Source organism: Pseudophryne corroboree, unplaced genomic scaffold, assembly GCF_028390025.1.
Source record: "Pseudophryne corroboree isolate aPseCor3 unplaced genomic scaffold, aPseCor3.hap2 scaffold_737, whole genome shotgun sequence".
Classification (NCBI taxonomy): Eukaryota; Metazoa; Chordata; class Amphibia; order Anura; family Myobatrachidae; genus Pseudophryne; species Pseudophryne corroboree.
Window position 1 is genome coordinate 71055 of NW_026970318.1, and position 68962 is coordinate 140016.

General features: G+C 42.2%; 27 non-coding genes and 3 pseudogenes across 27 annotated transcripts; 29 read left to right on the forward strand and 1 right to left on the reverse strand.

The window, feature by feature from the left end:
* Positions 1-18399: 18399 nt before the first annotated feature.
* On the reverse strand, positions 18400-18564 carry LOC135040236 (U1 spliceosomal RNA). The gene has a single exon (XR_010234173.1). It is a non-coding gene; the product is annotated as a U1 spliceosomal RNA (small nuclear RNA).
* A 2888-nt stretch (positions 18565-21452) lies between these two features.
* Positions 21453-21616, forward strand: LOC135040237 (U1 spliceosomal RNA). The gene has a single exon (XR_010234174.1). It is a non-coding gene; the product is annotated as a U1 spliceosomal RNA (small nuclear RNA).
* A 152-nt stretch (positions 21617-21768) lies between these two features.
* LOC135040263 (U1 spliceosomal RNA) lies at positions 21769-21910 on the forward strand (annotated as a pseudogene).
* Positions 21911-22606: 696 nt separating this feature from the next.
* On the forward strand, positions 22607-22770 carry LOC135040245 (U1 spliceosomal RNA). Its single transcript, XR_010234181.1, has one exon. It is a non-coding gene; the product is annotated as a U1 spliceosomal RNA (small nuclear RNA).
* A 152-nt stretch (positions 22771-22922) lies between these two features.
* LOC135040254 (U1 spliceosomal RNA) lies at positions 22923-23085 on the forward strand. Its single transcript, XR_010234190.1, has one exon. It is a non-coding gene; the product is annotated as a U1 spliceosomal RNA (small nuclear RNA).
* A 674-nt stretch (positions 23086-23759) lies between these two features.
* LOC135040249 (U1 spliceosomal RNA) lies at positions 23760-23923 on the forward strand. Its single transcript, XR_010234185.1, has one exon. It is a non-coding gene; the product is annotated as a U1 spliceosomal RNA (small nuclear RNA).
* Positions 23924-24075: 152 nt separating this feature from the next.
* On the forward strand, positions 24076-24217 carry LOC135040264 (U1 spliceosomal RNA; annotated as a pseudogene).
* A 696-nt stretch (positions 24218-24913) lies between these two features.
* Positions 24914-25077, forward strand: LOC135040246 (U1 spliceosomal RNA). The gene has a single exon (XR_010234182.1). It is a non-coding gene; the product is annotated as a U1 spliceosomal RNA (small nuclear RNA).
* Positions 25078-25229: 152 nt separating this feature from the next.
* Positions 25230-25392, forward strand: LOC135040255 (U1 spliceosomal RNA). Its single transcript, XR_010234191.1, has one exon. It is a non-coding gene; the product is annotated as a U1 spliceosomal RNA (small nuclear RNA).
* A 674-nt stretch (positions 25393-26066) lies between these two features.
* On the forward strand, positions 26067-26230 carry LOC135040250 (U1 spliceosomal RNA). The gene has a single exon (XR_010234186.1). It is a non-coding gene; the product is annotated as a U1 spliceosomal RNA (small nuclear RNA).
* Positions 26231-26382: 152 nt separating this feature from the next.
* LOC135040265 (U1 spliceosomal RNA) lies at positions 26383-26545 on the forward strand. Its single transcript, XR_010234197.1, has one exon. It is a non-coding gene; the product is annotated as a U1 spliceosomal RNA (small nuclear RNA).
* Positions 26546-27216: 671 nt separating this feature from the next.
* Positions 27217-27380, forward strand: LOC135040243 (U1 spliceosomal RNA). The gene has a single exon (XR_010234179.1). It is a non-coding gene; the product is annotated as a U1 spliceosomal RNA (small nuclear RNA).
* Positions 27381-27532: 152 nt separating this feature from the next.
* On the forward strand, positions 27533-27695 carry LOC135040261 (U1 spliceosomal RNA). Its single transcript, XR_010234195.1, has one exon. It is a non-coding gene; the product is annotated as a U1 spliceosomal RNA (small nuclear RNA).
* A 671-nt stretch (positions 27696-28366) lies between these two features.
* Positions 28367-28530, forward strand: LOC135040247 (U1 spliceosomal RNA). Its single transcript, XR_010234183.1, has one exon. It is a non-coding gene; the product is annotated as a U1 spliceosomal RNA (small nuclear RNA).
* Positions 28531-28682: 152 nt separating this feature from the next.
* LOC135040266 (U1 spliceosomal RNA) lies at positions 28683-28845 on the forward strand. Its single transcript, XR_010234198.1, has one exon. It is a non-coding gene; the product is annotated as a U1 spliceosomal RNA (small nuclear RNA).
* A 674-nt stretch (positions 28846-29519) lies between these two features.
* LOC135040251 (U1 spliceosomal RNA) lies at positions 29520-29683 on the forward strand. Its single transcript, XR_010234187.1, has one exon. It is a non-coding gene; the product is annotated as a U1 spliceosomal RNA (small nuclear RNA).
* Positions 29684-32758: 3075 nt separating this feature from the next.
* On the forward strand, positions 32759-32922 carry LOC135040244 (U1 spliceosomal RNA). Its single transcript, XR_010234180.1, has one exon. It is a non-coding gene; the product is annotated as a U1 spliceosomal RNA (small nuclear RNA).
* Positions 32923-33074: 152 nt separating this feature from the next.
* LOC135040262 (U1 spliceosomal RNA) lies at positions 33075-33237 on the forward strand. Its single transcript, XR_010234196.1, has one exon. It is a non-coding gene; the product is annotated as a U1 spliceosomal RNA (small nuclear RNA).
* A 671-nt stretch (positions 33238-33908) lies between these two features.
* Positions 33909-34072, forward strand: LOC135040238 (U1 spliceosomal RNA). The gene has a single exon (XR_010234175.1). It is a non-coding gene; the product is annotated as a U1 spliceosomal RNA (small nuclear RNA).
* Positions 34073-34224: 152 nt separating this feature from the next.
* LOC135040256 (U1 spliceosomal RNA) lies at positions 34225-34366 on the forward strand (annotated as a pseudogene).
* A 695-nt stretch (positions 34367-35061) lies between these two features.
* On the forward strand, positions 35062-35225 carry LOC135040252 (U1 spliceosomal RNA). The gene has a single exon (XR_010234188.1). It is a non-coding gene; the product is annotated as a U1 spliceosomal RNA (small nuclear RNA).
* A 152-nt stretch (positions 35226-35377) lies between these two features.
* Positions 35378-35540, forward strand: LOC135040253 (U1 spliceosomal RNA). The gene has a single exon (XR_010234189.1). It is a non-coding gene; the product is annotated as a U1 spliceosomal RNA (small nuclear RNA).
* Positions 35541-36211: 671 nt separating this feature from the next.
* LOC135040241 (U1 spliceosomal RNA) lies at positions 36212-36375 on the forward strand. The gene has a single exon (XR_010234178.1). It is a non-coding gene; the product is annotated as a U1 spliceosomal RNA (small nuclear RNA).
* A 151-nt stretch (positions 36376-36526) lies between these two features.
* Positions 36527-36689, forward strand: LOC135040257 (U1 spliceosomal RNA). The gene has a single exon (XR_010234192.1). It is a non-coding gene; the product is annotated as a U1 spliceosomal RNA (small nuclear RNA).
* Positions 36690-37360: 671 nt separating this feature from the next.
* Positions 37361-37524, forward strand: LOC135040239 (U1 spliceosomal RNA). The gene has a single exon (XR_010234176.1). It is a non-coding gene; the product is annotated as a U1 spliceosomal RNA (small nuclear RNA).
* A 152-nt stretch (positions 37525-37676) lies between these two features.
* Positions 37677-37839, forward strand: LOC135040259 (U1 spliceosomal RNA). Its single transcript, XR_010234193.1, has one exon. It is a non-coding gene; the product is annotated as a U1 spliceosomal RNA (small nuclear RNA).
* A 671-nt stretch (positions 37840-38510) lies between these two features.
* Positions 38511-38674, forward strand: LOC135040240 (U1 spliceosomal RNA). Its single transcript, XR_010234177.1, has one exon. It is a non-coding gene; the product is annotated as a U1 spliceosomal RNA (small nuclear RNA).
* Positions 38675-38826: 152 nt separating this feature from the next.
* Positions 38827-38989, forward strand: LOC135040260 (U1 spliceosomal RNA). The gene has a single exon (XR_010234194.1). It is a non-coding gene; the product is annotated as a U1 spliceosomal RNA (small nuclear RNA).
* Positions 38990-39660: 671 nt separating this feature from the next.
* LOC135040248 (U1 spliceosomal RNA) lies at positions 39661-39824 on the forward strand. The gene has a single exon (XR_010234184.1). It is a non-coding gene; the product is annotated as a U1 spliceosomal RNA (small nuclear RNA).
* A 1750-nt stretch (positions 39825-41574) lies between these two features.
* Positions 41575-41648, forward strand: TRNAS-ACU (transfer RNA serine (anticodon ACU)). Its single transcript has one exon. It is a non-coding gene; the product is annotated as a tRNA-Ser (tRNA).
* Positions 41649-68962: the final 27314 nt, after the last annotated feature.

A 68962-nucleotide genomic window follows, 5' to 3' on the forward strand; every position in this document is an offset into this window, starting at 1 on the left:
ACAGCTTTTCCTTGCCAATATCTCTCTTTTGCAAAGAGCTACGCATTGGAAAATTCAGGACTATGTCGTGTAGATGATGGCCTAACAGGAGGCTTTAAAATTTTATTTCTAGTGTCCTTCGTTTGGGAGAAAAATGCAAAGGTACAAGACAGCTTGTCCTTGCCAATATCTCTCTTTTGCAAAGAGCTGCGCATTGGAAAATTCAGGGCTATGTCGTGTAGATGATGGCCTAACAGGAGGCTTTAAAATTTTAATTCTAGTGTCCTTCGTTTGGGAGAAAAATGCAAAGGTACAATACAGCTTTTCCTTGCCAATATCTCTCTTTTGCAAAGAGCTGCGCATTGGAAAATTCATTACTATGCCGTGCAGATGATGGTCTAAACAGGAGGCTTTAAAATTTTCTTTCTAGTGTCCTTCGTTTGGGAGAAAAATGCAAAGGTACAAGACAGCTTTTCCTTGCCAATATCTCTCTTTTGCAAAGAGCTGCGCATTGGAAAATTCAGGGCTATGTCGTGTAGATGATGGCCTAACAGGAGGCTTTAAAATTTTCTTTCTAGTGTCCTTCGTTTGGGAGAAAAATGCAAAGGTACAAGACAGCTTTTCCTTGCCAATATCTCTCTTTTGCAAAGAGCTGCGCATTGGAAAATTCAGGGCTATGTCGTGTAGATGATGGCCTAACAGGAGGCTTTAAAATTTTCTTTTTCTAGTGTCCTTCGTTTGGGAGAAAAATGCAAAGGTACAAGACAGCTTTTCCTTGCCAATATATCTCTTTTGCAAAGAGCTACGCATTGGAAAATTCAGGGCTATGTCGTGTAGATGATGGCTTAACAGGAGACTTTAAAATTTTCTTTCTAGTGACCTTCGTTGGGAGAAAAATGCAAAGGTACAAGACAGCTTTTCCTTGCCAATATCTCTCTTTTGCAAAGAGCTACGCATTGGAAAATTCAGGGCTATGTCGTGTAGATGATGGCCTAACAGGAGGCTTTAAAATTTTAATTCTAGTGTCCTTCGTTTGGGAGAAAACTGCAAAGGTATAAGACAGCTTTTCCTTGCCAATATCTCTCTTTTGCAAAGAGCTGCGCATTGGAAAATTCAGGGCTATGTCGTGTAGATGATGGCCTAACAGGAGGCTTTAAAATTTTCTTTCTAGTGACCTTCGTTTGGGAGAAAAATGCAAAGGTACAAGACAGCTTTTCCTTGCCAATATTTCTCTTTTGCAAAGAGCTGCGCATTGGAAAATTCAGGGCTATGTCGTGTAGATGATGGCCTAACAGGAGGCTTTAAAATTATCTTTCTAGTGTCCTTCGTTTGGGAGAAAAATGCAAAGGTACAAGACAGCTTTTCCTTGCCAATATCTCTCTTTTGCAAAGAGCTGCGCATTTCAAAATTCAGGGCTATACCGTGTAGATGAAGCATTAACAGGAGGCTTTAAAATTTTCATTCTAGTGTCCTTCGTTTGGGAGAAAAATGCAAAGGTACAAGACAGCTTTTCCTTGCCAATATCTCTCTTTTGCAAAGAGCTACGCATTGGAAAATTCAGGGCTATGTCGTGTAGATGATGGCCTAACAGGAGGCTTTAAAATTATCTTTCTAGTGTCCTTCGTTTGGGAGAAAAATGCAAAGGTACAAGACAGCTTTTCCTTGCCAATATCTCTCTTTTGCAAAGAGCTGCGCATTGGAAATATCAGGGCTATACCGTGTAGATGAAGCACTAACAGGAGGCTTTAAAATTTTCATTCTAGTGTCCTTCGTTTGGGAGAAAAATGCAAAGGTACAAGACAGCTTTTCCTTGCCAATATCTCTCTTTTGCAAAGAGCTACGCATTGGAAAATTCAGGCCTATGTCGTGTAGATGATGGCCTAACAGGAGGCTTTAAAATTTTCTTTCTAGTGACCTTCGTTTGGGAGAAAAATGCAAAGGTACAAGACAGCTTTTCCTTGCCAATATTTCTCTTTTGCAAAGAGCTGCGCATTGGAAAATTCAGGGCTATGTCGTGTAGATGATGGCCTAACAGGAGGCTTTAAAATTATCTTTCTAGTGTCCTTCGTTTGGGAGAAAAATGCAAAGGTACAAGACAGCTTTTCCTTGCCAATATCTCTCTTTTGCAAAGAGCTACGCATTGGAAAATTCAGGGCTATGTCGTGTAGATGATGGCCTAACAGGAGGCTTTAAAATTTTCTTTCTAGTGACCTTCGTTTGGGAGAAAAATGCAAAGGTACAAGACAGCTTGTCCTTGCCAATCTCTCTTTTGCAAAGAGCTGCGCATTGGAAAATTCAGGGCTATGTCGTGTAGATGATGGCCTAACAGGAGGCTTTAAAATTTTAATTCTAGTGTCCTTCGTTTGGGAGAAAAATGCAAAGGTACAATACAGCTTTTCCTTGCCAATATCTCTCTTTTGCAAAGAGCTGCGCTTTGGAAAATTCATGGCTATGCCGTGTAGATGATGGTCTAAACAGGAGGCTTTAAAATTTTCTTTCTAGTGTCCTTCGTTTGGGAGAAAAATGCAAAGGTACAATACAGCTTTTCCTTGCCAATATCTCTCTTTTGCAAAGAGCTGCGCTTTGGAAAATTCATGGCTATGTCGTGTAGATGATGGACTAACAGGAGGCTTTAAAATTTTCTTTCTAGTGTCCTTCGTTTGGGAGAAAAATGCAAAGGTACAAGACAGCTTTTCCTTGCCAATATCTCTCTTTTGCAAAGAGCTACGCATTGGAAAATTCAGGGCTATGTCGTGTAGATGATGGCCTAACAGGAGGCTTTAAAATTTTAATTCTAGTGTCCTTCGTTTGGGAGAAAAATGCAAAGGTACAAGACAGCTTTTCCTTGCCAATATCTCTCTTTTGCAAAGAGCTACGCATTGGAAAATTTAGGGCTATGCAGTGTAGATGAAGCACTAACAGGAGGCTTTAAAATTTTAATTCTAGTGTCCTTCGTTTGGGAGAAAAATGCAAAGGTACAAGACAGCTTTTCCTTGCCAATATCTCTCTTTTGCAAAGAGCTACGCATTGGAAAATTCAGGGCTATGCCGTGTAGATGAAGCACTAACAGGAGGCTTTAAAATTTTCATTCTAGTGTCCTTCGTTTGGGAGAAAAATGCAAAGGTACAAGACAGCTTTTCCTTGCCAATATCTCTCTTTTGCAAAGAGCTGCGCATTGGAAAATTCAGGGCTATGTCGTGTAGATGATGGCCTAACAGGAGGCTTTAAAATTTTCTTTCTAGTGTCCTTCGTTTGGGAGAAAAATGCAAAGGTACAAGACAGCTTTTCCTTGCCAATATCTCTCTTTTGCAAAGAGACTGCGCATTGAAAAATTCAGGGCTATACCGTGTAGATGAAGCACTAACAGGAGGCTTTAAAATTTTCATTCTAGTGTCCTTCGTTTGGGAGAAAAATGCAAAGGTACAAGACAGCTTTTCCTTGCCAATATCTCTCTTTTGCAAAGAGCTGCGCATTGGAAAATTCAGGGCTATGTCGTGTAGATGATGGCCTAACAGGAGGCTTTAAAATTTTCTTTCTAGTGTCCTTCGTTTGGGAGAAAAATGCAAAGGTACAAGACAGCTTTTCCTTGCCAATATCTCTCTTTTGCAAAGAGCTACGCATTGGAAAAATTAGGGCTATGCAGTGTAGATGAAGCACTAACAGGAGGCTTTAAAATTTTAATTCTAGTGTCCTTCGTTTGGGAGAAAAATGCAAAGGTACAAGACAGCTTTTCCTTGCCAATATCTCTCTTTTGCAAAGAGCTACGCATTGGAAAATTCAGGGCTATGCCGTGTAGATGAAGCACTAACAGGAGGCTTTAAAATTTTCATTCTAGTGTCCTTCGTTTGGGAGAAAAATGCAAAGGTACAAGACAGCTTTTCCTTGCCAATATCTCTCTTTTGCAAAGAGCTGCGCATTGGAAAATTCAGGGCTATGTCGTGTAGATGATGGCCTAACAGGAGGCTTTAAAATTTTCTTTCTAGTGTCCTTCGTTTGGGAGAAAAATGCAAAGGTACAAGACAGCTTTTCCTTGCCAATATCTCTCTTTTGCAAAGAGACTGCGCATTGAAAAATTCAGGGCTATACCGTGTAGATGAAGCACTAACAGGAGGCTTTAAAATTTTCATTCTAGTGTCCTTCGTTTGGGAGAAAAATGCAAAGGTACAAGACAGCTTTTCCTTGCCAATATCTCTCTTTTGCAAAGAGCTGCGCATTGGAAAATTCAGGGCTATGTCGTGTAGATGATGGCCTAACAGGAGGCTTTAAAATTTTCTTTCTAGTGTCCTTCGTTTGGGAGAAAAATGCAAAGGTACAAGACAGCTTTTCCTTGCCAATATCTCTCTTTTGCAAAGAGCTGCGCATTGGAAAATTCAGGGCTATGTCGTGTAGATGATGGACTAACAGGAGGCTTTAAAATTTTCTTTCTAGTGTCCTTCGTTTGGGAGAAAAATGCAAAGGTACAAGACAGCTTTTCCTTGCCAATATCTCTCTTTTGCAAAGAGCTACGCATTGGAAAATTCAGGGCTATGTCGTGTAGATGATGGCCTAACAGGAGGCTTTAAAATTTTAATTCTAGTGTCCTTCGTTTGGGAGAAAAATGCAAAGGTACAAGACAGCTTTTCCTTGCCAATATCTCTCTTTTGCAAAGAGCTACGCATTGGAAAATTTAGGGCTATGCAGTGTAGATGAAGCACTAACAGGAGGCTTTAAAATTTTAATTCTAGTGTCCTTCGTTTGGGAGAAAAATGCAAAGGTACAAGACAGCTTTTCCTTGCCAATATCTCTCTTTTGCGAAGAGCTACGCATTGGAAAATTCAGGGCTATGCCGTGTACATGAAGCACTAACAGGAGGCTTTAAAATTTTCATTCTAGTGTCCTTCGTTTGGGAGAAAAATGCAAAGGTACAAGACAGCTTTTCCTTGCCAATATCTCTCTTTTGCAAAGAGCTGCGCATTGGAAAATTCAGGGCTATGTCGTGTAGATGATGGCCTAACAGGAGGCTTTAAAATTTTCTTTCTAGTGTCCTTCGTTTGGGAGAAAAATGCAAAGGTACAAGACAGCTTTTCCTTGCCAATATCTCTCTTTTGCAAAGAGCTACGCATTGGAAAAATTAGGGCTATGCAGTGTAGATGAAGCACTAACAGGAGGCTTTAAAATTTTAATTCTAGTGTCCTTCGTTTGGGAGAAAAATGCAAAGGTACAAGACAGCTTTTCCTTGCCAATATCTCTCTTTTGCAAAGAGCTACGCATTGGAAAATTCAGGGCTATGCCGTGTACATGAAGCACTAACAGGAGGCTTTAAAATTTTCATTCTAGTGTCCTTCGTTTGGGAGAAAAATGCAAAGGTACAAGACAGCTTTTCCTTGCCAATATCTCTCTTTTGCAAAGAGCTGCGCATTGGAAAATTCAGGGCTATGTCGTGTAGATGATGGCCTAACAGGAGGCTTTAAAATTTTCTTTCTAGTGTCCTTCGTTTGGGAGAAAAATGCAAAGGTACAAGACAGCTTTTCCTTGCCAATATCTCTCTTTTGCAAAGAGACTGCGCATTGAAAAATTCAGGGCTATACCGTGTAGATGAAGCACTAACAGGAGGCTTTAAAATTTTCATTCTAGTGTCCTTCGTTTGGGAGAAAAATGCAAAGGTACAAGACAGCTTTTCCTTGCCAATATCTCTCTTTTGCAAAGAGCTGCGCATTGGAAAATTCAGGGCTATGTCGTGTAGATGATGGCCTAACAGGAGGCTTTAAAATTTTCTTTCTAGTGTCCTTCGTTTGGGAGAAAAATGCAAAGGTACAAGACAGCTTTTCCTTGCCAATATCTCTCTTTTGCAAAGAGCTGCGCATTGGAAAATTCAGGGCTATGTCGTGTAGATGATGGACTAACAGGAGGCTTTAAAATTTTCTTTCTAGTGTCCTTCGTTTGGGAGAAAAATGCAAAGGTACAAGACAGCTTTTCCTTGCCAATATCTCTCTTTTGCAAAGAGCTACGCATTGGAAAATTCAGGGCTATGTCGTGTAGATGATGGCCTAACAGGAGGCTTTAAAATTTTAATTCTAGTGTCCTTCGTTTGGGAGAAAAATGCAAAGGTACAAGACAGCTTTTCCTTGCCAATATCTCTCTTTTGCAAAGAGCTACGCATTGGAAAATTTAGGGCTATGCAGTGTAGATGAAGCACTAACAGGAGGCTTTAAAATTTTAATTCTAGTGTCCTTCGTTTGGGAGAAAAATGCAAAGGTACAAGACAGCTTTTCCTTGCCAATATCTCTCTTTTGCGAAGAGCTACGCATTGGAAAATTCAGGGCTATGCCGTGTACATGAAGCACTAACAGGAGGCTTTAAAATTTTCATTCTAGTGTCCTTCGTTTGGGAGAAAAATGCAAAGGTACAAGACAGCTTTTCCTTGCCAATATCTCTCTTTTGCAAAGAGCTGCGCATTGGAAAATTCAGGGCTATGTCGTGTAGATGATGGCCTAACAGGAGGCTTTAAAATTTTCTTTCTAGTGTCCTTCGTTTGGGAGAAAAATGCAAAGGCACAAGACAGCTTTTCCTTGCCAATATCTCTCTTTTGCAAAGAGACTGCGCATTGAAAAATTCAGGGCTATACCGTGTAGATGAAGCACTAACAGGAGGCTTTAAAATTTTCATTCTAGTGTCCTTCGTTTGGGAGAAAAATGCAAAGGTACAAGACAGCTTTTCCTTGCCAATATCTCTCTTTTGCAAAGAGCTGCGCATTGGAAAATTCAGGGCTATACCGTGTAGATGAAGCACTAACAGGAGGCTTTAAAATTTTCATTCTAGTGTCCTTCGTTTGGGAGAAAAATGCAAAGGTACAAGACAGCTTTTCCTTGCCAATATCTCTCTTTTGCAAAGAGCTGCGCATTGGAAAATTCAGGGCTATGTCTTGTAGATGATGGCCTAACAGGAGGCTTTAAAATTTTCATTCTAGTGTCCTTCGTTTGGGAGAAAAATGCAATGGTACAAGACAGCTTTTCCTTGCCAATATCACTCTTTTGCAAAGAGCTGCGCATTGGAAAATTCAGGGCTATGTCTTGTAGATGATGGCCTAACAGGAGGCTTTAAAATTTTCATTCTAGTGTCCTTCGTTTGGGAGAAAAATGCAAAGGTACAAGACAGCTTTTCCTTGCCAATATCTCTCTTTTGCAAAGAGCTACGCATTGGAAAATTCAGGGCTATACCGTGTAGATGAAGCACTAACAGGTGGCTTTAAAATTTTCATTCTAGTGTCCTTCGTTTGGGAGAAAAATGCAAAGGTACAAGACAGCTTTTCCTTGCCAATATCTCTTTTTTGCAAAGAGCTGCGCATTGGAAAATTCAGGGCTATACCGTGTAGATAAAGCACTAACAGGAGGCTTTCAAATTTTAATTCTAGTGTCCTTCGTTTGGGAGAAAAATGCAAAGGTACAAGACAGCTTTTCCTTGCCAATATCTCTCTTTTGCAAAGAGCTGCGCATTGGAAAATTCATGGCTATGCCGTGTAGATGATGGTCTAACAGGAGGCTTTAACATTTTCTTTCTAGTGTCCTTCGTTTGGGAGAAAAATGCAATGGTACAAGACAGCTTTTCCTTGCCAATATCTCTCTTTTGCAAAGAGCTGCGCATTGGAAAATTCAGGGCTATGTCTTGTAGATGATTGCCTAACAGGAGGCTTTAAAATTTTCATTCTAGTGTCCTTCGTTTGGGAGAAAAATGCAAAGGTACAAGACAGCTTGTCCTTGCCAATATCTCTCTTTTGCAAAGAGCTGCGCATTGGAAAATTCAGGGCTATGTCGTGTAGATGATGGCCTAACAGGAGGCTTTAAAATTTTAATTCTAGTGTCCTTCGTTTGGGAGAAAAATGCAAAGGTACAATACAGCTTTTCCTTGCCAATATCTCTCTTTTGCAAAGAGCTGCGCATTGGAAAATTCATGGCAATGCCGTGCAGATGATGGTCTAAACAGGAGGCTTTACAATTTTCTTTCTAGTGTCCTTCGTTTGGGAGAAAAATGCAAAGGTACAAGACAGCTTTTCCTTGCCAATATCTCTCTTTTGCAAAGAGCTGCGCATTGGAAAATTCAGGGCTATGTCGTGTAGATGATGGCCTAACAGGAGGCTTTAAAATTTTCTTTCTAGTGTCCTTCGTTTGGGAGAAAAATGCAAAGGTACAAGACAGCTTTTCCTTGCCAATATCTCTCTTTTGCAAAGAGCTGCGCATTGGAAAATTCAGGGCTATGTCATGTAGATGATGGCCTAACAGGAGGCTTTAAAATTTTCTTTCTAGTGTCCTTCGTTTGGGAGAAAAATGCAAAGGTACAAGACAGCTTTTCCTTGCCAATATCTCTCTTTTGCAAAGAGCTACGCATTGGAAAATTCAGGGCTATGTCGTGTAGATGATGGCTTAACAGGAGACTTTAAAATTTTCTTTCTAGTGACCTTCGTTGGGAGAAAAATGCAAAGGTACAAGACAGCTTTTCCTTGCCAATATCTCTCTTTTGCAAAGAGCTACGCATTGGAAAATTCAGGGCTATGTCGTGTAGATGATGGCCTAACAGGAGGCTTTAAAATTTTAATTCTAGTGTCCTTCGTTTGGGAGAAAACTGCAAAGGTACAAGACAGATTTTCCTTGCCAATATCTCTCTTTTGCAAAGAGCTACGCATTGGAAAATTTAGGGCTATGCCGTGTAGATGAAGCACTAACAGGAGGCTTTAAAATTTTAATTCTAGTGTCCTTCGTTTGGGAGAAAAATGCAAAGGTACAAGACAGCTTTTCCTTGCCAATATCTCTCTTTTGCAAAGAGCTACGCATTGGAAAATTCAGGGCTATGTCGTGTAGATGATGGCCTAACAGGAGGCTTTAAAATTTTAATTCTAGTGTCCTTCGTTTGGGAGAAAACTGCAAAGGTACAAGACAGATTTTCCTTGCCAATATCTCTCTTTTGCAAAGAGCTACGCATTGGAAAATTCAGGGCTATGTCGTGTAGATGATGGCCTAACAGGAGGCTTTAAAATTTTCTTTCTAGTGACCTTCGTTTGGGAGAAAAATGCAAAGGTACAAGACAGCTTTTCCTTGCCAATATCTCTCTTTTGCAAAGAGCTACGCATTGGAAAATTCAGGGCTATGTTTAGCAAGGGATAGTGGGTGACTGCGGCAGGGGTCGCAGGTATAGTGGTTGACTGAGGCAGCGGTGACTGGGAGATAGTGGGTAACTGAGGCAGGGGTGAAACGGAAAGTGTGTGACTCAGGCAGGGGTGATAGGGAGATAGTGGGCAGCATATCTCTGCCTCACTGCAGCAGCACATTCCTGCTTCACTGACAGCAGCACATCCCTGCAACGTTGACAGCAGCACATCCCTGCAACATTGACGGCAGTACATCCCTGCCTCATTGACGGCAGCACATCCCTGCCTCACTTATAGCAGCACATCCCTGCCTCGCTGACAGCAGCACATCACTGCCTCGCTGACAGCAGCACATCACTGCTTCACTGACAGCAGCACATCACTGCTTCACTGACAGCAGCACATCCCTGCCTCACTGGCAGCAGCACATCCCTGCTTTACTGACAGCTGTATATAGGGCCTAATTAAGACCTGATCCCTGCTGTGCATATTCACACAACAGGAGATCAGGTCTGAAGTGCGTGTGTGCTGGTGCCACAGTGCACCAGCACATGCCAGAGATGCGATCAGCATCTCTGCCCAGTGAGCGCCTCTGCCTGATTGACAGGCAGAGGCGGTCACTGGGCAGGAGGAGTCGGGCCAGCGGCGTTGTGCCGCCATTTTGGGGGCACAGTCAGGACAACGCAGACATGACCGGACCGTATGGGAGCGGGCCGTGACGGCTGTGTGACCCGGACAGCAACAGGCCTTATTTACTAAAATCTCAGATACTTTTTATGGCATTTATGTGCAGTCTAGTTTGCACAGTTGATAGAGTATTGATCTTGCACTATCAATGTAAGCCTCACATAGGTTTGATACACATGTAAGTTTGTTTTTATTTTACTACATTGTGGTTTGTGGCTCTATACCATGTAATGCATGTCTTTTAACAGTAGTCAAGTCTTCCAATGTGCTTGTTAGTGAAACCCAATACTTAGCTTTATTTTATTTTGTTTCTTCAAATATTGAATGCATATGTCTTATAACTTTTTAATTCAATATATAAACATTTTTATTATAAGATTTTCAATGACACAAGTACATCCAAGTTGCAGATTATGGATTGTGAAGTACAAATCAACCATATAAACAATTTAAGCAATTTAAATTGCATGCAGGTAGTAGAATGTCAAACTCCTTGGATGAGAGTTGGTCGTAATAAACTAGGATAGAAAAGAATAAAGTAGAAAATAAGATTTTAAACCTACCGGTAAATCTTTTTCTCGTAGTCCGTAGAGGATGCTGGGGACTCCGTAAGGACCATGGGGATAGACGGGCTCCGCAGGAGACATGGGCACTTTAAGAAAGACTTTAGTTCTGGGTGTGCAGTGGCTCCTCCCTCTATGCCCCTCTATGCCACAGTTAGAGAAACTGTGCCCAGAGGAGACTGACAGTATGAGAAAAGGATTTTGTTAATCCAGGGCAAGATTCATACCAGCCACACCAATCACACCGTATAACTTGTGATAAACTACCCAGAAATGAGTACGAAAAAACAACATACTGTAGCATCAGTGCAGGACCGATGCAACTATAACATAACCCTTATTGAAGCAATAACTATATACAAGTATTGCAGAAGTAGTCCGCACTTGGGACGGGCGCCCAGCATCCTCTACGGACTACGAGAAAAAGATTTACCGGTAGGTTTAAAATCTTATTTTCTCTAACGTCCTAGAGGATGCTGGGGACTCCGTAAGGACCATGGGGATTATACCAAAGCTCCAAAACGGGCGGGAGAGTGCGGATGACTCTGCAGCACCGATTGAGCAAACATGAGTTCCTCCTCAGCCAGGGTATCAAACTTATAGTATTTTGAAAAGGTGTTTGAACCTGACCAAGTAGCAGCTCGACACAGCTGTAGTGCCGAGACCCCTCGGGCAGCCGCCCAAGAAGAGCCCACTTTCCTCGTGGAATGGGCCTTGACCGATTTCGGTAACTGCAATCCAGCCATAGAATGCGCTTGCTGAATCGTGTTACAAATCCGGCGAGCAATAGCCTGCTTTGAAGCAGGGGCCCCAATCTTGTTGGTTGCATACAGGACAAACAGCGCTTCAGTTTTCCTGACTCTAGCCGTCCTGGCCACGTAAATTTTCAAAGCCCTGACCACATCAAGTAACTCGGAATCCTCCAAGTCACGCGTAGCCAAAGGCACCACAATAGGTTGGTTCATATGAAAAGATGAGACCACTTTTGGTAGGAATTGAGGACGGGTCCGCAATTCCGCTCTATCCACATGGAACACCAAATATGGGCTTTTATGTGACAAAGCTGCTAATTCCGACACTCGCCTAGCCGAAGCCAAGGCTAATAACATGACCACCTTCCACGTGAGATATTTTAACTCCACCGTTTTAAGTGGTTCAAACCAGTGTGATTTTAGAAAACTTAACACCACGTTAAGGTCCCAAGGTGCCACCGGAGGCACAAAAGGAGGCTGAATATGCAGCACTCCTTTTACAAAAGTCTGAACTTCTGGAAGAGAAACCAATTCTTTTTGAAAGAAAATGGATAAGGCCGAAATCTGGACCTTAATAGAGCCTAATTTTAAGCCCAAATTCACTCCAGTTTGTAGGAAGTGAAGGAAACGGCCCAGATGGAATTCTTCCATAGGAGCATTCCTGGCCTCACACCAAGAAACATAATTTCGCCATATACGGTGTAATGTTTTGACGTTACATCCTTCCTAGCCTTTATCAGCGTAGGGATGACCTCAACCGGAATGCCTTTCACTGCTAGGATCCGGCTTTCAACCGCCATGCCGTCAAACGCAGCCGCGGTAAGTCTTGGAACAGACAGGGCCCCTGATGCAACAGGTCCTGTCTTAGAGGAAGAGGCCACGGATCTTCTGTGAGCATTTCCTGCAGATCCGGAAACCAGGTCCTCCGTGGCCAATCTGGAACAATGAGGATTCTTCTCACTCCTCTTTGTCTTATTATCCTCAACACCTTGGGTATGAGAGGAAGAGGAGGAAATACATAGACCGGCCGGAACACCCACGGTGTCACTAGGGCGTCTACAGCTACTGCCTGAGGGTCTCTTGACCTTGCGCAATACCTCTGTAGCTTTTTGTTGAGCCGGGACGCCATCATGTCTATCTGTGGCAGTTCCCACCAACTTGTAATCTGTGCAAAGACTTCCTGATGAAGTCCCCACTCTCCCGGATGTGGGTTGTGTCTGCTGAGGAAGTCTGCTTCCCAGTTGTCCACTCCCGGAATGAATACTGCTGACAGTGCGCTTGCGTGATTCTCCACCCAGCGAAGAATTCTGGTGGCTTGTGCCATCGCCACTCTGCTCCTTGTGCCGCCTTGGCGGTTTACATGAGCCACTGCGGTGATGTTGTCTGACTGGATCAGAACCGGTTGGTCGCAAAGTAAGGTTTCCGCTTGACGTAGGGCATTGTATATGGCCCCTAGTTTCAGGATGTTGATGTGAAGACAAGTCTCTTGACTTGACCAAAGACCTTGGAAATTTCTTCCCTGTGTGACTGCTCCCCAACCTTGGAGGCTTGCATCTGTGGTCACCAGGATCCAGTCCTGAATGCCGAATCTGCGTCACTCGAGACGGTGAGCACTCTGCAGCCACCACAGGAGTGATACCCTGACCCTGGGGGACAGGGTGATCAACCAATGCATCTGTAAATGTGACCCAGACCTCTTGTCCAGTAGGTCCCATTGGAAAGTCCTCGCATGGAACCTGCCGAATGGAATGGCTTCGTATGATGCCACCATCTTTCCCAGGACTCGAGTGCAGTGATGCACTGACACAAGTTTTGGTTTCAATAGGTTCCTGACAAGAGTCATGAGTTCCTGGGCCTTTTCTATCGGGAGATAAACCCTCTTCTGGTCTGTGTCCAGAATCATGCCCAAGAAAGACAGACGAGTCGTAGGAACCAACTGCGACTTTGGGATATTGAAAATCCAGCCGAAAATCCAGTGAAAGTGATACGCTGTTCAGCAACTGCTCTCTTGATCTCGCTTTTATGAGATCGCTCAAGTACGGGATAATTGTGACACCTTGCTTGCGCAGGAGAACCATCATTTCCGCCATTACCTTGGTGAAAATTCTCTGGGCCGTGGAGAGACCAAACAGCAACGTCTGAAATTGGCAATGACAGTCCTGTACCGCAAATCTGAGGTACGCCTGATGAGATGGATAAATGGGAACATGAAGGTATGCATCCTGTACACAAATGCGGACAACAGGTGTCAAGCCGTGTGTTGCCTTTGTCAAGCTGTAATAAGTAGGGGTAAGGACGTTAACCACCTCAGAACATCCTCCCTTATACGTCACCTGCAGCGCATTAATCATAAGTCAGTGACAAGTTCAAAAACTTTGGATGACAGCGGAAGCAGTCCACTGACCTCTAAATCCCTTCCTCTTGTAACCAAGCTCCTGCAAACCACACCACCAACTCCCTCAGTGTCAATTTCCTCCTTAGACAGGAAAGCCAATAGTCCTGCAGGCCATGTCACTGGCACGTCTGACGAGTCCTCTCCTGCCTGGGATTCCACCGATGCATCCTTGAGTGTAACGCCTACTGCTGCTGGCGCTGCTGTTGTTGCTGCTGGGAGTCGATCGTCATCCCAGAGGGGAAGTCGGAAGACCACTTGTACTACTTCCAGTAGGCAATTGACTGTCCAACAGTCCTTTGCGAGGAAGATGAAATATCACAGCAGTCATCCTGCTGCAAAGCGGATAACTCAGGTCTTGTCAGCCTGGGTGGTGAGAGACGTGGTTCCGGTATCCATCGTTAATTCAGAGGCAACTAGAGACTTGATTGAGGTACTGTGTCCCCGGTACCAAATGCCATCTAGGTTCCATTTCTCTAGGCAGGCGATACCGAAAATGTACACAGACCTCAAAAAAGAGTCACCAGTGTCCTAAAAAATGCAGTTGTACCCAATGTCCACTAGTCCACATGTCCGTGGTTAAGTGGAGCAGGGCAGACTCAGGGCTATATGACTGTGACAGCCCACTGGGTAGATGTATTGCCTCCCGCAGCAAGAACAGCAGCGGCGGCACCAGTAGCAGCATCTCGCAAATGCCAACTCGTTCCTAGGCAGGGTACGCTTTGTATCACCGCTTTCCATAAGAGGCACACAGCTGACAACCTCTTACGGAAACTGAGGAACATCATCGCAGAATGGCTTACCCCAATTGAACTCTCCTGGGGATTTGTGACATCGGACAACGCCACCAATATTGTGCGTACATTACATCTGGGCAAATTCCAGCACGTCCCATGTTTTGCACATACATTGAATTTGGTGGTGCAGAATTATTTAAAAAATGACAGGGGCATGCAAGAGATGCTGTCGGTGGCCCGAAGAATTGCGGGCCACTTTCTGCATTCAGCCACCGCGTGCCGAAGACTGGAGCACCACCAAACATTCCTGAACCTGCCCTGCCATCCTCTGAAGCAAGAGGTGGTAACGAGGTGGAATTCAACCCTCTATATGCTTCAGAGGATGGAGGAGCAGCAAAAGGCCATTCAAGCCTATACATCTACTCACGATATAGGCAAAGTAGGGGGAATGCACCTGACTCAAGCGCAGTGGAGAATGATTTCAACGTTGTGCAAGGTTCTGCAACCCTTTGAACTTGCCACACGTGAAGTCAGTTCAGACACTGCCAGCCTGAGTCAGGTCATTCCCCTCATCAGGCTTTTGCAGAAGAAGTTGGAGACATTGAAGGAGGAGCTAAAACAGAGCGATTCCGCTAGGCATGTGGGACTTGTGGATGGAGCCCTTAATTCGCTTAACCAGGATTCAATCTGTTGAAATCAGAGCAATACATTTTGGCCACCGTACTCGATCCTAGATTTAAAACCTACATTGTATCTCTCTTTCCGGCAGACACAAGTCTGCAGAGGTTCAAAGACCTGCTGGTGAGAAAATTGTCAAGTCAAGCGGAACGTGACCCGTCAACAGCTCCTCCTTCACATTCTCCCGCAACTGGGGGTGCTAGGAAAAGGCTAAGAATTCCGAGCCCACCCGCTGGCGGTGATGCAGGGCAGTCTGGAGTGAGTGCTGATATCTGGTCCGTACTGAAGGACCTGGCAACGATTACTGACATGTCGTCTACTGTCACTGCATATGATTCTGTCACCTTTGAAAGAATGGTGGAGGATTATATGAGTGACCGCATCCAGGTAGGCACGTCAGACAGTCCGTATGTATACTGGCAGGAAAAAGAGGCAATTTGGAGGCCCTTGCACAAACTGGCTTTATTCTACCTAAGTTGCCCTCCCTCCAGTGTGTACTCCAAAAGAGTGTTTAGTGCAGCCGCTCACCTTGTCAGCAATCGGTGTACGAGGTTACTTCCAGAAAATGTGGAGAAGATGATGATCATCAAAATGAATTATAATCAATTCCTCCGTGGAGACATTCACCAGCAATTGCCTCCAGAAAGTACACAGGGATCTGAGATGGTGGATTCCAGTGGGGACGAATTAATAATCTGTGAGGAGGGCGATGTACACAGTGAAAGGGGTGAGGAATCGGAGGATGATGAGGTGGACATCTTGCCTCTGTAGAGCCAGTTTGTGCAAGGAGAGATTGATTGCTTCTTTTTTGGTGGGGGCCCAAACCACCCAGTCATTTCAGTCAGCCGTGTGGCAGACCCTGTTGCTGAAATGATGGGTTCGTCAATGTTTTTCTTTTCAATCTAAGCCCCTGCAGTTTTCTGTAAGAATCTGCTTCGCTATGATGATCAACAAGTCACAAGGGCAAACACTCAGGGCTGGAGGCGTAGATCTTAGGACCAGCTGCTACAAGCATGGCAAAGGTGTCACTATCATTGGTGACACCCAGAGAGGCAGCGAGGGAGATTGTAATGCAGTGCGCGCAGATAAGCAGCGCAATGGTAAAAAGGAGGCATGGTCTCATAGGTAGGGGTGTGGCCTGTTGGCCTGAATCTCCATTTTGTTGCTCCGGGTATCCCAGGGGTTGGGGGCTGCACCCGGGGACTAGTGTGTAAGTGGTGCTGGCTCCTGCACAGTGACAGAAACTGGGTGTTGCACGTAATGTCACAGTGAAACACCCATATTCTGTCACTGAAGAGGAGCCGGCACTTTGGTGTCACCCCCCTTGGCGGGTGACACTCGGGTGTGGGCCGCAACCCCATTGTGATGCCACTGACCCATGGAAAGCTTTACGTGGCTTACCCATGTGTTAGCAGCCCCAAGCATCTTTTGTGTTAGTCCGTGAAGAAAAACTTCAAATATTTACAAATAAATGTTGTAATCAATGGGCCTAATTCAGTAAGGATTGCAAATTCCGCTAAGTAACAGAATTTGCAATCCTTTGGTTCACATGCTGGGGCCACCCAGCATGCCGCCTCCCTTCTTGACCACGCTGAAATTGCAGTCGCAGTGCAGTTCAGCGTGATCATAAAAAATGGGTTAGCCTCCAGTTGGTGCAGACTGTATGTGTGCGCAGGAAGCCGCCACCATTTTTGTGATCGCAGCTGCTGCATGTGATGTCATGCAGCCGCTCTGACCACGCCTCCTGTTTCTCCGTTGCCGACCCCATTTTGAAGCCCTGCCCACGCACCGCTCCATCTCCGACTTAGAAATGGAGTGTTGCTGACCCCCCCCCAGCACCGATTGACAGTCAGAGGCGATCGCATTATCTGCGGGGTGCCGCAGAAAATGCAGGCGCATGCGTATGCTCTTAGCAATTTTTGCAGTTGGATTGCTTATTGCGATTGCAATCCAACCTGAATCAGGCTCTATTACCTATCACAATGCACTGCGGGTAGTACAAAATGGGGTTAATATAAGAGAAAACCCCCCAGAGCTGTGCTCCTTAACTGTCCCTGGTGGCTAGTGTAGCGGCTGCCCAGTAATCAGTGTCCACGCCAGTGCGCACATGGCCCGCCCCCTACAGCCACGCTGGATCACGGTATAGTGCGGGCACAGAAGTACCTTACCTCCCTTTCATCAGCGGCCTCGTGATCCCGGAGGGCGGTGTGTGTGTGACTGACCTTAGGAAGAAACCGGAGCCTCCACTGCAGTGACCCAGCAACCAGGGCACGGGAGTATACTGCGCCGCTGGGAGTGATGGAGCTGCAGTAAAGATGTCTATTAGACCTAGCCTGCTGCAGCCCTTGTAGATTCTTATAAAAAAAAGTTCTTCTTTTCTTGTCAAAATTAATAGCTAAGAATAGGCTGCCTGAGGCAGCCCCCTGTTAAGTGGCCTGCTACTGAAGGCACCAACTACAAACTGAGCTCCCTGTTCATGGAAGCGAGGTTATAGAGGAGGGGGCGCTGAGCATCTTGGGAACAGTCAAAAGCTTTGAGCCTGTTGGTGCCTCAGATCAAGATCCTACTCTACACCCCAATGTGAATCCTTGTGGAGTCCAGTGTACCCCACAGAAGAAATGAATGTGTCACACCCATTGGCAGCAACATTAGAATAGCTGCTGATGGGCACAATTGAGAAAGGAAGGGGGGAAAACATTTGAATCCAGCACATATATGTAATTTGAATATGTAATTTGTACCTTCCTACTTTAAAATGTAATGGATGAACCTCACCCTGTGAGAACTATCTTCATGATCAAGAGATCTCATACGCAAGAAAAGCATGTGTTGAGATAGGGCTGTGGAGGGCGGCTGCTCGGGCACACCCCCGTCAAGTTAAGGAGATTCAACTGAGGAAGCACAAGAAAACTCTTGTCTGGGGACAACAACTGCAGGGAGACCACATATTTTCAGATAAACATGAGAGGGCGGAAGGCTGCCTAATACTGAAGCACCCACAAACATCAAACCATATGCAACAACTAGTACAAGCATTCCTGGGGAAAGGTCTGCAGCAGACGGATTTGCATACGGTGATGTCATCCAAGCAGTGGGCCAAAGTTGGCTGGAACCCTCATCTGCATATGAAAAGAGAAAAGGGGCGCTTGGATGACCCCTAGTTCGCATTGAACACCCCCACCCTCCTTCGGTGTGGGGCTCATGTTGGCCATGCCCCTGCCCCTGAAGCATTCAAGCTGATTTCTTGCAGCAGCTGGGCACTGTAACAGCTCCAGAGCTGCTCTGTAAGGCAAGTAAAAGGGCGTGGGCCCTGCAGCACTACCTGTAGTTCGCATTGTGCGTTGGAAGGCACAAAGTAAGCAGACGGGAGAAGTCAGGATAGTGCGCAAGGGCATAGAAGGGAGGGGCTCAAGAAAAGAGAAGTGGAAACAGACAGCAAACTAGGCTGGAGAGAGACCTGAGACAAAGAGATCTGAATTATACCAGAGCCAACCAGGGGAAAGCACAAATGCAGTCCCCCCCCTACCACAAATTATGCAGTCGAGTTTCCCACATTTGGGGAAATCACAGAGGTCAGCATACCCAGAATGCAATGAATGAACCTCACCCTGGGAAAACAATCTTCATGACCATGGTATCACCTATGCAAAATAAGTATGATTTGAGATAGGGCTGGGGAGGGCCGCTGCTCAGGCACACCTCCGTCAAGTAAAGGAGATTCAACTGAGGCAGCACAAGGGAACTCTCATCTGGGGACAACAACTGCAGGGAGAACACATTTTCAGACGAATGTGGGAGGGCAGAAGGCTGCCTAATACTGAAGCACCCCCCAAACAACAAACCAAATGCAACAACTAGTGCAAGCATTCCTGGGGGAAGGCCTGCAGCAGATGGATTCGCATATGGTGATGTCATCCAAGCAATGGGCATAGTTGGCTGCAACCCTCGTCTGCATATGAAAAGAGAAAATGGTCACGCAGGGCATGGCGGCCTTTGTGGGGTTGCGCTTGGATGACCCCTAGATCGCTTTATACACCCCCATCAGTGTGGGGCTCATGTTGGCCATGCCCAAGCCCCTGAAGCATTCAAGCTGATTTCTTGCAGCAGCTGGACCCAGTAACAGCTCCAGAGTTGCTCTACAAGACAAGTAAAAGGGTGTGAGCCCTGCAGCACCACCTGTAGTTTGCATACACACATATATAGGACAGCATCTCTTATATGCCCCAGGGGCAATAAAATAGTAGCCTTATCTAGGGTATCCGTCCATGCCGCTACAGCACTACACACCCAGGCCGACGCAATTGCCGGTCTGAGTAAGGTACCTGAATGTGTATAAATGGACTTCAGGGTAATCTCCTGTTTGCGGTCAGCAGACTCTTTGAGGGAAGCCGTATCCTGGGACGGGAGGGCTACCTTCTTGGATAAGCGTGTTAATGCTTTGTCCACCCAAGGGGAGGATTCCCATCGTAACCTATCCGTTGATGGGAAAGGATACGCCATAAGAATCCTTTTGGAAATCTGCAGGGGATTCCCAAGCTTTTTCACATAACTCGTTCAGCTCGTGTGAGGGGAGAAAGGTTACCTCAGGCTTCTTTATCTTGTACATATGTACCCTCTTGTCAGGGATAGGGGGCTCCTCTGTGATGTGCAAAACATTTTTTATTGCCATAATCATATATCAAATGTATTTTGCCAATTTTGGCTGTTACTTTGCATCATCGTAATCGACACTGGAGTCAGAATCCGTGTCGGTATCTGTGTCAACAATCTGGATAGTGGGCGCTTATGAGACCCTGACAGTCCCTGCGACATAGGATCAGGCATGGGTTGAGACCCTGACTGTCGCAAAGCTTCAGCCTTGTCTAATCTTTTGTGCAATGAGTTTACACTAGCATTTAAAACATTCCACATATCCATCCAATCAGGTGTCGGCAGAGACACCACGTTCATTTGCTCCCGCTCCTCTCTAATATAGCCTTCTTCCTCAGACATGTCGACACACGCGTACCGACACACCACACACACAGGGAATACTTTTACTGAAAACATTTCCCCCACAAGGCCCTTTGGAGAGACAGAGAGAGAGTATGCCAGCACATACCCCAGCGCTATATAACCCAGGAATAGCACAGTAACTTAATGTTTGCACAGTAGCGCTGCTGTATGTAATTTGCGCCGAATTATGTGCCCCCCCCCCTCTCTTTTCAACCCTCTTGTCTACCGTGGTATAAGCAGGGGAGAGTCCGGGGAGCTTCCTCTCAGCGGTGCTTTGGAGAAAAAATGGCGCTGGTGAGTGCTGAGGGAGAAGCCCCGCCCCCTCGGCGGCGGGCTTCTGTCCCGTTTAAACTGCACAATTGGCGGGGGCTCATACATATATACAGTGCCCAGCTGTATATATGTTATATTTTTGCCAAAAAGAGGTTTATATTGCAGCCCAGGGCGCCCCCCCTGCGCCCTGCACCCTTACAGTGACCGGAGTATGTGAGGTGTATGGGAGCAATGGCGCACAGCTGCAGTGCTGTGCGTTACCTCAATGAAGATCATGAAGTCCTCTGCCGCCTCTGAAGTCTTCTTTTCTTCTCATACTCACCCGGCTTCTATCTTCCGGCTCTGCGAGGGGGACGGACGGCGAGGGTGAGATCCTGCGTACCAATCCCTTTGGAGCTAATCCCTTTGGAGCTAATGGTGTCCAGTAGCTTAAGAAGCAGGACCTTGCAACTCGGAGAGTAGGGCTGCTTCTCCCCCCTCAGTCCCTCGATGCAGGGAGTCTGTTGCCAGCAGTGCTCCCTGAAAATTAAAAACCTAACAAAATACTTTCTGTCAGAAATCTCAGGAGAGCTCCTGAAAAGCACCCAGTCTCCACTGGGCACAGTATCAAACTGAGGTATGGAGGAGGGGCATAGAGGGAGGAGCCAGTGCACACCCAGAACTAAAGTCTTTCTTAAAGTGCCCATGTCTCCTGCGGAGCCCGTCTATCCCCATGGTCCTTACGGAGTCCCCAGCATCCTCTAGGACGTTAGAGAAAATAGGATTTTAATACCTACCGGTAAATCCTTTTCTCTTAGTCCGTAGAGGATGCTGGGCACCCGTCCCAGTGCGTACTGTGTCTGCAGTTATTAAATGGCCCTTAACTCCAGAACATTTATGTGGAGACAACTTTCCCGACTTGACCATCTTCCTTGGACGTTTTCCCCCTGTGTGACTGCTCCCCAGCCTCGGAGGGTTGCATCCATGGTCCCTAGGATCCAGTCCTGGATCCCGAACCTTCGCCCCTCTAGGAGGTGAGAACTGTGCAGCCACCAATGGAGTGAGATTCTGGTCTTGGAAGACAGGATTATCCTCCGGTGCGTGTGTAGGTGGGATCCGGACCACTTGTCAAACAGGTCCCACTGGAACAGTAAAGCCACGCCCATCCCAACGAAGCCACACACCCTATTTTGCGGCGCGCGCACATTTATCCCTTTAATAGTGCCAATTGTGGGGAGCGCCAAAGAATTTTTTGGCGTGGGGGAGAAAAATTTCTAGTTACGCCACTGATCCCAAATCATACTTATTTTGCATAGGAGATACCATGGTCATGAAGATTGTTCTCCCAGGGTGAGGTTCATTCATTGCATTCTGGGTATGCTGACCCCTGTGATTTCCCCAAATGTGGGAAACTCGACTGCATTATTTGTGGTAGTGGGGGACTGTGTTTGTGCTTTCCTCTGGTCAGCTCTGGTAAAAGTCAGATTTCTTTGTCTCAGATTTTCCTCTAGCCTTGTTCTTCTTTCGAGAGTTCCCTTGTGCTGCCTCAGTTGGATTTCCTTCACTTGACAGGGGGGTGCCCGAGCAGCGACCCTCCCCAGCTCTAGCCCAACTCTTACTTACCTGCCAGGTGAGATACTATGATCATGAAGTTGCTTCTCCCAGGGCAAGGCTCACCCATTGCACTCTGGGTGTGCTGCCCCTGCGATTTCCGCAAATGTGGGAAACTTGACTGCATAATTTGTGTTTCCCCTGGTCGGCTCTCATATGATTCAGATCTCTTTGTCTCAGGTCTCTCTCCAGCCTAGTTTGCTGTCTGTTTCCACTTCATTTTTCTTGAGCCCCTCCCTTCTATACCCTTGTGCACTATCCTGACTTCTCCTCCCGTCTGCTTACTTTGTGCCTTCCAATGCACAATGCAAACTACAGGTAGTGCTGCAGGGCCCATACCTTTTTACTTGCCTTACAGAGCAGCTCTGGAGCTGTTACAGTGCCCAGCTGCTGCAAGAAATCAGCTTGAATGCTTCAGGGGCTGGGGCATGGCCAACATGAGCCCCACACCGAAGGAGGGTGGGGGTGTTTAATGCGAACTAGGGGTCATCCAAGCGCCGCAAAAGGCCGCCATGCCCTGCATACCCCTTTTCTCTTTTCATATGTAGATGAGGGTTCCAGCCAACTTTGGCCCACTGCTTGGATGACATCACTGTATGCAAATCCGTCTTCTGCAGACCTTCCCCCAGGAATGCTTGTACTAGTTGTTGCATTTGGTTTGTTTTTTTGGGGGTGCTTCAGTATTAGGCAGCCTTCTGCCCTCCCATGTTCATCTGAAAATATGTGTTCTCCCTGCAGTTGTTGTCCCCAGATGAGAGTTCCCTTGTGCTGCCTCAGTTGAATCTCCTTTACTTGACAGAGATGTGCCTGAGCAGCGGCCCTCCCCAGCCCTATCCCAAATCATACTTATTTTGCATAGGAGATACCATGGTCATGAAGATTGATCTCCCAGGGTGAGGTTCATTCATTGCATTCTGGGTATGCTGACCCCTATGATTTCCCCAAATGTGGGAAACTCGACTGCATTATTTGTGGTAGTGGAGGACTGTGTTTGTGCTTTCCTCTGGTCAGCTCTGGTAAAAGTCAGATTTCTTTGTCTCAGATCTTCCTCTAGCCTTGTTCTTCTTTCGAGAGTTCCCTTGTGCTGCCTCAGTTGGATCTCCTTCACTTGACAGGGGGGTGCCCGAGCAGCGACCCTCCCCAGCTCTAGCCCATCTCATACTTACCTGCCAGGTGAGATACTATGATCAGGAAGGTGCTTCTCCCAGGGCAAGGCTCACCCATTGCACTCTGGGTGTGCTGCTCCTGTGATTTCCCCAAATGTGGGACACTTGACCGCATAATTTGTGTTTCCTCTGGTCGGCTCTCGTATAATTCAGATCTCTTTGTCTCAGGTCTATCTCCAGCCTAGTTTGCTGTCTGTTTCCACTTCTTTTTTCTTGAGCCCCTCCCTTCTATACCCTTGTGCACTATCCTGACTTCTCCTCCCGTCTGCTTACTTTGTGCCTTACAATGAACAATACGAACTACAGGTAGTGCTGCAGGGCCCACACCCTTTTACTTGCCTTACAGAGCAGCTCTGGAGCTGTTACAGTGCCCAGCTGCTGCAAGAAATCAGCTTGAATGCTTCAGGGGCTGGGGCATGGCCAACATGAGCCCCACACCGAAGGAGGGTGGGGGTGTTTAATGCGAACTAGGGGTCATCCAAGCGCCGCAAAAGGCCGCCATGCCCTGCATACCCCTTTTCTCTTTTCATATGCAGATGAGGGTTCCAGACAACTTTGGCCCACTGCTTGGATGACATCACCGTATGCAAATCCGTCTTCTGCAGACCTTCCCCCAGGAATGCTTGTACTAGTTGTTGCATTTGGTTTGTTGTTTGGGGGTGCTTCAATATTAGACAGCCTTCTGCCCTCCCATGTTCATCTGAAAATATGTGTTCTCCCTGCAGTTGTTGTCCCCAGATGAGAGTTCCCTTGTGCTGCCTCAGTTGAATCTCCTTTACTTGACAGAGATGTGCCTGAGCAGCGGCCCTCCCCAGCCCTATCCCAAATCATACTTATTTTGCATAGGAGATGCCATGGTCATGAAGATTGTTCTCCCAGGGTGAGTTTCATTCATTGCATTCTGGGTATGCTGACCCCTGTGATTTCCCCAATTGTGGGAAACTCGACTGCATTATTTGTGGTAGTGGGGGACTGTGTTTGTGCTTTCCTCTGGTCAACTCTGGTAAAAGTCAGATTTCTTTGTCTCAGATCTTCCTCTAGCCTTGTTCTTCTTTCGAGAGTTCCCTTGTGCTGCCTCAGTTGGATTTCCTTCACTTGACAGGGGGGTGCCCGAGCAGCGACCCTCCCCAGCTCTAGCCCAACTCTTACTTACCTGCCAGGTGAGATACTATGATCATGAAGTTGCTTCTCCCAGGGCAAGGCTCACCCATTGCACTCTGGGTGTGCTGCCCCTGCGATTTCCGCAAATGTGGGAAACTTGACTGCATAATTTGTGTTTCCCCTGGTCGGCTCTCATATGATTCAGATCTCTTTGTCTCAGGTCTCTCTCCAGCCTAGTTTGCTGTCTGTTTCCACTTCATTTTTCTTGAGCCCCTCCCTTCTATACCCTTGTGCACTATCCTGACTTCTCCTCCCGTCTGCTTACTTTGTGCCTTCCAATGCACAATGCAAACTACAGGTAGTGCTGCAGGGCCCATACCTTTTTACTTGCCTTACAGAGCAGCTCTGGAGCTGTTACAGTGCCCAGCTGCTGCAAGAAATCAGCTTGAATGCTTCAGGGGCTGGGGCATGGCCAACATGAGCCCCACACCGAAGGAGGGTGGGGGTGTTTAATGCGAACTAGGGGTCATCCAAGCGCCGCAAAAGGCCGCCATGCCCTGCATACCCCTTTTCTCTTTTCATATGTAGATGAGGGTTCCAGCCAACTTTGGCCCACTGCTTGGATGACATCACTGTATGCAAATCCGTCTTCTGCAGACCTTCCCCCAGGAATGCTTGTACTAGTTGTTGCATTTGGTTTGTTTTTTTGGGGGTGCTTCAGTATTAGGCAGCCTTCTGCCCTCCCATGTTCATCTGAAAATATGTGTTCTCCCTGCAGTTGTTGTCCCCAGATGAGAGTTCCCTTGTGCTGCCTCAGTTGAATCTCCTTTACTTGACAGAGATGTGCCTGAGCAGCGGCCCTCCCCAGCCCTATCCCAAATCATACTTATTTTGCATAGGAGATACCATGGTCATGAAGATTGATCTCCCAGGGTGAGGTTCATTCATTGCATTCTGGGTATGCTGACCCCTATGATTTCCCCAAATGTGGGAAACTCGACTGCATTATTTGTGGTAGTGGAGGACTGTGTTTGTGCTTTCCTCTGGTCAGCTCTGGTAAAAGTCAGATTTCTTTGTCTCAGATCTTCCTCTAGCCTTGTTCTTCTTTCGAGAGTTCCCTTGTGCTGCCTCAGTTGGATCTCCTTCACTTGACAGGGGGGTGCCCGAGCAGCGACCCTCCCCAGCTCTAGCCCATCTCATACTTACCTGCCAGGTGAGATACTATGATCAGGAAGGTGCTTCTCCCAGGGCAAGGCTCACCCATTGCACTCTGGGTGTGCTGCTCCTGTGATTTCCCCAAATGTGGGACACTTGACCGCATAATTTGTGTTTCCTCTGGTCGGCTCTCGTATAATTCAGATCTCTTTGTCTCAGGTCTATCTCCAGCCTAGTTTGCTGTCTGTTTCCACTTCTTTTTTCTTGAGCCCCTCCCTTCTATACCCTTGTGCACTATCCTGACTTCTCCTCCCGTCTGCTTACTTTGTGCCTTACAATGAACAATACGAACTACAGGTAGTGCTGCAGGGCCCACACCCTTTTACTTGCCTTACAGAGCAGCTCTGGAGCTGTTACAGTGCCCAGCTGCTGCAAGAAATCAGCTTGAATGCTTCAGGGGCTGGGGCATGGCCAACATGAGCCCCACACCGAAGGAGGGTGGGGGTGTTTAATGCGAACTAGGGGTCATCCAAGCGCCGCAAAAGGCCGCCATGCCCTGCATACCCCTTTTCTCTTTTCATATGCAGATGAGGGTTCCAGACAACTTTGGCCCACTGCTTGGATGACATCACCGTATGCAAATCCGTCTTCTGCAGACCTTCCCCCAGGAATGCTTGTACTAGTTGTTGCATTTGGTTTGTTGTTTGGGGGTGCTTCAATATTAGACAGCCTTCTGCCCTCCCATGTTCATCTGAAAATATGTGTTCTCCCTGCAGTTGTTGTCCCCAGATGAGAGTTCCCTTGTGCTGCCTCAGTTGAATCTCCTTTACTTGACAGAGATGTGCCTGAGCAGCGGCCCTCCCCAGCCCTATCCCAAATCATACTTATTTTGCATAGGAGATGCCATGGTCATGAAGATTGTTCTCCCAGGGTGAGTTTCATTCATTGCATTCTGGGTATGCTGACCCCTGTGATTTCCCCAATTGTGGGAAACTCGACTGCATTATTTGTGGTAGTGGGGGACTGTGTTTGTGCTTTCCTCTGGTCAACTCTGGTAAAAGTCAGATTTCTTTGTCTCAGATCTTCCTCTAGCCTTGTTCTTCTTTCGAGAGTTCCCTTGTGCTGCCTCAGTTGGATCTCCTTCACTTGACAGGGGGGTGCCCGAGCAGCGACCCTCCCCAGCTCTAGCCCAACTCCTACTTACCTGCCAGGTGAGATACTATGATCAGGAAGGTGCTTCTCCCAGGGCAAGGCTCACCCATTGCACTCTAGGTGTGCTGCTCCTGTGATTTCCCAAAATGTGGGACACTTGACTGCATTATTTGTGTTTCCTCTGGTCGGCTCTCGTATAATTCAGATCTCTTTGCATCAGGTCTCTCTCCAGCCTAGTTTGCTGTCTGTTTCCACTTCTCTTTTCTTGAGCCGTTCCCTTTTATGCCCTTGCGCACTATCCTGACTTCTCCCGTCTGCTTACTTTGTGCCTTCCAACGCACAGTGCGAACTACAGGTAGTGCTGCAGGTCCCACAACCTTTTATTTGCCTTACAGAGCAGCTCTGGAGCTGTTACAGAGCCCAGCTTCTGCAAGAAATCAGCTTGAATGCTTCAGGGGCTGGGGCATAGCCAACATGAGCCCCACACCGAAGGAGGGTGGAGGTGTTTAATGTGAACTAGGGGTCATCCAAGCGCCGCAAAAGGCCGCCATGCCCTGCACGCCCCTTTTCTCTTTTCATATGCAGACGAGGGTTTATGCCAACTTTGACCCACTGCTTGGATGACATCACCATATGCAAGTCCATCTGCTGCAGGCCTTCCCCCAGGAATGCTTGCACTAGTTGTTGCATTTGGTTTGTTGTTTGGGGGTGCTTCAGTATTAGGCAGCCTTCTGCCCTCCCATGTTCATCTGAAAATATGTGTTCTCCCTGCAGTTGTTGTCCCCAGATGAGAGTTCCCTTGTGCTGCCTCAGTTGAATCTCCTTTACTTGACAGAGATGTGCCTGAGCAGCGGCCCTCCCCAGCCCTATCCCAAATCATACTTATTTTGCATAGGAGATACCATGGTCATGAAGATTGTTCTCCCAGGGTGAGGTTCATTCATTGCATTCTGGGTATGCTGACCCCTATGATTTCCCCAAATGTGGGAAACTCGACTGCATTATTTGTGGTAGTGGGGGACTGTGTTTGTTCTTTCCTCTGGTCAGCTCTGGTAAAAGTCAGATTTATTTGTCTCAGATCTTCCTCTAGCCTTGTTCTTCTTTCGAGAGTTTCCTTGTGCTGCCTCAGTTGTATCTCCTTCACTTGACAGGGGGGTGCCCGAGCAGCGACCCTCCCCAGCTCTAGCCCAACTCCTACTTACCTGCTAGGTGAGATACTATGATCATGAAGGTGCTTCTCCCAGGGCAAGGCTCACCCATTTCACTCTGGGTGTGCTGCTCCTGCGATTTCCCCAAATGTGGGAAACTTGACTGCATAATTTGTGTTTCCCCTGGTCGGCTCTCGTATAATTCAGATCTCTTTGTCTCAGGTCTCTCTCCAGCTTAGTTTGCTGTCTGTTTCCACTTCTCTTTTCTTGAGCCGCTCCCTTCTATGCCCTTGCGCACTATCCTGACTTCTCCCGTCTGCTTAATTTGTGCCTTCCAACGCACAATGCAAACTACAGGTAGTGCTGCAGGGCCCACACCCTTTTATTTGCCTTACAGAGCAGCTCTGGAGCTGTTACAGTGCCCAGCTGCTGCAAGAAATCAGCTTGAATGCTTCAGGGGCTGGGGCATAGCCAACATGAGCCCCACACCGAAGGAGGGTGGAGGTGTTTAATGCGAACTAGGGGTCATCCAAGCGCCGCAAAAGGCCGCCATGCCCTGCATGCCCCTTTTCTCTTTTCATATGCAGACGAGGGTTGAAGCCAACTTTGACTCACTGCTTGGATGACATCACCATATGCAAATCCATCTGCTGCAGGCCTTCCCCCAGGAATGCTTGCACTAGTTGTTGCATTTGGTTTGTTGTTTGGGGGTGCTTCAGTATTAGGCAGCCTTCTGCCCTCCCATGTTCATCTGAAAATATGTGTTCTCCCTGCAGTTGTTGTCCCCAGATGAGAGTTCCCTTGTGCTGCCTCAGTTGAATCTCCTTTACTTGACAGAGTTGTGCCTGAGCAGCGGCCCTCCCCAGCCCTATCCCAAATCATACTTATTTTGCATAGGAGATACCATGGTCATGAAGATTGATCTCCCAGGGTGAGGTTCATTCATTGCATTCTGGGTATGCTGACCCCTATGATTTCCCCAAATGTGGGAAACTCGACTGCATTATTTGTGGTAGTGGAGGACTGTGTTTGTGCTTTCCTCTGGTCAGCTCTGGTAAAAGTCAGATTTCTTTGTCTCAGATCTTCCTCTAGCCTTGTTCTTCTTTCGAGAGTTCCCTTGTGCTTCCTCAGTTGGATTTCCTTCACTTGACAGGGGGGTGCCCGAGCAGCGACCCTCCCCAGCTCTAGCCCAACTCCTACTTACCTGCCAGGTGAGATACTATGATCATGAAGTTGCTTCTCCCAGGGCAAGGCTCACCCATTGCACTCTTGGTGTGCTGCTCCTGCGATTTCCGCAAATGTGGGAAACTTGACTGCATAATTTGTGTTTCCCCTGGTCGGATCTCGTATAATTCAGATCTCTTTGTCTCAGGTCTCTCTCCAGCCTAGTTTGCTGTCTGTTTCCACTTCTTTTTTCTTGAGCCCCTCCCTTCTATACCCTTGTGCACTATCCTGACTTCTCCTCCCGTCTGCTTACTTTGTGCCTTCCAATGCACAATGCAAACTACAGGTAGTGCTGCAGGGCCCACACCTTTTTACTTGCCTTACAGAGCAGCTCTGGAGCTGTTACAGTGCCCAGCTGCTGCAAGAAATCAGCTTGAATGCTTCAGGGGCTGGGGCATGGCCAACATGAGCCCCACACCGAAGGAGGGTGGGGGTGTTTAATGCGAACTAGGGGTCATCCAAGCGCCGCAAAAGGCCGCCATGCCCTGCATACCCCTTTTCTCTTTTCATATGCAGATGAGGGTTCCAGACAACTTTGGCCCACTGCTTGGATGACATCACCGTATGCAAATCCGTCTTCTGCAGACCTTCCCCCAGGAATGCTTGTACTAGTTGTTGCATTTGGTTTGTTGTTTGGGGGTGCTTCAATATTAGACAGCCTTCTGCCCTCCCATGTTCATCTGAAAATATGTGTTCTCCCTGCAGTTGTTGTCCCCAGATGAGAGTTCCCTTGTGCTGCCTCAGTTGAATCTCCTTTACTTGACAGAGATGTGCCTGAGCAGCGGCCCTCCCCAGCCCTATCCCAAATCATACTTATTTTGCATAGGAGATGCCATGGTCATGAAGATTGTTCTCCCAGGGTGAGTTTCATTCATTGCATTCTGGGTATGCTGACCCCTGTGATTTCCCCAATTGTGGGAAACTCGACTGCATTATTTGTGGTAGTGGGGGACTGTGTTTGTGCTTTCCTCTGGTCAGCTCTGGTAAAAGTCAGATTTCTTTGTCTCAGATCTTCCTCTAGCCTTGTTCTTCTTTCGAGAGTTCCCTTGTGCTGCCTCAGTTGGATCTCCTTCACTTGAAAGGGGGGTGCCCGAGCAGCGACCCTCCCCAGCTCTAGACCAACTCCTACTTACCTGCCAGGTGAGATACTATGATCAGGAAGGTGCTTCTCCCAGGGCAAGGCTCACCCATTGCACTCTGGGGGGTACATTTACTAAGATTCGTATTTTCCCGTTTCAGGTCAAAGTTCAATCACGAATGACATCGACAGTGTAAAATTGCAACTTTTTGAATTGATTACGATGGATTTACTAAGCTGTCGTATTCGGGTTTTTCTTTTGTTCCGATGTCGATGTCATTCGTGGTTTTTTACCTATTTTTACGGCAGTGATTAGCAAAACACTGCCGACTTTTTTTACAATCAATCTCGGCCGGATCTGTGTGATCCGTGCTGGGGTTTATTTATTTATTTTTTTAAATTAAACACTGTAAAATAATTAAAAAAAATGCATGGGGTCCCCCCTCCTAAGCATAACCAGCCTCGGGCTCTTTGAGCCGATCCTGGTTGCAAAAATATGGGGAAAAAAATGACAGGGGTTCCCCCATATTTAAGCAACCAGCATCGGGCTCTGCGCCTGGTCCTGGTCCCAAAAATACGGGGGACAAAAAGAGTAGGGGTCCCCCGTATTTTTAAAACCAGCACCGGGCTCCACTAGCTGGACAGATAATGCCACAGCCGGGGGTCACTTTGATATAGTGCCCTGCGGCCGTGGCATCAAAAATCCAACTAGTCACTCCTGGCCGGGGTACACTGGGGGAGTGGGGACCCCTTCAATCAAGGGGTCCCCCCCCCAGTGACGTCACCGCTGAGCAGAAAGTTCCCATCATTGGTTACAATGTAGCGCATAGGCGCTACATTGTAACACTGCCGTGTGCTGCCTGTCAGTGAGGACAGGACCACACAGCTGATCAGGAGAGTGCTACAACGTGGCACTCCCTGATTGGCTGAAGAAACCCACTTAGACAGAAGTCAAAGTGGGTTTCTGGCATTCGTGGAAAGGTGACCCATGTGCAAACATGGGTCCCCTTTCAGTTCGTGGTCGGGACACCGTTTTGTTTTTTTTGTCAAGTACGTGGATTACCCCTGGATTTGCCGAGGAGCCTGGACCCCTGGATCTCGTGAGTATAATTTCTTCAACAGGTACCCCTTGGATTCTACTGGAGAAGAGGACCGACCTGCGTGGGAACTTAAGGTAAGTATGTATGTATGTGTGTATGTATGTAATAAAATTATACTTTCACGGTGTGTGTGTCTTGTCTTTTTTTGGGTATTTTTTTAGTAGTAGTACTACAGGTACCAGCGGGCCCGTTTTTCCGTCGCATGCTGGTACTTGTGGTTCTCCAAGTACCAGCATGCGGGGGAGGCTTGCTGAGCCTTGTAGTACTGCTACTAAAAACAATATCTTTTCTTTTACAACAAAGGCTATCAGCCTCCCCATCCGCAGCCCATTGGATGGGGGGGGACAGCCTCGGGCTTCACCCCTGGCCCTTGGGTGGCTGGGGGGGGGGACCCCTTGATTGAAGGGGTCCCCACTCCCCCAGGGTACCCCGGCCAGGGGTGACTAGTTGGATTTTTGATGCCACGGCCGCAGGGCACTATATAAAAGTGACCCCCGGCTGTGGCATTATCTGTCCAGCTAGTGGAGCCCGGTGCTGGTTTTAAAAATACGGGGGACCCCTACTCTTTTTGTCCCCCGTATTTTTGGGACCAGGACCAGGCGCAGAGCCCGATGCTGGTTGCTTAAATATGGGGGAACCCCTGTCATTTTTTTCCCCATATTTCTGCAACCAGGATCGGCTCAAAGAGCCCGAGGCTGGTTATGCTTAGGAGGGGGGACCCCACGCAATTTTTTTTTTAAAAATAAGGACTTTCCCACCCCTTCCCACTGATATACATGCACGGATCTCATGGATCCGTGCATGCCTATCCAATCACGAATAAAAAAAAAAGGTCTGTTTTTTTTTAGCACTTTTTTACGAGTTGTAATTTTTCACGGCAGTGTTTGTTCTTTTTTTGCTTTGCACTTCTTAGTAAATGACCGAGATTCATACTTAAACAGCCGCGTTTTGACCGATGGTGTATTCATTCGTAATTTTTTACCTGAACTTGCAAAAAATTACGAATGCCCTCATCACTGCCGTGATTAGTGCTTAGTAAATTACCGAGATGACACTTTGATGAAAACACGGCATCTCGGTCAAAATCGGGAGCTTAGTAAATTTACCCCTGGGTGTGCTGCTCCTGTGATTTCCCAAAATGTGGGACACTTGACTGCATTATTTGTGTTTCCTCTGGTCGGCTCTCGTATAATTCAGATCTCTTTGCATCAGGTCTCTCTCCAGCCTAGTTTGCTGTCTGTTTCCACTTCTCTTTTCTTGAGCCGTTCCCTTTTATGCCCTTGCGCACTATCCTGACTTCTCCCGTCTGCTTACTTTGTGCCTTCCAACGCACAGTGCGAACTACAGGTAGTGCTGCAGGTCCCACAACCTTTTATTTGCCTTACAGAGCAGCTCTGGAGCTGTTACAGAGCCCAGCTTCTGCAAGAAATCAGCTTGAATGCTTCAGGGGCTGGGGCATAGCCAACATGAGCCCCACACCGAAGGAGGGTGGAGGTGTTTAATGTGAACTAGGGGTCATCCAAGCACCGCAAAAGGCCGCCATGCCCTGCACGCCCCTTTTCTCTTTTCATATGCAGACGAGGGTTTAAGCCAACTTTGACCCATTGCTTGGATGACATCACCATATGCAAATCCATCTGCTGCAGGCCTTCCCCAAGGAATGCTTGCACTAGTTGTTGCATTTGGTTTGTTGTTTGGGGGTGCTTCAGTATTAGGCAGCCTTCTGTCCTCCCATGTTCATCTGAAAATATGTGTTCTCCCTGCAGTTGTTGTCCCCAGATGAGAGTTCCCTTGTGCTGCCTCAGTTGAATCTCCTTTACTTGACAGAGATGTGCCTGAGCAGCGGCCCTCCCCAGCCCTATCCCAAATCATACTTATTTTGCATAGGAGATACCATGGTCATGAAGATTGTTCTCCCAGGGTGAGGTTCATTCATTGCATTCTGGGTATGCTGACCCCTATGATTTCCCCAAATGTGGGAAACTCGACTGCATTATTTGTGGTAGTGGGGGACTGTGTTTGTTCTTTCCTCTGGTCAGCTCTGGTAAAAGTCAGATTTATTTGTCTCAGATCTTCCTCTAGCCTTGTTCTTCTTTCGAGAGTTTCCTTGTGCTGCCTCAGTTGTATCTCCTTCACTTGACAGGGGGATGCCCGAGCAGCGACCCTCCCCAGCTCTAGCCCAACTACTACTTACCTGCTAGGTGAGATACTATGATCATGAAGGTGCTTCTCCCAGGGCAAGGCTCACCCATTTCACTCTGGGTGTGCTGCTCCTGCGATTTCCCCAAATGTGGGAAACTTGACTGCATAATTTGTGTTTCCCCTGGTCGTCTCTCGTATAATTCAGATCTCTTTGTCTCAGGTCTCTCTCCAGCCTAGTTTGCTGTCTGTTTCCACTTCTCTTTTCTTGAGCCGCTCCCTTCTATGCCCTTGCGCACTATCCTGACTTCTCCCGTCTGCTTAATTTGTGCCTTCCAAAGCACAATGCAAACTACAGGTAGTGCTGCAGGGCCCACACCCTTTTACTTGCCTTACAGAGCAGCTCTGGAGCTGTTACAGTGCCCAGCTGCTGCTAGAAATCAGCTTGAATGCTTCAGGGGCTGGGGCATAGCCAACATGAGCCCCACACCGAAGGAGGGTGGAGGTGTTTAATGCGAACTAGGGGTCATCCAAGCGCTGCAAAAGGCCGCCATGCCCTGCATGCCCCTTTTCTCTTTTCATATGCAGACGAGGGTTGAAGCCAACTTTGACTCACTGCTTGGATGACATCACCATATGCAAATCCATCTGCTGCAGGCCTTCTCCCAGGAATGCTTTCACTAGTTGTTGCATTTGGTTTGTTGTTTGGGGGTGCTTCAGTATTAGGCAGCCTTCTGCCCTCCCATGTTCATCTGAAAATATGTGTTCTCCCTGCAGTTGTTGTCCCCAGATGAGAGTTCCCTTGTGCTGCCTCAGTTGAATCTCCTTTACTTGACAGAGATGTGCCTGAGCAGCGGCCCTCCCCAGCCCTATCCCAAATCATACTTATTTTGCATAGGAGATACCATGGTCATGAAGATTGTTCTCCCAGGGTGAGGTTCATTCATTGCATTCTGGGTATGCTGACCCCTGTGATTTCCCCAAATGTGGGAAACTCGACTGCATTATTTGTGGTAGTGGGGGACTGTGTTTGTGCTTTCCTCTGGTCAGCTCTGGTAAAAGTCAGATTTCTTTGTCTCAGATTTTCCTCTAGACTTGTTCTTCTTTCGAGAGTTACCTTGTGCTGTCTGAGTTGGATCTCCTTCACTTGACAGGGGGGTGCCCGAGCAGCGACCCTCCCCAGCTCTAGCCCAACTCCTACTTACCTGCCAGGTGAGATACTATGATCATGAAGTTGCTTCTCCCAGGGCAAGGCTCACCCATTGCACTCTGGGTGTGCTGCCCCTACGATTTCCCCAAATGTGGAAAACTTGACTGCATAATTTGTGTTTCCCCTGGTCGGCTCTCATATAATTCAGATCTCTTTGTCTCAGGTCTCTCTCCAGCCTAGTTTGCTGTCTGTTTCCACTTCTTTTTTCTTGAGCCCCTCCCTTCAATACCCTTGTGCACTATCCTGACTTCTCCTCCCGTCTGCTTACTTTGTGCCTTACAATGCACAATGTAAACTACAGGTAGTGCTGCAGGGCCCACACCCTTTTACTTGCCTTACAGAGCAGCTCTGGAGCTGTTACAGTGCCCAGCTGCTGCAAGAAATCAGCTTGAATGCTTCAGGGGCTGGGGCATGGCCAACATGAGCCCCACACCGAAGGAGGGTGGGGGTGTTTAATGCGAACTAGGGATCATCCAAGCGCCGCAAAAGGCCGCCATGCCCTGCATACCCCTTTTCTCTTTTCATATGCAGATGAGGGTTCCAGCCAATTTTGGCCCACTGCTTGGATGACTTCACCGTATGCAAATCCGTCTTCTGCAGACCTTCCCCCAGGAATGCTTGTACTAGTTGTTGCTTTTGGTTTGTTGTTTGGGGGTGCTTTAGTATTAGGCAGCCTTCTGCCCTCCCATGTTCATCTGAAAATATGTGTTCTCCCTGCAGTTGTTGTCCCCAGATGAGAGTTCCCTTGTGCTGCCTCAATTGAATCTCCTTTACTTGACTGAGATGTGCCTGAGCAGCGGCCCTCCCCAGCCCTATCCAAAAACATACTTATTTTGCATTGGAGATACCATGGTCATGAAGATTGCTCTCCCAGGGTGAGGTTCATTCATTGCATTCTGGGAATGCTGACCCCTGTGATTTCCCCAAATGTGGGAAACTCGACTGCATTATTTGTGGTAGTGGGGGACTGTGTTTGTTCTTTCCTCTGGTCAGCTCATGTAAAAGTCAGATTTCTTTGTCTCAGATCTTCCTCTAGCCTTGTTCTTCATTCGACAGTTCCCTTGTGCTGCCTCAGTTGGATCTCCTTCACTTGACAGGGGGGTGCCCGAGCAGCGACCCTCCCCAGCTCTAGCCCATCTCCTACTTACCTGCCAGGTGAGATACTATGATCAGGAAGGTGCTTCTCCCAGGGCAAGGCTCACCCATTGCACTCTGGGTGTGCTGCTCCTGCGATTTCCCCAAATGTGGGAAACTTGACTGCATAATTTGTGTTTCCCCTGGTCGGCTCTCGTATAATTCAGATCTCTTTGTCTCAGGTCTCTCTCCAGACTAGTTTGCTGTCTGTTTCCACTTCTCTTTTCTTGAGCCGCTCCCTTCTATGCCCTTGCGCACTATCCTGACTTCTCCCGTCTGCTTAATTTGTGCCTTCCAACGCACAATGCGAACTACAGGTAGTGCTGCAGGGCCCACACCCTTTTACTCGCCTTACAGAGCAGCTCTGGAGCTGTTACAGTGCCCAGCTGCTGCAAGAAATCAGCTTGAATGCTTCAGGGGCTGGGGCATAGCCAACATGAGCCCCACACCGAAGGAGGGTGGAGTTGTTTAATGCGAACTAGGGGTCATCCAAGCGCCGCAAAAGGCCGCCATGCCCTGCACGCCCCTTTTCTCTTTTCATATGCAGACGAGGGTTGAAGCCAACTTTGACCCACTGCTTGGATGACATCACCATATGCAAATCCATCTGCTGCAGGCCTTCCCCCAGGAATGCTTGCACTAGTTGTTGCATTTGGTTTGTTGTTTGGGGGTGCTTCAGTATTAGGCAGCCTTCTGCCCTCCCATGTTCATCTGAAAATATGTGTTCTCCCTGCAGTTGTTGTCCCCAGATGAGAGTTCCCTTGTGCTGCCTCAGTTGAATCTCCTTTACTTGACAGAGATGTGCCTGAGCAGCGGCCCTCCCCAGCCCTTTCCCAAATCATACTTATTTTGCATAGGAGATACCATGGTCATGAAGATTGTTCTCCCAGGGTGAGGTTCATTCATTGCATTCTGGGTATGCTGACCCCTGTGATTTCCCCAAATGTGGGAAACTCGACTGCATTATTTGTGGTAGTGGGGGACTGTGTTTGTTCTTTCCTCTGGTCAGCTCTGGTAAAAGTCAGATTTATTTGTCTCAGATCTTCCTCTAGCCTTGTTCTTCTTTCGAGAGTTTCTTGTGCTGCCTCAGTTGGATCTCCTTCACTTGACAGGGGGGTGCCCGAGCAGCGACCCTCCCCAGCTCTAGCCCAACTCCTACTTACCTGCCAGGTGAGATACTATGATCATGAAGGTGCTTCTCCCAGGACAAGGCTCACCCATTGCACTCTGCGTGTGCTGCTCCTGCGATTTCCCCAAATGTGGGAAACTTGACTGCATAATTTGTGTTTCCCCTGGTCGGCTCTCGTATAATTCAGATCTCTTTGTCTCAGGTCTCTCTCCAGACTAGTTTGCTGTCTGTTTCCACTTCTCTTTTCTTGAGCCGCTCCCTTCTATGCCCTTGCGCACTATCCTGACTTCTCCCGTCTGCTTAATTTGTGCCTTCCAACGCACAATGCGAACTACAGGTAGTGCTGCAGGGCCCACACCCTTTTACTCGCCTTACAGAGCAGCTCTGGAGCTGTTACAGTGCCCAGCTGCTGCAAGAAATCAGCTTGAATGCTTCAGGGGCTGGGGCATAGCCAACATGAGCCCCACACCGAAGGAGGGTGGAGGTGTTTAATGCGAACTAGGGGTCATCCAAGCGCCGCAAAAGGCCGCCATGCCCTGCATGCCCCTTTACTCTTTTCATATGCAGACGAGGGTTGAAGCCAACTTTGACCCACTGCTTGGATGACATCACCGTATGCAAATCCGTCTTCTGCAGACCTTCCCCCAGGAATGCTTGCACTAGTTGTTGCATTTGGTTTGTTGTTTGGGGGTGCTTCAGTATTAGGCAGCCTTCTGCCCTCCCATGTTCATCTGAAAATATGTGTTCTCCCTGCAGTTGTTGTCCCCAGATGAGAGTTCCCTTGTGCTGCCTCAGTTGAATCTCCTTTACTTGACAGAGATGTGCCTGAGCAGCGGCCCTCCCCAGCCCTATCCCAAATCATACTTATTTTGCATAGGAGATACCATGGTCATGAAGATTGTTCTCCCAGGGTGAGGTTCATTCATTGCATTCTGGGTATGCTGACCCCTGTGATTTCCCCAAATGTGGGAAACTCGACTGCATTATTTGTGGTAGTGGGGGACTGTGTTTGTGCTTTCCTCTGGTCAGCTCTGGTAAAAGTCAGATTTCTTTGTCTCAGATCTTCCTCTAGCCTTGTTCTTCTTTCGAGAGTTCCCTTGTGCTGCCTCAGTTGGATCTCCTTCACTTGACAGGCGGGTGCCCGAGCAGCGACCCTCCCCAGCTCTAGCCCAACTCCTGCTTACCTGCCAGGTGATATACTATGATCAGGAAGGTGCTTCTCCCAGGGCAAGGCTCACCCATTGCACTCTGGGTGTGCTGATCCTGCGATTTCCCCAAATGTGGGAAACTTGACTGCATAATTTGTGTTTCCCCTGGTCGGCTCTCGTATAATTCAGATCTCTTTGTCTCAGGTCTATCTCCAGCCTAGTTTGCTGTCTGTTTCCACTTCTCTTTTCTTGAGCCGCTCCCTTCTATGCCCTTGCGCACTATCCTGACTTCTCCCGTCTGCTTACTTTGTGCCTTCCAACGCACAATGCGAACTACAGGTAGTGCTGCAGGGCCCACACCCTTTTACTCGCCTTACAGAGCAGCTCTTGAGCTGTTACAGTGCCCAGCTGCTGCAAGAAATCAGCTTGAATGCTTCAGGGGCTGGGGCATAGCCAACATGAGCCCCACACCGAAGGAGGGTGGAGGTGTTTAATGCGAACTAGGGGTCATCCAAGCGCCGCAAAAGGCCGCCATGCCCTGCACGCCCATTTACTCTTTTCATATGCAGACGAGGGTTGAAGCCAACTTTGACCCACTGCTTGGATGACATCACCGTATGCAAATCCGTCTTCTGCAGACCTTCCCCCAGGAATGCTTGCACTAGTTGTTGCATTTGGTTTGTTGTTTGGGGGTGCTTCAGTATTAGGCAGCCTTCTGCCCTCCCATGTTCATCTGAAAATATGTGTTCTCCCTGCAGTTGTTGTCCCCAGATGAGAGTTCCCTTGTGCTGCCTCAGTTGAATCTCCTTTACTTGACAGAGATGTGCCTGAGCAGCGGCCCTCCCCAGCCCTATCCCAAATCATACTTATTTTGCATAGGAGATACCATGGTCATGAAGATTGTTCTCCCAGGGTGAGGTTCATTCATTGCATTCTGGGTATGCTGACCCCTGTGATTTCCCCAAATGTGGGAAACTCGACTGCATTATTTGTGGTAGTGGGGGACTGTGTTTGTGCTTTCCTCTGGTCAGCTCTGGTAAAAGTCAGATTTCTTTGTCTCAGATCTTCCTCTAGCCTTGTTCTTCTTTCAAGAGTTCCCTTGTGCTGCCTCAGTTGGATCTCCTTCACTTGACAGGCGGGTGCCCGAGCAGCGACCCTCCCCAGCTCTAGCCCAACTCCTGCTTACCTGCCAGGTGATATACTATGATCAGGAAGGTGCTTCTCCCAGGGCAAGGCTTACCCATTGCACTCTGGGTGTGCTGATCCTGCGATTTCCCCAAATGTGGGAAACTTGACTGCATAATTTGTGTTTCCCCTGGTCGGCTCTCGTATAATTCAGATCTCTTTGTCTCAGGTCTATCTCCAGCCTAGTTTGCTGTCTGTTTCCACTTCTCTTTTCTTGAGCCGCTCCCTTCTATGCCCTTGCGCACTATCCTGACTTCTCCCGTCTGCTTACTTTGTGCCTTCCAACGCACAATGCAAACTACAGGTAGTGCTGCAGGGCCCACACCTTTTTACTTGCCTTTCAGAGCAGCTCTGGAGCTGTTACAGTGCCCAACTGCTGCAAGAAATCAGCTTGAATGCTTCAGGGGCTGGGGCATAGCCAACATGAGCCCCACACCGAAGGAGGGTGGAGGTGTTTAATGCGAACTAGGGGTCATCCATGCGCCGCAAAAGGCTGCCATGCCCTGCACGCCCCTTTTCTCTTTTCATATGCAGACGAGGGTTGAAGCCAACTTTGACCCACTGCTTGGATGACATCACCATATGCAAATCCATCTGCTGCAGGCCTTCCCCCAGGAATGCTTGCACTAGTTGTTGCATTTGGTTTGTTGTTTGGGGGTGCTTCAGTATTAGGCAGCCTTCTGCCCTCCCATGTTCATCTGAAAATATGTGTTCTCCCTGCAGTTGTTGTCCCCAGATGAGAGTTCCCTTGTGCTGCCTCAGTTGAATCTCCTTTCCTTGACAGAGATGTGCCTGAGCAGCGGCTCTCCCCAGCCCTATCCCAAATCATACTTATTTTGCACAGGAGATACCATGGTCATGAAGATATTTCTCCCAGGGTGAGGTTCATTCATTGCATTCTGGGTATGCTGATCCCTGTGATTTCCCCAAATGTGGGAAACTCGACTGCATTATTTGTGGTAGTGGGGGACTGTGTTTGTGCTTTCCTCTGGTCAGCTCTGGTAAAAGTCAGATTTCTTTGTCTCAGATCTTCCTCTAGCCTTGTTCTTCTTTCAAGAGTTCCTTTGTGCTGCCTCAGTTGGATTTCCTTCACTTGACAGGGGGGTGCCCGAGCAGCGACCCTCCCCAGCTCTAGCCCAACTCCTACTTACCTGCCAGGTGAGATACTGTTAAGTGGATTTTTGAAAGAAAACAATACTGTCAATATACTATTAAAACAAATTAAATTGGTAAAAATTATTGTACTTTAAGTAAAAATAAAAGAGCTAAAATATCAATCCCAGTTTTGGATTACTTTAATTAACAAAAAAAATGCATATAGCAGAGGATAGTTTCAATCTGCCTACCTCTGGGTTATAGGCCCAGCATGCTTCCATTGCAGTACTCTGCTGCACATGTAAGTGCAAGAGATCCTGAAGCACTCACTCATCATGGGAAAGTACCAATGTGTTTCTTCATTGGTTGATTTAAGAAAATTCTTACAAAAACTCTCCAGATTATTGACTTTTTAAAGTTTTTCTAGGAAACGTTCTAGATGAATGCTTATTAGGCTTTGTCAGTATGCACATTTTGCAAAATGTCTCTGTGGCGCAATCGGTTAGTGTGTTCGGCTATTAACCAAAAGGTTGGTGGTTCAATCCCAAGCAGGGACGTAATTGACCTTGTTATCAGATTTTGGTGATCTTTAAGTAGACAAGTCAAAATTTCAAACCCCCTCTTATGGTGTAGGGTACCTGGCCTTCTCTGATGTAATCAGAGTTAGATTTGATTAAGTGATTTTATAAAAAAACAGATAGGAAGTACAATTTAGCAGTGGGTTGCAGAGAAAAAGAAAAATGCTGGCAGAAAAATCCAATTGAGTGATTAAACAGCTCTTCATTTTCTGGCTTTATTTTTATGCTAACAAATTTGTTCTCTGAAAAGGGTCCACAAAGCCAAGTCTCTGATTAACACCTTTGTAGGGATGGTTTTTCACCTATTACTAAATTAAACTTGCTTCATTGGAAAGGCAGCAAGATGCATCCTCATTTCAATGTCTACTGAAATAATACAGGTTGACACCAGGAAACATTAACGCCACTGCATCCTTGCTGCTTTCTCATGTGGAAGTCTGTTTAATGTGAAAACAAGGTGATATCTAATTAGCACACAGGTAAGGAATTAAGAAAATATTTAAGGGTGAAGATGTTTCTCACAAAATCGTTGCCCCAATGCATCATTGAAATTCAAGCTGGAAAGATGATTTTTATATATCACTTGTACATGTTGTATTGCTCTTCTGGTGACAATGTAGTTTGTTTTTGTCAATTACCATTTTAATAATAGGGTAAAGAAAATTAAGTGGATTTTTTAAAGAAAACAATACTGTCAATATACTATTAAAACAAATTAAAATGGTAAAAGTTATTGTACTTTAAGTAAAAATAAAAGAGACAAAATATCAATCCAAGTTTTGGATTACTTTAATAAAAAAAAATGCATATAGCAGAGGATAGTTGCAATCTGCCTACCTCTGGGTTATGGGCCCAGCATGCTTCCATTGCAGTACTCTGCTGCACATGTAAGTGCAAGAGATCCTGAAGCACTCACTCATCATGGGAAAGTACCAATGTGTTTCTTCGTTGGTTGATCTAAGAAACATCTTACAAAAACTCTCCAGATTATTGACTTTTTAAAGTTTTTCTAGGAAACGTTCTAGATGAATGCTTATTAGCCTTTGTCAGTATGCACTTTTGCAAAGTGTCTCTGTGGCGCAATCAGTTAGTGTGTTTGGCTACTAACCAAAAGGTTGGTGGTTTAATCCCACCCAGGGACGTAATTGACCTTGTGATCAGGTTTTGGTGATCTTTAAGTAGACAAGTCAAAATTTCAATATCTCTCTTATGATGTAGGTTACCTGGCCTTCTCTGATGTAATCAGAGTTAGATTTGATTAAATGATTTTATAAAAAACAGCTAGGAAGCACAATTTAGCAGTGGGTTGCAGAGAAAAAAAAATATACTGGCAGAAAAATCCAATTGAGTGATTAAACAGCTCTTCATTTTCTGGCTTTATTTTTATGCTAACAAATTTGTTCTCTGAAAAGTGTCCACAAAGCCAAGTCTCTGATTAACACCTTTGTAGGGATGGTTTTTCACATATTACTAAATTAAACTTGCTTCATTGGAAAGGCAGCAAGATGCATCCTCATTTCAATGTCTACTGAAATAATACAAGTTGACACCAGGAAACATTAACGCCACTGCATCCTTGCTGCTTTCTCATGTGGAAGTCTGTTTAATGTGAAAACAAGGTGATATCTAATTAGCACACAAGTAAGGAATTAAGAAAATCTTTATTTAAGGGTGAAGATGTTTCTCACAAAATCGTTGCCCCAATGCATCATTGAAATTCAAGCTGGAAAGATGATTTTAATATATCACTTGTACATTTTGTATTGCTCTTCTGGTGACAATGTAGTTTGTTTTTGTCAATTACCATTTTAATAATAGGGTAAAGAAAATTAAGTGGATTTTTGAAAGAAAACAATACTGTCAATATACTATTAAACAAATTAAAATGGTAAAAGTTATTGTACTTTAAGTAAAAATAAAAGAGCCAAAATATCAATCCCAGTTTTGGATTACTTTAATTAACAAAAAAAAATGCATATAGCAGAGGATAGTTTCAATCTGCCTACCTCTGGGTTATGGGCCCAGCATGCTTCCATTGCTGTACTCTGCTGCACATGTAAGTGCAAGAGATCCTGAAGCACTCACTCATCATGGGAAAGTACCAATGTGTTTCTTCGTTGGTTGATGGAAGAAACATCTTACAAAAACTCTCCAGATTATTGACTTTTTAAAGTTTTTCTAGGAAACGTTTTAGATGAATGCTTATTAGCCTTTGTCAGTATTTACTTTTGCAAAGTGTCTCTGTGGCGCAATCAGTTAGTGTGTACGGCTATTAACCAAAAGGTTGGTGGTTCAATCACACCCAGGGACCTAATTGACCTTGTGATCAGATTTTGGTGATCTTTAAGTAGACAAGTCAAAATTTCAAACCCCCTGTTATGGTGTAGGGTACCTGGCCTTCAATGATGTAATCAGAGTTAGATTTGATTCAGTGATTTTATAAAAACAGCTAGGAAGCACAATTTAGCAGTGGGTTGCAGAGAAAAAGAAATATGCTGGCAAAAAAATCAAATTGAGTGATTAAACAGCTCTTCATTTTCTGGCTTTATTTTTATGCTAACAAATTTGTTCTCTGAAAAGTGTCCACAAAGCCAAGTCTCTTATTAACACCTTTGTAGGGATGGTTTTTCACCTATTACTAAATTAAACTTGCTTCATTGGAAAGGCAGCAAGATGCATCCTCATTTCAATGTCTACTGAAATAATACAGGTTGACACCAGGAAACATTAACGCCACTGCATCCTTGCTGCTTTCTCATGTGGAAGTCTGTTTAATGTGAAAACAAGGTGATATCTAATTAGCACACAGGTAAGGAATTAAGAAAATCTTTATTTAAGGGTGAAGATGTTTCTCACAAAATCGTTGCCCCAATGCATCATTGAAATTCAAGCTGGAAAGATGATTTTAATATATCACTTGTACATTTTGTATTGCTCTTCTGGTGACAATGTAGTTTGTTTTTGTCAATTACCATTTTAATAATAGGGTAAAGAAAATTAAGTGGATTTTTGAAAGAAAACAATACTGTCAATATACTATTAAAACAAATTAAAATGGTAAAAGTTATTGTACTTTAAGTAAAAATAAAAGAGCAAAAATATCAATCCCAGTTTTGGATTACTTTAATTAACAAAAAAAATGCATATAGCAAAGGATAGTTTCAATCTGCCTACCTCTGGGTTATGGGCCCAGCATGCTTCCATTGCAGTACTCTGCTGCACATGTAAGTGCAAGAGATCCTGAAGCACTCACTCATCATGGGAAAGTACCAATGTGTTTCTTCGTTGGTTGATGGAAGAAACATCTTACAAAAACTCTCCAGATTATTGACTTTTTAAAGTTTTTCTAGGAAACATTCTAGATGAATGCTTATTAGCTTTTGTCAGTATGTACTTTTGCAAAGTGTCTCTGTGGCGCAATTGGTTAGTGTGTAAGGCCATTAACCAAAAGGTTGGTGGTTCAATCCAACCTGGGAATGTAATTGACCTTGTGATCAGATTTTGGTGATATTTAAGTAGACAAATCAAAATTTCAAACCCCCTCTTATTGTATAGGGTACCTGGCCTTCTCTGATGTAATCAGAGTTAGATTTGATTCAGTGATTTTATAAAAAACAGCTAGGAATCACAATTTAGCAGTGGGTTGCAGATAAAAAAAATATGTTGGCAAAAAAATACAATTGAGTGATTAAACAGCTCTTCATTTTCTGGCTTTATTTTTATGCTAACAAATTTGTTCTCTGAAAAGTGTCCACAAAGCCAAGTCTCTGATTAACACCTTTGAAAGTATGGTTTTTCACCTATTACTAAATTAAACTTGCTTCATTGGAAAGGCAGCAAGATGCATTCTCATTTCAATGTCTACTAAAATAATACAAGTTGACACCAGGAAACATTAACGCCACTGCATCCTTGCTGCTTTCTCATGTGGAAGTCTGTTTAATATGAAAACAAGGTGATATCTAATTAGCACACAGGTAAGGAATTAAGAAAATCTTTATTTAAGGGTGAAGATGTTTCTCACAAAATCGTTGCCCCAATGCATCATTGAAATTCAAGCTGGAAAGATGATTTTAATATATCACTTGTACATTTTGTATTGCTCTTCTGGTGACAATGTAGTTTGTTTTTGTCAATTACCATTTAAATAATAGGGTAAAGAAAATTAAGTGGATTTTTTAAAGAAAACAATACTGTCAATATACTATTAAAACAAATTAAAATGGTAAAAGTTATTGTACTTTAAGTAAAAATAAAAGAGCCAAAATATCAATCCCAGTTTTGGATTACTTTAATTAACAAACAGAAAAATGCATATAGCAGAGGATAGTTTCAATCTGCCTACCTCTGGGTTATGGGCCCAGCATGCTTCCATTGCTGTACTCTGCTGCACATGTAAGTGCAAGAGATCCTGAAGCACTCACTCATCATGGGAAAGTACCAATGTGTTTCTTCGTTGGTTGATAGAAGAAACATCTTACAAAAACTCTCCAGATTATTGACTTTTTTAAGTTTTTCTAGGAAACGTTTTAGATGAATGCTTATTAGCATTTGTCAGTATGTACTTTTGCAAAGTGTCTCTGTGGCGCAATCAGTTAGTATGTACGGCTATCAACCAAAAGGTTGGTGGTTCAATCCCACCCAGGGACGTAATTGACCTTGTTATCAGATTTTGGTGATCTTTAAGTAGACAAGTCAAATTTCATACCCCCTGTTATGGTGTAGGGTACCTGGCCTTCTCTGATGTAATCAGAGTTAGATTTGATTCAGTGATTTTATAAAAACATCTAGGAAGCACAATTTAGCAGTGGGTTGCAGAGAAAAAGAAATATGCTGGCAAAAAAATCAAATTGCGTGATTAAACAGCTCTTCATTTTCTGGCTTTATTTTTATGCTAACAAATTTGTTCTCTGAAAAGTGTCCACAAAGCCAAGTCTCTGATTAACACCTTTGTAGGGATGGTTTTTCACCTATTACTAAATTAAACTTGCTTCATTGGAAAGGCAGCAAGATGTATCCTCATTTCAATGTCTACTGAAATAATACATTTTGACACCAGGAAACATTAACGCCACTGCATCCTTGCTGCTTTCTCATGTGGAAGTCTGTTTAATGTGAAAACAAGGTGATATCTAATTAGCACACAGGTAAGGAATTAAGAAAATCTTTATTTAAGGGTGAAGATGTTTCTCACAAAATTGTTGACCCAATGCATCATTGAAATTCAAGCTGGAAAGATGATTTTAATATATCATTTGTACATTTTGTATTGCTCTTCTGGTGACAATGTAGTTTGTTTTTGTCAATTACCATTTTAATAATAGGGTAAAGAAAATGAAGTGGATTTTTGAAAGAAAACAATACTGTCAATATACTATTAAAACAAATTAAAATGGTAAAAGTTATTGTACTTTAAGTAAAAATAAAAGAGACAGAATATCAATCCCAGTTTTGGATTACTTTAATTAACACAAAAAAATGCATATAGCAGAGGATAGTTTCAATCTGCCTACCTCTGGGTTATGGGCCCAGCATGCTTCCATTGCAGTACTCTGCTGCACATGTAAGTTCAAGAGATCCTGAAGCACTCACTCATCATGGGAAAGTACCAATGTGTTTCTTCGTTGGTTGATGGAAGAAACATCTTACAAAAACTCTCCAGATTATTGACTTTTTAAAGTTTTTCTAGGAAACGTTTTAGATGAATGCTTATTAGGCTTTGTCAGTATGGACTTTTGCAAAGTGTCTCTGTGGCGCAATCAGTTAGTATGTACGGCTATTAACCAAAAGGTTGGTGGTTCAATCCCACCCAGGGACCTAATTGACCTTGTTATCAGATTTTGGTGATCTTTAAGTAGACTAGTCAAAATTTCAAACCCCCTGTTATGGTGTAGGGTACCTGGCCTTCTCTGATGTAATCAGAGTTAGATTTGATTCAGTGATTTTATAAAAACAGCTAGGAAGCACAATTTAGCAGTGGGTTGCAGAGAAAAAAAATATGCTGGCAGAAAAATCCAATTGAGTGATTAAACAGCTCTTTATTTTCTGGCTTTATTTTTATGCTAACAAATTTGTTCTCTGAAAAGTGTCCACAAAGCCAAGTCTCTGATTAACACCTTTGTAAGGATGGTTTTTCACCTATTACTAAATTAAACTTGCTTCATTGGAAAGGCAGCAAGATGCATCCTCATTTCAATGTCTACTGAAATAATACAGGTTGACACCAGGAAACATTAACGCCACTGCATCCTTGCTGCTTTCTCATGTGGAAGTCTGTTTAATGTGAAAACAAGGTGATATCTAATTAGCACACAGGTAAGGAATTAAGAAAATCTTTATTTAAGGGTGAAGATGTTTCTCACAAAATCGTTGCCCCAATGCATCATTGAAATTCAAGCTGGAAAGATGATTTTAATATATCACTTGTACATTTTGTATTGCTCTTCTGGTGACAATGTAGTTTGTTTTTGTCAATTACCATTTTAATAATAGGGTAAAGAAAATTAAGTGGATTTTTGAAAGAAAACAATACTGTCAATATACTATTAAAACAAATTAAAATGGTAAAAGTTATTGTACTTTAAGTAAAAATAAAAGAGCCAAAATATCAATCCCAGTTTTGGATTACTTTAATTAACAAACAAAAAAATGCATATAGCAGAGGATAGTTTCAATCTGCCTACCTCTGGGTTATGGGCCCAGCATGCTTCCATTGCTGTATTCTGCTGCACATGTAAGTGCAAGAGATCCTGAAGCACTCACTCATCATGGGAAAGTACCAATGTGTTTCTTCGTTGGTTGATAGAAGAAACATCTTACAAAAACTCTCCAGATTATTGACTTTTTTAAGTTTTTCTAGGAAACGTTTTAGATGAATGCTTATTAGCATTTGTCAGTATGTACTTTTGCAAAGTGTCTCTGTGGCGCAATCAGTTAGTGTGTACGGCTATTAACCAAAAGGTTGGTGGTTCAATCCCACCCAGGGACGTAATTGACCTTGTTATCAGATTTTGGTGATCTTTAAGTAGACAAGTCAAATTTCATACCCCCTGTTATGGTGTAGGGTACCTGGCCTTCTCTGATGTAATCAGAGTTAGATTTGATTCAGTGATTTTATAAAAACATCTAGGAAGCACAATTTAGCAGTGGGTTGCAGAGAAAAAGAAATATGCTGGCAAAAAAATCAAATTGCGTGATTAAACAGCTCTTCATTTTCTGGCTTTATTTTTATGCTAACAAATTTGTTCTCTGAAAAGTGTCCACAAAGCCAAGTCTCTGATTAACACCTTTGTAGGGATGGTTTTTCACCTATTACTAAATTAAACTTGCTTCATTGGAAAGGCAGCAAGATGTATCCTCATTTCAATGTGTACTGAAATAATACAGGTTGACACCAGGAAACATTAACGCCACTGCATCCTTGCTGCTTTCTCATGTGGAAGTATGTTTAATGTGAAAACAAGGTGATATCTAATTAGCACACAGGTAAGGAATTAAGAAAATCTTTATTTAAGGGTGAAGATGTTTCTCACAAAATTGTTGACCCAATGCATCATTGAAATTCAAGCTGGAAAGATGATTTTAATATATCACTTGTACATTTTGTATTGCTCTTCTGGTGACAATGTAGTTTGTTTTTGTCAATTACCATTTTAATAATAGGGTAAAGAAAATGAAGTGGATTTTTGAAAGAAAACAATACTGTCAATATACTATTAAAACAAATTAAAATGGTAAAAGTTATTGTACTTTAAGTAAAAATAAAAGAGACAAAATATCAATCCCAGTTTTGGATTACTTTAATGAACAAACAAAAAAATGCATATAGCAGAGGATAGTTTCAATCTGCCTACCTCTGGGTTATGGGCCCAGCATGCTTCCATTGCAGTACTCTGCTGCACATGTAAGTTCAAGAGATCCTGAAGCACTCACTCATCATGGGAAAGTACCAATGTGTTTCTTCGTTGGTTGATGGAAGAAACATCTTACAAAAACTCTCCAGATTATTGACTTTTTAAAGTTTTTCTAGGAAACGTTTTAGATGAATGCTTATTAGCCTTTGTCAGTATGTACTTTTGCAAAGTGTCTCTGTGGCGCAATCGGTTAGTATGTACGGCTATTAACCAAAAGGTTGGTGGTTCAATCCCACCCAGGGACCTAATTGACCTTGTTATCAGATTTTGGTGATCTTTAAGTAGACTAGTCAAAATTTCAAACCCCCTGTTATGGTGTAGGGTACCTGGCCTTCTCTGATGTAATCAGAGTTAGATTTGATTCAGTGATTTTATAAAAACAGCTAGGAAGCACAATTTAGCAGTGGGTTGCAGAGAAAAAAAATATGCTGGCAGAAAAATCCAATTGAGTGATTAAACAGCTCTTTATTTTCTGGCTTTATTTTTATGCTAACAAATTTGTTCTCTGAAAAGTGTCCACAAAGCCAAGTCTCTGATTAACACCTTTGTAAGGATGGTTTTTCACCTATTACTAAATTAAACTTGCTTCATTGGAAAGGCAGCAAGATGCATCCTCATTTCAATGTCTACTGAAATAATACAGGTTGACACCAGGAAACATTAACGCCACTGCATCCTTGCTGCTTTCTCTTGTGGAAGTCTGTTTAATGTGAAAACAAGGTGATATCTAATTAGCACACAGGTAAGGAATTAAGAAAATCTTTATTTAAGGGTGAAGATGTTTCTCACAAAATCGTTGCCCCAATGCATCATTGAAATTCAAGCTGGAAAGATGATTTTAATATATCACTTGTACATTTTGTATTGCTCTTCTGGTGACAATGTAGTTTGTTTTTGTCAATTACCATTTTAATAATAGGGTAAAGAAAATTAAGTGGATTTTTGAAAGAAAACAATACTGTCAATATACTATTAAAACAAATTAAAATGGTAAAAGTTATTGTACTTTAAGTAAAAATAAAAGAGCCAAAATATCAATCCCAGTTTTGGATTACTTTAATTAACAAACAAAAAAATGCATATAGCAGAGGATAGTTTCAATCTGCCTACCTCTGGGTTATGGGCCCAGCATGCTTCCATTGCTGTACTCTGCTGCACATGTAAGTGCAAGAGATCCTGAAGCACTCACTCATCATGGAAAAGTACCAATGTGTTTCTTCGTTGGTTGATAGAAGAAACATCTTACAAAAACTCTCCAGATTATTGACTTTTTTAAGTTTTTCTTGGAAACGTTTTAGATGAATGCTTATTAGCATTTGTCAGTATGTACTTTTGCAAAGTGTCTCTGTGGCGCAATCAGTTAGTGTGTACGGCTATTAACCAAAAGGTTGGTGGTTCAATCCCACCCAGGGATGTAATTGACCTTGTTATCAGATTTTGGTGATCTTTAAGTAGACAAGTCAAATTTCATACCCCCTGTTAGGGTGTAGGGCACCTGGCCTTCTCTGATGTAATCAGAGTTAGATTTGATTCAGTGATTTTATAAAAACAACTAGGAAGCATAATTTAGCAGTGGGTTGCAGAGAAAAAGAAATATGCTGGCAAAAAAAAACAAATTGCGTGATTAAACAGCTCTTCATTTTCTGGCTTTATTTTTATGCTAACAAATTTGTTCTCTGAAAAGTGTCCACAAAGCCAAGTCTCTGATTAACACCTTTGTAGGGATGGTTTTTCACCTATTACTAAATTAAACTTGCTTCATTGGAAAGGCAGCAAGATGTATCCTCATTTCAATGTCTACTGAAATAATACAGGTTGACACCAGGAAACATTAACGCCACTGCATCCTTGCTGCTTTCTCATGTGGAAGTCTGTTTAATGTGAAAACAAGGTGATATCTAATTAGCACACATGTAAGGAATTAAGAAAATCTTTATTTAAGGGTGAAGATGTTTCTCACAAAATTGTTGACCTAATGCATCATTGAAATTCAAGCTGGAAAGATGATTTTAATATATCACTTGTACATTTTGTATTGCTCTTCTGGTGACAATGTAGTTTGTTTTTGTCAATTACCATTTTAATAATAGGGTAAAGAAAATGAAGTGGATTTTTGAAAGAAAACAATACTGTCAATATACTATTAAAACAAATTAAAATGGTAAAAGTTATTGTACTTAAGTAAAAATAAAAGAGCCAAAATATTAATCCCAGTTTGGATTACTTTAATTAACAAACAAAAAAAAGCATATAGCAGAGGATAGTTTCAATCTGCCTACCTCTGGGTTATGGGCCCAGCATGCTTCCATTGCTGTACTCTGCTGCACATGTAAGTGCAAGAGATCCTGAAGCACTCACTCATCATGGGAAAGTACCAATGTGTTTCTTCGTTGGTTGATAGAAGAAACATCTTACAAAAACTCTCCAGATTATTGACTTTTTTAAGTTTTTCTAGGAAACGTTTTAGATGAATGCTTTTTAGCATTTGTCAGTATGTACTTTTGCAAAGTGTCTCTGTGGCGCAATCAGTTAGTGTGTACGGCTATTAACCAAAAGGTTGGTGGTTCAATCCCACCCAGGGACGTAATTGACCTTGTTATCAGATTTTGGTGATCTTTAAGTAGACAAGTCAAATTTCATATCCCCTTTTATGGTGTAGGGTACTTGGCCTTCTCTGATGTAATCAGAGTTAGATTTGATTCAGTGATTTTATAAAAACATCTAGGAAGCACAATTTAGCAGTGGGTTGCAGAGAAAAAGAAATATGCTGGCAAAAAAATCAAATTGCGTGATTAAACAGCTCTTCATTTTCTGGCTTTATTTTTATGCTAACAAATTTGTTCTCTGAAAAGTGTCCACAAAGCCAAGTCTCTGATTAACACCTTTGTAGGGATGGTTTTTCACCTATTACTAAATTAAACTTGCTTCATTGGAAAGGCAGCAAGATGTATCCTCATTTCAATGTCTACTGAAATAATACAGGTTGACACCAGGAAACATTAACGCCACTGCATCCTTGCTGCTTTCTCATGTGGAAGTCTGTTTAATGTGAAAACAAGGTGATATCTAATTAGCACACAGGTAAGGAATTAATAAAATCTTTATTTAAGGGTGAAGATGTTTCTCACAAAATTGTTGACCCAATGCATCATTGAAATTCAAGCTGGAAAGATGATTTTAATATATCACTTGTACATTTTGTATTGCTCTTCTGGTGACAATTAGTGATGAGCGGATTCGGTTTTACTCGGTTTTACTCGGTTTTACTCGGTTCTCAAAACGGCATCTTATTGGCTCACAGATGTCACGTGTTTTGGATAGCCAATAAGATGCCGTTTTGAGAACCGAGTAAAACCGAGTAAAACCGAGTAAAACCGAACCTCGCTCATCACTACTGACAATGTAGTTTGTTTTTGTCAATTACCATTTTAATAATAGGGTAAAGAAAATGTAGTGGATTTTTGAAAGAAAACAATACTGTCAATATACTATTAAAACAAATTAAAATGGTAAAAGTTATTGTACTTTAAGTAAAAATAAAAGAGCCAAAATATCAATCCCAGTTTTGGATTACTTTAATTAACAAACAAAAAAATGCATATAGCAGAGGATAGTTTCAATCTGCCTACCTCTGGGTTATGGGCCCAGCATGCTTCCATTGCTGTACTCTGCTGCACATGTAAGTGCAAGAGATCCTGAAGCACTCACTCATCATGGGAAAGTACCAATGTGTTTCTTCGTTGGTTGATAGAAGAAACATCTTACAAAAACTCTCCAGATTATTGACTTTTTTAAGTTTTTCTAGGAAACGTTTTAGATGAATGCTTTTTAGCATTTGTCAGTATGGACTTTTGCAAAGTGTCTCTGTGGCGCAATCAGTTAGTGTGTACGGCTATTAACCAAAAGGTTGGTGGTTCAATCCCACCCAGGGACGTAATTGACCTTGTTATCAGATTTTGGTGATCTTTAAGTAGACAAGTCAAATTTCATACCCCTTTTTATGGTGTAGGGTACTTGGCCTTCTCTGATGTAATCAGAGTTAGATTTGATTCAGTGATTTTATAAAAACATCTAGGAAGCACAATTTAGCAGTGGGTTGCAGAGAAAAAGAAATATGCTGGCAAAAAAATCAAATTGCGTGATTAAACAGCTCTTCATTTTCTTGCTTTATTTTTATGCTAACAAATTTGTTCTCTGAAAAGTGTCCACAAAGCCAAGTCTCTGATTAACACCTTTGTAGGGATGGTTTTTCACCTATTACTAAATTAAACTTGCTTCATTGGAAAGGCAGCAAGATGTACCCTCATTTCAATGTCTACTGAAATAATACAGGTTGACAACAGAAAACATTAACGCCACTGCATCCTTGCTGCTTTCTCATGTGGAAGTCTGTTTAATGTGAAAACAAGGTGATATCTAATTAGCACACATGTAAGGAATTAAGAAAATCTTTATTTAAGGGTGAAGATGTTTCTCACAAAATTGTTGACCCAATGCATCATTGAAATTCAAGCTGGAAAGATGATTTTAATATATCACTTGTACATTTTGTATTGCTCTTCTGGTGACAATGTAGTTTGTTTTTGTCAATTACCATTTTAATAATAGGGTAAAGAAAATGAAGTGGATTTTTGAAAGAAAACAATACTGTCAATATACTATTAAAACAAATTAAAATGGTAAAAGTTATTGTACTTTAAGTAAAAATAAAAGAGACAAAATATCAATCCCAGTTTTGGATTACTTTAATTAACAAAAAAAATGCATATAACAGAGGATAGTTTCAATCTGCCTACCTCTGGGTTATGGGCCCAGCATGCTTCCATTGCTGTACTCTGCTGCACATGTAAGTGCAAGAGATCCTGAAGCACTCACTCATCATGGGAAAGTACCAATGTGTTTCTTCATTGGTTGATGGAAGAAACATCTTACAAAAACTCTCCAGATTATTGACTTTTTAAAGTTTTTCTAGGAAACGTTTTAGATGAATGCTTATTAGCCTTTGTCAGTATGGACTTTTGCAAAGTGTCTCTGTGGCGCAATCAGTTAGGATGTATGGCTATTAACCATAAGGTTGGTGGTTCAATCCCACCCAGGGACCTAATTATCAGATTTTGGTGATCTTTAAGTAGACAAGTCAAAATTTCAAACCCCCTGTTATGGTGTAGGGTACCTGGCCTTCTCTGATGTAATCAGAGTTAGATTTGATTCAGTGATTTTATAAAAACAGCTAGGAAGCACAATTTAGCAGTGGGTTGCAGAGAAAAAAAATATGCTGGCAGAAAAATCCAATTGAGTGATTAAACAGCTCTTCATTTTCTGGCTTTATTTTTATGCTAACAAATTTGTTCTCTGAAAAGTGTCCACAAAGCCAAGTCTCTGATTAACACCTTTGTAAGGATGGTTTTTCACCTATTACTAAATTAAACTTGCTTCATTGGAAAGGCAGCAAGATGCATCCTCATTTCAATGTCTACTAAAATAATACAAGTTGACACCAGGAAACATTAACGCCACTGCATCCTTGCTGCTTTCTCATGTGGAAGTCTGTTTAATATGAAAACAAGGTGATATCTAATTAGCACACAGGTAAGGAATTAAGAAAATCTTTATTTAAGGGTTTAAGGGTGAAGATGAGACATTGAAATGAGGATACATCTTGCTGCCTTTCCAATGAAGCAAGTTTAATTTAGTAATAGGTGAAAAACCATCCTTACAAAGGTGTTAATCAGAGACTTGGCTTTGTGGACACTTTTCAGAGAACAAATTTGTTAGCATAAAAATAAAGCCAGAAAATAAAGAGCTGTTTAATCACTCAATTGGATTTTTCTGCCAGCATATTTTTATTCTCTGCAACCCACTGCTAAATTGTGCTTCCTAGCTGTTTTTATAAAATCACTGAATCAAATCTAACTCTGATTACATCAGAGAAGGCCAGGTACCCTACACCATAACAGGGGGTTTGAAATTTTGACTTGTCTACTTAAAGATCACCAAAATCTGATAACAAGGTCAATTAGGTCCCTGGGTGGGATTGAACCACCAACCTTTTGGTTAATAGCCGTACATACTAACTGATTGCGCCACAGAGACACTTTGCAAAAGTCCTTACTGACAAAGGCTAAAAAGCATTCATCTAAAACGTTTCCTAGAAAAACTTTAAAAAGTCAATAATCTGGAGAGTTTTTGTAAGATGTTTCTTCCATCAACCAACGAAGAAACACATTGGTACTTTCCCATGATGAGTGAGTGTTTCAGGATCTCTTGCACTTACCTGTGCAGCAGAGTACTGCAATGGAAGCATGCTGGGCCCATAACCCAGAGGTAGGCAGATTGAAACTATCCTCTGCTATATGCATTTTTTTTTGTTAATTAAAGTAATCCAAAACTGGGATTGATATTTTGTCTCTTTTATTTTTACTTAAAGTACAATAACTTTTACCATTTTAATTTGTTTTAATAGTATATTGACAGTATTGTTTTCTTTCAAAAATCCACTTCATTTTCTTTACCCTATTATTAAGATGGTAATTGACAAAAACAAACTACATTGTCACCAGAAGAGCAATACAAAATGTACAAGTGATATATTAAAATCATCTTTCCAGCTTGAATTTCAATGATGCATTGGGTCAACAATTTTGTGAGAAACATCTTCACCCTTAAATAAAGATTTTCTTAATTCCTTACCTGTGTGCTAATTAGATATCACCTTGTTTTCACATTAAACAGACTTCCACATGAGAAAGCAGCAAGGATGCAGTGGCGTTAATGTTTCCTGGTGTCAACCTGTATTATTTCAGTAGACATTGAAATGAGGATACATCTTGCTGCCTTTCCAATGAAGCAAGTTTAATTTAGTAATAGGTGAAAAACCATCCCTGCAAAGGTGTTTATCAGAGACTTGGCTTTGTGGACACTTTTCAGAGAACAAATTTGTTAGCATAAAAATAAAGCCTGAAAATGAAGAGCTGTTTAATCACGCAATTTGATTTTTTTGCCAGCATATTTCTTTTTCTCTGCAACCCACTGCTAAATTGTGCTTCCTAGATGTTTTTATAAAATCATTGAATCAAATCTAACTCTGATTACATCAGAGAAGGCCAGGTACCCTACACCATAACAGGGGGTATGAAATTTGACTTGTCTACTTAAATATCACCAAAATTTGATAACAAGGTCTATTACGTCCTTGGGTGGGATTGAACCACCAACCTTTTGGTTAATAGCCGTACACACTAACTGATTGCGCCACAGAGACACTTTGCAAAAATACATACTGACAAATGCTAATAAGCATTCATCTAAAACGTTTCTTAGAAAAACTTAAAAAAGTCAATAATCTGGAGAGTTTTTGTAAGATGTTTCTTCTATCAACCAACGAAGAAACACATTGGTACTTTCCCATGATGAGTGAGTGCTTCAGGATCTCTTGCACTTACATGTGCAGCAGAGTACAGCAATGGAAGCATGCTGGGCCCATAACCCAGAGGTAGGCAGATTGAAACTATCCTCTGCTATATGCATTTTTTTGTTTGTTAATTAAAGTAATCCAAAACTGGGATTGATATTTTGGCTCTTTTATTTTTACTTAAAGTACAATAACTTTTACCATTTTAATTTGTTTTAATAGTATATTGACAGTATTGTTTTCTTTCAAAAATCCACTTAATTTTCTTTACCCTATTATTAAAATGGTAATTGACAAAAACAAACTACATTGTCACCAGAAGAGCAATACAAAATGTACAAGTGATATATTAAAATCATCTTTCCAGCTTGAATTTCAATGATGCATTGGGGCAACGATTTTGTGAGAAACATCTTCACCCTTAAATAAAGATTTTCTTAATTCCTTACCTGTGTGCTAATTAGATATCACCTTGTTTTCACATTAAACAGACTTCCACATCAGAAAGCAGCAAGGATGCAGTGGCGTTAATGTTTCCTGGTGTCAACCTGTATTATTTCAGTAGACATTGAAATGAGGATGCATCTTGCTGCCTTTCCAATGAAGCAAGTTTAATTTAGTAATAGGTGAAAAACCATCCTTACAAAGGTGTTAATCAGAGACTTGGCTTTGTGGACACTTTTCAGAGAACAAATTTGTTAGCATAAAAATAAAGCCAGAAAATAAAGAGCTGTTTAATCACTCAATTGGATTTTTCTGCCAGCATATTTTTTTTCTCTGCAACCCACTGCTAAATTGTGCTTCCTAGCTGTTTTTATAAAATCGCTGAATCAAATCTAACTCTGATTACATCAGAGAAGGCCAGGTACCCTACACCATAACAGGGGGTATGAAATTTGACTTGTCTACTTGAAGATCACCAAAATCTGATAACAAGGTCAATTACGTCCCTGGGTGGGATTGAACCACCAACCTTTTGGTTAATAGCCATACACACTAACTGATTGCGCCACAGAGACACTTTGCAAAAGTACATACTGACAAATGCTAATAAGCATTCATCTAAAACGTTTCCTAGAAAAACTTAAAAAAGTCAATAATCTGGAGAGTTTTTGTAAGATGTTTCTTCTATCAACCAACGAAGAAACACATTGGTACTTTCCCATGATGAGTGAGTGCTTCAGGATCTCTTGCACTTACATGTGCAGCAGAGTACAGCAATGGAAGCATGCTGGGCCCATAACCCAGAGGTAGGCAGATTGAAACTATCCTCTGCTATATGCATTTTTTTGTTTGTTAATTAAAGTAATCCAAAACTGGGATTGATATTTTGGCTCTTTTATTTTTACTTAAAGTACAATAACTTTTACCATTTTAATTTGTTTTAATAGTATATTGACAGTATTGTTTTCTTTCAAAAATCCACTTAATTTTCTTTACCCTATTATTAAAATGGTAATTGACAAAAACAAACTACATTGTCACCAGAAGAGCAATACAAAATGTACAAGTGATATATTAAAATCATCTTTCCAGCTTGAATTTCAATGATGCATTGGGGCAACGATTTTGTGAGAAACATCTTCACCCTTAAATAAAGATTTTCTTAATTCCTTACCTGTGTGCTAATTAGATATCACCTTGTTTTCACATTAAACAGACTTCCACATGAGAAAGCAGCAAGGATGCAGTGGCGTTAATGTTTCCTGGTGTCAACCTGTATTATTTCAGTAGACATTGAAATGAGGATGCATCTTGCTGCCTTTCCAATGAAGCAAGTTTAATTTAGTAATAGGTGAAAAACCATCCCTACAAAGGTGTTAATCAGAGACTTGGCTTTGTGGACACTTTTCAGAGAACAAATTTGTTAGCATAAAAATAAAGCCAGAAAATGAAGAGCTGTTTAATCACGCAATTTTATTTTTTTGCCAGCATATTTCTTTTTCTCTGCAACCCACTGCTAAATTGTGCTTCCTAGATGTTTTTATAAAATCACTGAATCAAATCTAACTCTGATTACATCAGAGAAGGCCATGTACCCTACACCATAACAGGGGGTATGAAATTTGACTTGTCTACTTAAAGATCACCAAAATCTGATAACAAGGTCAATAACGTCCCTGGGTGGGATTGAACCACCAACCTTTTGGTTAATAGCCGTACACACTAACTGATTGCGCCACAGAGACACTTTGCAAAAGTACATACTGACAAATGCTAATAAGCATTCATCTAAAACGTTTCCTAGAAAAACTTAAAAAAGTCAATAATCTGGAGAGTTTTTGTAAGATGTTTCTTCTATCAACCAACGAAGAAACACATTGGTACTTTCCCATGATGAGTGAGTGCTTCAGGATCTCTTGCACTTACATGTGCAGCAGAGTACAGCAATGGAAGCATGCTGGGCCCATAACCCAGAGGTAGGCAGATTGAAACTATCCTCTGCTATATGCATTTTTTTGTTTGTTCATTAAAGTAATCCAAAACTGGGATTGATATTTTGGCTCTTTTATTTTTACTTAAAGTACAATAACTTTTACCATTTTAATTTGTTTTAATAGTATATTGACAGTATTGTTTTATTTCAAAAATCCACTTAATTTTCTTTACCCTATTATTAAAATGGTAATTGACAAAAACAAACTACATTGTCACCAGAAGAGCAATACAAAATGTACAAGTGATATATTAAAATCATCTTTCCAGCTTGAATTTCAATGATGCATTGGGGCAACGATTTTGTGAGAAACATCTTCACCCTTAAATAAAGATTTTCTTAATTCCTTACCTGTGTGCTAATTAAATATCACCTTGTTTTCACATTAAACAGACTTCCACATGAGAAAGCAGCAAGGATGCAGTGGCGTTAATGTTTCCTGGTGTCAACCTGTATTAAATCAGTAGACATTGAAATGAGGATGCATCTTGCTGCCTTTCCAATGAAGCAAGTTTAATTTAGTAATAGGTGAAAAACCATCCTTACAAAGGTGTTAATCAGAGACTTGGCTTTGTGGACACTTTTCAGAGAACAAATTTGTTAGCATAAAAATAAAGCCAGAAAATGAAGAGCTGTTTAATCACTCAATTGGATTTTTCTGCCAGCATATTTTTTTTCTCTGCAACCCACTGCTAAATTGTGCTTCCTAGCTGTTTTTATAAAATCGCTGAATCAAATCTAACTCTGATTACATCAGAGAAGGCCAGGTACCCAACACCATAACATGGGGTTTGAAATTTTGACTTGTCTACTTAAAGATCACCAAAATCTGATAACAAGGTCAATTACGTCCCTGGGTGGGATTGAACCACCAACCTTATAGTTAATAGCCGTACATACTAACTGATTGCGCCACAGAGACACTTTGCAAAAGTCCATACTGACAAAGGCTAATAAGCATTCATCTAAAACGTTTCCTAGAAAAACTTAAAAAAGTCAATAATCTGGAGAGTTTTTGTAAGATGTTTCTTCCATCAACCAACGAAGAAACACATTGGTACTTTCCCATGATGAGTGAGTGCTTCAGGATCTCTTGCACTTACATGTGCAGCAGAGTACTGCAATGGAAGCATGCTGGGCCCATAACCCAGAGGTAGGCAGATTGAAACTATCCTCTGCTATATGCATTTTTTTTGTTAATTAAAGTAATCCAAAACTGGGATTGATATTTTTGCTCTTTTATTTTTACTTAAAGTACAATAACTTTTACCATTTTAATTTGTTTTAATAGTATATTGACAGTATTGTTTTCTTTCAAAAATCCACTTCATTTTCTTTACCCTATTATTAAAATGGTAATTGACAAAAACAAACTACATTGTCACCAGAAGAGCAATACAAAATGTACAAGTGATATATTAAAATCATCTTTCCAGCTTGAATTTCAATGATGCATTGGGGCAACGATTTTGTGAGAAACATCTTCACCCTTAAATAAAGATTTTCTTAATTCCTTACCTGTGTGCTAATTAGATATCACCTTGTTTTCACATTAAACAGACTTCCACATGAGAAAGCAGCAAGGATGCAGTGGCGTTAATGTTTCCTGGTGTCAACCTGTATTATTTCAGTAGACATTGAAATGAGGATACATCTTGCTGCCTTTCCAATGAAGCAAGTTTAATTTAGTAATAGGTGAAAAACCATCCCTACAAAGGTGTTAATCAGAGACTTGGCTTTGTGGACACTTTTCAGAGAACAAATTTGTTAGCATAAAAATAAAGCAAGAAAATGAAGAGCTGTTTAATCACGCAATTTGGTTTTTTTTGCCAGCATATTTCTTTTTCTCTGCAACCCACTGCTAAATTGTGCTTCCTAGATGTTTTTATAAAATCACTGAATCAAATCTAACTCTGATTACATCAGAGAAGGCCAGGTACCCTACACCATAACAGGGAGTATGAAATTTGACTTGTCTACTTATAGATCACCAAAATCTGATAACAAGGTCAATTACGTCCCTGGGTGGGATTGAACCACCAACCTTTTGGTTAATAGCCGTACACACTAACTGATTGCGCCACAGAGACACTTTGCAAAAGTCCATACTGACAAATGCTAATAAGCATTCATCTAAAACGTTTCCTAGAAAAACTTAAAAAAGTCAATAATCTGGAGAGTTTTTGTAAGATGTTTCTTCTATCAACCAACGAAGAAACACATTGGTACTTTCCCATGATGAGTGAGTGCTTCAGGATCTCTTGCACTTACATGTGCAGCAGAGTACAGCAATGGAAGCATGCTGGGCCCATAACCCAGAGGTAGGCAGATTGAAACTATCCTCTGCTATATGCATTTTTTTTTGTTAATTAAAGTAATCCAAAACTGGGATTGATATTTTTGCTCTTTTATTTTTACTTAAAGTACAATAACTTTTACCATTTTAATTTGTTTTAATAGTATATTGACAGTATTGTTTTCTTTCAAAAATCCACTTAATTTTCTTTACCCTATTATTAAAATGGTAATTGACAAAAACAAACTACATTGTCACCAGAAGAGCAATACAAAATGTACAAGTGATATATTAAAATCATCTTAACAGCTTGAATTTCAATGATGCATTGGGGCAACGATTTTGTGAGAAACATCTTCACCCTTAAATAAAGATTTTCTTAATTCCTTACCTGTGTGCTAATTAGATATCACCTTGTTTTCACATTAAACAGACTTCCACATGAGAAAGCAGCAAGGATGCAGTGGCGTTAATGTTTCCTGGTGTCAACCTGTATTATTTCAGTAGACATTGAAATGAGGATACATCTTGCTGCCTTTCCAATGAAGCAAGTTTAATTTAGTAATAGGTGAAAAACCATCCCTACAAAGGTGTTAATCAGAGACTTGGCTTTGTGGACACTTTTCAGAGAACAAATTTGTTAGCATAAAAATAAAGCCAGAAAATGAAGAGCTGTTTAATCACGCAATTTGGTTTTTTTGCCAGCATATTTCTTTTTCTCTGCAACCCACTGCTAAATTGTGCTTCCTAGATGTTTTTATAAAATCACTGAATCAAATCTAACTCTGATTACATCAGAGAAGGCCAGGTACCCTACACCATAACAGGGGGTATGAAATTTGACTTGTCTACTTATAGATCACCAAAATCTGATAACAAGGTCAATTACGTCCCTGGGTGGGATTGAACCACCAACCTTTTGGTTAATAGCCGTACACACTAACTGATTGCGCCACAGAAACACTTTGCAAAAGTCCATACTGACAAATGCTAATAAGCATTCATCTAAAACGTTTCCTAGAAAAACTTAAAAAAGTCAATAATCTGAAGAGTTTTTGTAAGATGTTTCTTCTATCAACCAACGAAGAAACACATTGGTACTTTCCCATGATGAGTGAGTGCTTCAGGATCTCTTGCACTTACATGTGCAGCAGAGTACAGCAATGGAAGCATGCTGGGCCCATAACCCAGAGGTAGGCAGATTGAAACTATCCTCTGCTATATGCATTTTTTTTTGTTAATTAAAGTAATCCAAAACTGGGATTGATATTTTTGCTCTTTTATTTTTACTTAAAGTACAATAACTTTTACCATTTTAATTTGTTTTAATAGTATATTGACAGTATTGTTTTCTTTCAAAAATCCACTTAATTTTCTTTACCCTATTATTAAAATGGTAATTGACAAAAACAAACTACATTGTCACCAGAAGAGCAATACAACATGTACAAGTGATATATTAAAATCATCTTAACAGCTTGAATTTCAATGATGCATTGGGGCAACGATTTTGTGAGAAACATCTTCACCCTTAAATAAAGATTTTCTTAATTCCTTACCTGTGTGCTAATTAGATATCACCTTGTTTTCACATTAAACAGACTTCCACATGAGAAAGCAGCAAGGATGCAGTGGCGTTAATGTTTCCTGGTGTCAACCTGTATTATTTCAGTAGACATTGAAATGAGGATACATCTTGCTGCCTTTCCAATGAAGCAAGTTTAATTTAGTAATAGGTGAAAAACCATCCCTACAAAGGTGTTAATCAGAGACTTGGCTTTGTGGACACTTTTCAGAGAACAAATTTGTTAGCATAAAAATAAAGCCAGAAAATGAAGAGCTGTTTAATCACGCAATTTGGTTTTTTTGCCAGCATATTTCTTTTTCTCTGCAACCCACTGCTAAATTGTGCTTCCTAGATGTTTTTATAAAATAACTGAATCAAATCTAACTCTGATTACATCAGAGAAGGCCAGGTACCCTACACCATAACAGGGGGTATGAAATTTGACTTGTCTACTTATAGATCACCAAAATCTGATAACAAGGTCAATTACGTCCCTGGGTGGGATTGAACCACCAACCTTTTAGTTAATAGCCGTACACACTAACTGATTGCGCCACAGAGACACTTTGCAAAAGTCCATACTGACAAATGCTAATAAGCATTCATCTAAAACGTTTCCTAGAAAAACTTAAAAAAGTCAATAATCTGGAGAGTTTTTGTAAGATGTTTCTTCTATCAACCAACGAAGAAACACATTGGTACTTTCCCATGATGAGTGAGTGCTTCAGGATCTCTTGCACTTACATGTGCAGCAGAGTACAGCAATGGAAGCATGCTGGGCCCATAACCCAGAGGTAGGCAGATTGAAACTATCCTCTGCTATATGCATTTTTTTTTGTTAATTAAAGTAATCCAAAACTGGGATTGATATTTTTGCTCTTTTATTTTTACTTAAAGTACAATAACTTTTACCATTTTAATTTGTTTTAATAGTATATTGACAGTATTGTTTTCTTTCAAAAATCCACTTAATTTTCTTTACCCTATTATTAAAATGGTAATTGACAAAAACAAACTACATTGTCACCAGAAGAGCAATACAAAATGTACAAGTGATATATTAAAATCATCTTAACAGCTTGAATTTCAATGATGCATTGGGGCAACGATTTTGTGAGAAACATCTTCACCCTTAAATAAAGATTTTCTTAATTCCTTACCTGTGTGCTAATTAGATATCACCTTGTTTTCACATTAAACAGACTTCCACATGAGAAAGCAGCAAGGATGCAGTGGCGTTAATGTTTCCTGGTGTCAACCTGTATTATTTCAGTAGACATTGAAATGAGGATACATCTTGCTGCCTTTCCAATGAAGCAAGTTTAATTTAGTAATAGGTGAAAAACCATCCCTACAAAGGTGTTAATCAGAGACTTGGCTTTGTGGACACTTTTCAGAGAACAAATTTGTTAGCATAAAAATAAAGCCAGAAAATGAAGAGCTGTTTAATCACGCAATTTGGTTTTTTTGCCAGCATATTTCTTTTTCTCTGCAACCCACTGCTAAATTGTGCTTCCTAGATGTTTTTATAAAATCACTGAATCAAATCTAACTCTGATTACATCAGAGAAGGCCAGGTACCCTACACCATAACAGGGGGTATGAAATTTGACTTGTCTACTTATAGATCACCAAAATCTGATAACAAGGTCAATTACGTCCCTGGGTGGGATTGAACCACCAACCTTTTGGTTAATAGCCGTACACACTAACTGATTGCGCCACAGAGACACTTTGCAAAAGTCCATACTGACAAATGCTAATAAGCATTCATCTAAAACGTTTCCTAGAAAAACTTAAAAAAGTCAATAATCTGGAGAGTTTTTGTAAGATGTTTCTTCTATCAACCAACGAAGAAACACATTGGTACTTTCCCATGATGAGTGAGTGCTTCAGGATCTCTTGCACTTACATGTGCAGCAGAGTACAGCAATGGAAGCATGCTGGGCCCATAACCCAGAGGTAGGCAGATTGAAACTATCCTCTGCTATATGCATTTTTTTTGTTAATTAAAGTAATCCAAAACTGGGATTGATATTTTTGCTCTTTTATTTTTACTTAAAGTACAATAACTTTTACCATTTTAATTTGTTTTAATAGTATATTGACAGTATTGTTTTCTTTCAAAAATCCACTTCATTTTCTTTACCCTATTATTAAAATGGTAATTGACAAAAACAAACTACATTGTCACCAGAAGAGCAATACAAAATGTACAAGTGATATATTAAAATCATCTTAACAGCTTGAATTTCAATGATGCATTGGGGCAACGATTTTGTGAGAAACATCTTCACCCTTAAATAAAGATTTTCTTAATTCCTTACGTGTGTGCTAATTAGATATCACCTTGTTTTCACATTAAACAGACTTCCACATGAGAAAGCAGCAAGGATGCAGTGGTGTTAATGTTTCCTGGTGTCAACCTGTATTATTTCAGTAGACATTGAAATGAGGATACATCTTGCTGCCTTTCCAATGAAGCAAGTTTAATTTAGTAATAGGTGAAAAACCATCCCTACAAAGGTGTTAATCAGAGACTTGGCTTTGTGGACACTTTTCAGAGAACAAATTTGTTAGCATAAAAATAAAGCCAGAAAATGAAGAGCTGTTTAATCACGCAATTTGGTTTTTTTGCCAGCATATTTCTTTTTCTCTGCAACCCACTGCTAAATTGTGCTTCCTAGATGTTTTTATAAAATCACTGAATCAAATCTAACTCTGATTACATCAGAGAAGGCCAGGTACCCTACACCATAACAGGGGGTATGAAATTTGACTTGTCTACTTAAAGATCACCAAAATCTGATAACAAGGTAAATTACGTCCCAGGGTGGGATTGAACCACCAACCTTTTGGTTAATAGCCGTACACACTAACTGATTGCGCCAGAGACACTTTGCAAAAGTACATACTGACAAATGCTAATAAGCATTCATCTAAAACGTTTCCTAGAAAAACTTAAAAAAGTCAATAATCTGGAGAGTTTTTGTAAGATGTTTCTTCTATCAACCAACGAAGAAACACATTGGTACTTTCCCATGATGAGTGAGTGCTTCAGGATCTCTTGCACTTACATGTGCAGCAGAGTACAGCAATGGAAGCATGCTGGGCCCATAACCCAGAGGTAGGCAGATTGAAACTATCCTCTGCTATATGCATTTTTTTGTTTGTTAATTAAAGTAATCCAAAACTGGGATTGATATTTTGGCTCTTTTATTTTTACTTAAAGTACAATAACTTTTACCATTTTAATTTGTTTTAATAGTATATTGACAGTATTGTTTTCTTTCAAAAATCCACTTAATTTTCTTTACCCTATTATTAAAATGGTAATTGACAAAAACAAACTACATTGTCACCAGAAGAGCAATACAAAATGTACAAGTGATATATTAAAATCATCTTAACAGCTTGAATTTCAATGATGCATTGGGGCAACGATTTTGTGAGAAACATCTTCACCCTTAAATAAAGATTTTCTTAATTCCTTACCTGTGTGCTAATTAGATATCACCTTGTTTTCACATTAAACAGACTTCCACATGAGAAAGCAGCAAGGATGCAGTGGCGTTAATGTTTCCTGGTGTCAACCTGTATTATTTCAGTAGACATTGAAATGAGGATACATCTTGCTGCCTTTCCAATGAAGCAAGTTTAATTTAGTAATAGGTGAAAAACCATCCCTACAAAGGTGTTAATCAGAGACTTGGCTTTGTGGACACTTTTCAGAGAACAAATTTGTTAGCATAAAAATAAAGCCAGAAAATGAAGAGCTGTTTAATCACGCAATTTGGTTTTTTTGCCAGCATATTTCTTTTTCTCTGCAACCCACTGCTAAATTGTGCTTCCTAGATGTTTTTATAAAATCACTGAATCAAATCTAACTCTGATTACATCAGAGAAGGCCAGGTACCCTACACCATAACAGGGGGTATGAAATTTGACTTGTCTACTTATAGATCACCAAAATCTGATAACAAGGTCAATTACGTCCCTGGGTGGGATTGAACCACCAACCTTTTGGTTAATAGCCGTACACACTAACTGATTGCGCCACAGAGACACTTTGCAAAAGTCCATACTGACAAATGCTAATAAGCATTCATCTAAAACGTTTCCTAGAAAAACTTAAAAAAGTCAATAATCTGGAGAGTTTTTGTAAGATGTTTCTTCTATCAACCAACGAAGAAACACATTGGTACTTTCCCATGATGAGTGAGTGCTTCAGGATCTCTTGCACTTACATGTGCAGCAGAGTACAGCAATGGAAGCATGCTGGGCCCATAACCCAGAGGTAGGCAGATTGAAACTATCCTCTGCTATATGCATTTTTTTTTGTTAATTAAAGTAATCCAAAACTGGGATTGATATTTTTGCTCTTTTATTTTTACTTAAAGTACAATAACTTTTACCATTTTAATTTGTTTTAATAGTATATTGACAGTATTGTTTTCTTTCAAAAATCCACTTAATTTTCTTTACCCTATTATTAAAATGGTAATTGACAAAAACAAACTACATTGTCACCAGAAGAGCAATACAAAATGTACAAGTGATATATTAAAATCATCTTAACAGCTTGAATTTCAATGATGCATTGGGGCAACGATTTTGTGAGAAACATCTTCACCCTTAAATAAAGATTTTCTTAATTCCTTACCTGTGTGCTAATTAGATATCACCTTGTTTTCACATTAAACAGACTTCCACATGAGAAAGCAGCAAGGATGCAGTGGCGTTAATGTTTCCTGGTGTCAACCTGTATTATTTCAGTAGACATTGAAATGAGGATACATCTTGCTGCCTTTCCAATGAAGCAAGTTTAATTTAGTAATAGGTGAAAAACCATCCCTACAAAGGTGTTAATCAGAGACTTGGCTTTGTGGACACTTTTCAGAGAACAAATTTGTTAGCATAAAAATAAAGCCAGAAAATGAAGAGCTGTTTAATCACGCAATTTGGTTTTTTTGCCAGCATATTTCTTTTTCTCTGCAACCCACTGCTAAATTGTGCTTCCTAGATGTTTTTATAAAATCACTGAATCAAATCTAACTCTGATTACATCAGAGAAGGCCAGGTACCCTACACCATAACAGGGGGTATGAAATTTGACTTGTCTACTTATAGATCACCAAAATCTGATAACAAGGTCAATTACGTCCCTGGGTGGGATTGAACCACCAACCTTTTGGTTAATAGCCGTACACACTAACTGATTGCGCCACAGAGACACTTTGCAAAAGTCCATACTGACAAATGCTAATAAGCATTCATCTAAAACGTTTCCTAGAAAAACTTAAAAAAGTCAATAATCTGGAGAGTTTTTGTAAGATGTTTCTTCTATCAACCAACGAAGAAACACATTGGTACTTTCCCATGATGAGTGAGTGCTTCAGGATCTCTTGCACTTACATGTGCAGCAGAGTACAGCAATGGAAGCATGCTGGGCCCATAACCCAGAGGTAGGCAGATTGAAACTATCCTCTGCTATATGCATTTTTTTTTGTTAATTAAAGTAATCCAAAACTGGGATTGATATTTTTGCTCTTTTATTTTTACTTAAAGTACAATAACTTTTACCATTTTAATTTGTTTTAATAGTATATTGACAGTATTGTTTTCTTTCAAAAATCCACTTCATTTTCTTTACCCTATTATTAAAATGGTAATTGACAAAAACAAACTACATTGTCACCAGAAGAGCAATACAAAATGTACAAGTGATATATTAAAATCATCTTAACAGCTTGAATTTCAATGATGCATTGGGGCAACGATTTTGTGAGAAACATCTTCACCCTTAAATAAAGATTTTCTTAATTCCTTACGTGTGTGCTAATTAGATATCACCTTGTTTTCACATTAAACAGACTTCCACATGAGAAAGCAGCAAGGATGCAGTGGTGTTAATGTTTCCTGGTGTCAACCTGTATTATTTCAGTAGACATTGAAATGAGGATACATCTTGCTGCCTTTCCAATGAAGCAAGTTTAATTTAGTAATAGGTGAAAAACCATCCCTACAAAGGTGTTAATCAGAGACTTGGCTTTGTGGACACTTTTCAGAGAACAAATTTGTTAGCATAAAAATAAAGCCAGAAAATGAAGAGCTGTTTAATCACGCAATTTGGTTTTTTTGCCAGCATATTTCTTTTTCTCTGCAACCCACTGCTAAATTGTGCTTCCTAGATGTTTTTATAAAATCACTGAATCAAATCTAACTCTGATTACATCAGAGAAGGCCAGGTACCCTACACCATAACAGGGGGTATGAAATTTGACTTGTCTACTTAAAGATCACCAAAATCTGATAACAAGGTAAATTACGTCCCAGGGTGGGATTGAACCACCAACCTTTTGGTTAATAGCCGTACACACTAACTGATTGCGCCAGAGACACTTTGCAAAAGTACATACTGACAAATGCTAATAAGCATTCATCTAAAACGTTTCCTAGAAAAACTTAAAAAAGTCAATAATCTGGAGAGTTTTTGTAAGATGTTTCTTCTATCAACCAACGAAGAAACACATTGGTACTTTCCCATGATGAGTGAGTGCTTCAGGATCTCTTGCACTTACATGTGCAGCAGAGTACAGCAATGGAAGCATGCTGGGCCCATAACCCAGAGGTAGGCAGATTGAAACTATCCTCTGCTATATGCATTTTTTTGTTTGTTAATTAAAGTAATCCAAAACTGGGATTGATATTTTGGCTCTTTTATTTTTACTTAAAGTACAATAACTTTTACCATTTTAATTTGTTTTAATAGTATATTGACAGTATTGTTTTCTTTCAAAAATCCACTTAATTTTCTTTACCCTATTATTAA